This window comes from Rhipicephalus sanguineus, chromosome 4 (assembly GCF_013339695.2).
Source record: "Rhipicephalus sanguineus isolate Rsan-2018 chromosome 4, BIME_Rsan_1.4, whole genome shotgun sequence".
Classification (NCBI taxonomy): Eukaryota; Metazoa; Arthropoda; class Arachnida; order Ixodida; family Ixodidae; genus Rhipicephalus; species Rhipicephalus sanguineus.
This window is the reverse complement of record NC_051179.1, coordinates 179,582,764-179,643,711: the sequence shown is the minus strand read 5'-3', so window position 1 is coordinate 179,643,711 and position 60,948 is coordinate 179,582,764. Positions and strand designations below refer to the sequence as shown.

The 60,948-nt window shown below is 48.5% G+C and overlaps 1 protein-coding gene across 1 annotated transcript; it reads right to left on the bottom strand.

Annotated features, from left to right (window-relative positions):
- Positions 1-8,240: 8,240 nt before the first annotated feature.
- LOC119391892 (solute carrier organic anion transporter family member 4A1) lies at positions 8,241-29,859 on the bottom strand. The gene is made up of 7 exons (XM_037659542.2): positions 29,744-29,859; positions 26,091-26,180; positions 23,790-23,982; positions 21,620-21,779; positions 17,038-17,237; positions 10,633-10,697; positions 8,241-8,450 (listed from the first exon to the last, which is right to left on the bottom strand). Exons 1-7 carry the CDS (start codon positions 29,793-29,795, stop codon positions 8,245-8,247), a joined length of 966 nt encoding a protein of 321 aa, XP_037515470.2. The 5' UTR covers positions 29,796-29,859; the 3' UTR covers positions 8,241-8,244.
- Between the last annotated feature and the right edge of the window lie 31,089 nt (positions 29,860-60,948).

Below are 60,948 nucleotides of genomic sequence, written 5' to 3'. Positions count from 1 at the left end.
TGGACCGTGTTGAACATTTTAAATACCTTGGTGTATACTTTTCTGCCGATTTATCTTCGAATAAGCATATAGGTTACGTAACTGGCAAAGCCAACGGTGCGTTAAACTTTATTAAACGCAATTTCAAGTCTGCCCCAAAAAATCTGAAAGAAGCTTTGTATGTTACAAATGTCCGACCTATCCTTGAATATGCCTGTCCAGTATGGGATCCTCATGGTCAAACTCTAATCTATAAACTTGAACGCATACAAAACCGTGCTGCACGCTTTGTCAGCGACAATTATAACTTTAACTCCAGCGTTACCTGTATTAAAGGCAACTTAGGATGGAAACTTCTTGAGCAGCGCAGAAAATTCTTGCGATTAAAGTTTTTCCATTCGATCTTTTGTAATGAAATTCGCATCAACAAGAGTTTATACATGATGAGACCATACTACGTGTCACATAGAAATGATCATTCAAAAAAATTTGCGAGATCAGCTGTCGTACCGGTGTCTTCGCTAATTCTTTTTTTTTCCTTTCACTACTCGTGAATGGAATAAGTTGGATGCGTGTGTTGTTGATCTTCCAGCCGATGCTTTTTGTTCATCACTACAAGATGTGTGCTTCTCGTGAATACGCAGGCATTTCTGCGCGAATGTGTGCCATTTTTTTACTGTAAAACTGTGTTTTTCCTTTCTAACCCCCCCTACAATAATGCCCATTTGGGCGATGTAGGTTTCACTAATAAATAAAAATAAATAAATATAAAGAGTGAGAAACACTGTGTGTATATTACAAACATCAAACTTTTATTTTTCTTAATTAAATGATGCTTGGCTTGCGTTGTCCCTGCGTTATCACGGCTTTGTGGTCCGTGAAATGAAGGGATAGCGGTTCCTGTACGGGTTGCAATTGGAATTTTGAAAATACCAGGTCTATACACGTCCCTCGGATGGTCGTTGGTTTCATATATGGTTTCAGTATGGTTTCATATATAGTTTAATATATGGTTTCAGTATAATTAAAATCTAATATGTGTACGAGTTCCGCATCCTGCGATCATTTCACATAAGTTCTTCTTCATTTAAACAATTTATCGAGTTAACTGCTGCACTGCAACGCAACAGTCGTGCTATCAATACTCGTAATGTAAGAGGCTGGCTTATACCGCGCTTTCGCACTGGCTATAAACTTTAGTCATTGACATAGAACCTCCCATGTATTCTTAACAAGCCTAAACATTTACATAAACCTGCGCTAAATGCATTACGTGAAATATTTCTGAATTACTAATGTATGCATACATTTCAATTATTTCTTAATGTTGTACTACATCTCACTGTATATTGCTGTATATGATTAGCTACCATGCTTTTCTTTTATTATATTGTGTTGATATTATTGTTTCGTGTAGTTTACTGCCAGAATTACAGGTGTACCATTGCTGTTTTTTTTCTTGTACTTGTAGCATTACACTTTCTTTTCTGTAACTAAATTTGAGTATTCTGTTAGTGTTGTTTGTTGTTAGAAATTAAGTTTATTAAAAAATCACTCCCTGTCACGCTTACACGGGTATTATATGCTTTGTTTTTGTAAATATTTTTTTCTACGATGTGTGATATGAGTTTTATATTTGGTGCAAATATTTTCAGCTGTCATTTGTTGCCATGTAATTGGTCTTCTGGGCCCTAGTCAAGCTATTTCATTACAGCTTTTAGCCCAGGAGACCATCCAGGATGTAATGTTCTCGTTTTATTCTGGAAAATAAAGAGAATGAATGAATGAATGAATGAATGAATGAATGAATGAATGAATGAATGAATGAATGAATGAATGAATGAATGAATGAATGAATGAATGTGATCAAAGGACGTGCACGTGAGAGCATATTTGGCTGCCATATGTTGTATTAAACGCTCATTCTTCTTTTCGGCGATATCGACATTCAGGTCACCAACTAACACAAATGGTCTATTTTTGTACTTGTCATAATTACACAATGCCGTGTCAATGAATGTCTTGATATTCCCACTCGACAAATTGGTGTAAGGTACATTGTCATAATGATGCATCCATCAAAATCGATGGCAGCATATTCACCGTTGTGGCTCTGTGTCGTTGGTAGTAGTTTCAGATCTTGTGCCTTTTCTGTTTGTTTGACGTATACGGCCACACCACCTGCAGGACGCTCTGCATCATCGATGCACACGACTGGAACGTATCCTTTGATATACCGTCTTTTGGCGTTCCACGTCTCGGTAAGAGAGAACGTCCAGCGCTAAAGTATGGGGTCCCATTCCACATCGTCTACAAGCTTGACATAAAACCAGCTAGGCTTACATGGTAGGCGGGAAACTACAGAAGGCAACAACAAGTAAAGAAAACGTAAGAGAACGGCAATCTTTTGCCAAGATGTTCGACCACTGCAAAGTTAACGGCTATCTCGTGGGTGGGTCTCTGTAGCCTTGTCTTCCAGCGAAAGAAAAAGCGCGCCAAGAGGGAGCCTCATGGCGCGTTACTTCTGAAATGTTGTCTTCGGGCGTCGTTGAAAACACGAGACGTAGTAAAGAAGAAAGAACGCCACACAGGCGAACACGCACTAGAGTCTCACTCGTCAACGTCGTCTTCTTCTACTGCATACCAGAACGCGCGCTTCTTACGAACTAGAGGTGGCTACTACAAACAAACAAACAAACGGAGGATGGACAGACCCACGGCATAAGGAGCTTCGCCCCTAAAAGTGCAGTCCTCAGGTTCCCTAACGCGCATAAAACGGCTTAAAGCGCACGACATGAACGACTTCAGGTTGTGCACGGCGCCGTTGAGAGTTAATAATGCCGTCCAGGATAACCTCGTAGTCTAGAGTGCCGAGTCACTAAAGCACCTTGTATGACCCGAAGTATCGCCGAAGAAGCTTCTCGCTAAGTCCCCGTCGGCGTATCGCCATCCAGGCCCACACGCGGTTACCGGATTGGTATTCCATGTGGCGTCGTCCAAGATTATAGCGACGGCTGTCGACTCTCTGCTGGTTCATGATTCACAGGCGGGCGGGCTGTCAGGCTTCTTCGGTTTGCCCGCCGACGCCAGCGCTTGCCATTCTACTGCCGGAAAAAGCACACAACCGTAGCCTGTTATGACCCCTCCGCTCCCTTTGGTTCCCACGCATTTGCGAAGCGCGCGCTGCACGTGAAACACCCCTCGTTCAGCGATGTCACCCCGACAGAAAGGAGCTAGGGAACTACTGCTGCGTCGTCAAGTGTCACAATGGCCATGCAAACACGATGGGGTCGACTCCACCAGTGAAATTCTACCGATTCCCAAACAGATGGTACGAAAAAAGCGGACGACAGGCATGCATTACAAGCTGCGCGCCGAAAAAAGTAAATCAACATTTTTATATAAAAATGAGCACGCGCAGGATGCATTTAACATAACGGGGGTCAATTCCTGTGTCACCACTCCTCTAATATATCGAGTTACTGGGAGATACACGTCCTCATCTTAAAGGCACAAATTACCATAATACTTTCAACTTCCGTCTTTAGAGCACTGTTAAAAATTGCGAAGAAATATGTTTACGCTGCTACTATTATACGATATTGTTGGGGAGGTAGTATTTGAAGTTGTGTACACATGTGGCATTTGTGATGTGTGGTCATATATTTTTTTATTTCTACGCAGCGCCGATGGAAGTGTGTGGTTGTCAAAAAGCTTCGACAATGATTTGCAGCAGACTTTTTGTGGGAAACTGCAAAAATTACTGAAGTCAGCACCCTTCGTATGTGCCGACAATGTTTCCAGCGGCTTACAAGAAACGGGCACCTCAAGCAGAAACGGCGCAGAGGTATGCTAAACAGTGTAGCGCATAACTGACTATGCATTTTAAAGCATTTTCTTAAGAGAGTTGATTCCTGAATTCACGCTCAGCGAGCATTTGTTCCGCACACGCTCAATTATCAAGCAAAGCTATAATAGAAGGGTATTTATCAAACATGACACTTTCACACCGCCAGGTTTTAAGGGTAAGATTGGAACGCGGTTAGTAACAAGCACATTACTCTTTGGATACTTTTCATTCAAAGTAAAGATGATTCAAGCAACGTACTACGCAAAATGTTTGATCAATAAATTTTCATACGTAGCTATCTCCGTGAAGTTCTTGTATGAAATATTTCTGTGCACACAGATGGTCACAATTGCTAGTTTTTTTAATGAGGCATCTTGCTGTCGCATATGTTTTTATAGAGTTTGATTTCTATGCAATATTTGTTTTATTTTGTGAATGTAATGTCGGTACTAACGGGATCATGGAACACCCTTAAACGCGTAGTCACTTTCACACTTCATGTAAATTTTATACTTGAAGATGATAACAAAAATTATTATTTGCGCACTATAGATATGCTGAATGTTGATTACCTTACAATATTTGAGGAAAAAAACTCCAACGTGTAAACGTTGTAGTGAACGGCGCGATCTAATCCCTGCCACAACCTTATTTCGCTTAGGTGGAAGCGTCGTTCTGTGAGCGAAGCCAGATCAGCACAAAATTCCCTGGAGCAGGCTGTGCCGCAAGGTATTCCTCAAGCCAGGGGCGTAGCCAGAAATTTTTTTCGGGGGGGGTTCAACCATACTTTATGTATGTTCGTGCGTGCGTTTGTATGTGTGCGTGCCTATATACGCAAGCAAAACTGAAAAATTTCGGGGGGGGGGGTTTGAACCCCCCCAACCCCCCCCTTGGCTACGCCCCTGCCTCAAGCTGACCCAGCAATGCAAGAGAACTGAGCAGACGCTGACCTTTCATCAAATTGCTGCCTCTAAAAAAAATCTTCAATTGCGGTGATCTTCTCAAACGCGGACAGAAGCGCGGAACCGCGCGCGACGCGAAACTCTCAAAAACACGAGCAGAACGCGTGCAGCGTGCGAGCAAAGCAACGCGTTTTCAAGGCAGCTTGAAGGGGACAGCGGAGGGTCAACAGTCGAGTAACGAGTTTTCTCCCCACATTTACCGGCAGCGCCTCCCACGGCGTGGGTTTCCCATTGCATACGCGACGAGCCCAAAGGGAAGGAGTGCGGGGAAGCCAGCTTGTGCGAGCGTATTCGGCGGATCGCCCGGGATACGAGGTAGGAGGAAAAGGGGCGGCTACGAGCTCTCGGACGCGGCTCCCTCCCACACAGTTCGCCCACGGCGAATCGAGTACCCTACAAATGGTACAGCACCGCGCGCGATTCGGAAACACAATATACGGAGAGGGACCCCGCCGGGCATGCACGCGCGGGTCCAGGCCACGCTGGGCGGGGATAAGAAAACGGTACCACGCGCACTAAGAACCATTCGCTGTACACCATGCTGGGAATGCACCGGCTCATCATTTGCTCTATAGTTTGCGAATGGCACGCTGGACGGGCGCCCTATCGAGTTCGTAACGCGCAAAAGTTTGTACGAATGGCCGAAGAACCGCTGCCATGTTTTGCGGGCACAAAAGCAATGCAGGTATAAACGCATGCACAACTGCTGTCGATATATTCTAGCACCTAATATACAGCACCACACTGCGATGCTATGCGGGTCGTACGTGAATAATTAGTTGGTGCTCTCGTTCTTATATCACGGAGAGAGAAACGAGTTCGACGTAAACCAACCTAACCAGATGGCTGCTTGTCAAACAGCCTAACCCCCGCACCCACATGTTCGGCAGCGAACTACCAAGTCTTTTTTAGGTCATCGCATGCGATTGCAACGTATCGCTCAAACGAATAGCCCCGAAATTTCAAGTCGACAGCGACAATGCGGCGACTCCAAAGTGACCTGTATGCAGAAGCTACCAGCTGCGGCGCGTCTTAGCGGGCGCGGACGTATACGCCTAGTGCACCGCATAGAGTTAGGGTGCCTCGATGCGTGCGCGCCTCCGCTTCCAGGGTGGAGACACCTTTTTGAAAGACTCCGCGCCGCCTGGCGGCCATATTGGTTCAAAAGTGTCGGGCGGCGCGCAGAGGCTAGTGCGGTAACGGTATTGTAAACACGTTGTTCTTGACGTATTGAGATCCGTTCTTTGGCCGCTGTGACAGGTTGCTGTGTGCCACTGTGTACTAGTTCACACGCGAAAGGCCAGCGGACGTTTCGCTTCCCTCGTAACAGCGAGCGAAGAAAAAAAAATGGGAAGCACAAGTGAAACGCGACCGCTGGCATCCGACCGACAGCACCAAGATATGCGAGGTTAGTTGTTGACTCTTCCAGCATGTGGCCGTGCATTTATCGCTGGCAGTGAGCAGTCTGTTAAAGAAATCCTTGCTTGTCTCGCTATAGCTGCATCGCATAATCATCGCGTGAAGCTGCTTTTACAAAGAGGATGTTAAGCTTTGCGTTAAGCCGTGCGGAGTGAATAGATGCTTCGGCTACCTTCCGATAAGCTTAGATAAGCTTGATCAAGACAAGTTAATCATAGCTCATGCTAAATAAGCATAGTCAAAACAATCAGTAGTAATCGATACAAATCAATACTGATTGATACTCATTGATACCAATTAAGCCGCCGGATTAAACCAGGGTGAGCTTTGAAAAAGCCTAGTTAAGCCAGTATATCGCAGCCTAATTGAGTTTGAACAAGCGAATTTAACGCTAGTCGATACCAATCTAACTGATAGATACCTATCAAGTGGGATTAAGCAAGGTTAGTGGAGATTATGTCGGATCACGCTAATCCGGTCCAAGATGAGATGGCATAGCCATGAGGTAGATTAGACCCGACTAGGCTATGTTCTTTCGGATTAAGCATGACTAAATAAATTCGGGTTAAGCTCATCCTGAACAAGTCAATGTTGAGCGAATTGAGAATGACTAGCCGTTTAGGTGACTGCGTATGGTCACATTAAGCCGATCCGATTAAATTCGATTAAGCTCGATTAAGGTAGTCCTAATCTTGAACCACCCAATTTTAAGTTGAGATTGCCTAGCCAGTTGAATGACAGAGTATGGCTACAATAAGGCAATGTGGATTAAGCCGGATTAAGCTAATGCACATTAAGCTAATCACGAGCAAGTGAATTTGGAGTTGAGATTGTCTGGCCTGTTCGATGCCGGAGCATGGCCAGGTTAAGCCCATCCGGATTAAGCCAGATTAAGCTGATCCGAATTAACCCTTTCGGCCCTGGCGTCGTCAATTGACGACACCGCACAAAAGTTCCCCTAGCACCTCAAAAATGGAACCAAAATGCTCATTCTTGGGGAAATACTTCTTCAATGATCCCCACTGTGATTGAAACCAAAGTTGCGACATGTTTGTGGAGCTGGGAGCCACGAAGAAGAAAAAGCTTGACCGAAGTCATTCGCGACGCCGAGGCGGGTCAGGTGAGGCGGCTAAGCGCCGTTTTCAGGACGTCATACAGAAGCTGTTTCAAGGAGTATCACACTGAAAAATGAGAAGTGGTTCAGATTTTGTGTACTCTAGTGATTAGCAGAAACGAAAAAGTCATTTTCCTCATTTCACAACCACTGAGCCCTGATGACCTAATTTGATTTCATGCTAATTAATCCATAAATACTTGCACCGCTGGCTCGATTTTTCGTTTTTGGTCTTCTGAGATCCTAACTATTAGGAAAGCACGCACAAAAATGTCTCCGGCCAAAATAAAAAATCCAGGGCTGAAAGGGTTAAGCTAATCTTGAGCAAGTCTCTTATCACTAAGTTGAAATTGCCTAGCCAACTGGATGACTGAGTATGCCCACAACAAGACCATAGAGATTAAGCCGGATTAATCTAGCCCAGATTTAGCCGGATTAAGCTAATCCAGAATAATGTAATCCCGAACCAGCCATTTTGAGTAAATGCAGTTTGTCTAGTCAGTTGGATGATATAGTATGGCCAAAAAACAGTGTGGATTAAGCCAGATTAAGCTAATCCACATTAAGCTAATCACAAGCAAGTGAATTTGGAGTGAAATGGTCTGAAAAATTAAGGTGGAACAAGGAAATGTTCTCAATACTCTGTATACGCAAGAACAGGAACTCTAGACGACAATGTTGCTAGTATAGCGCATAGTCACCAACGCTAGCCAACACAGCATTAAATAACATATAGCAATGGCAATAACAGCATTTAGCCACCATTAACCTACTCTAGTCACCTTAGTTATTTAGGTAATTAACCAGTGCTACTAGTATGCGAGAAAATACGGTATATACCAGCACACCACCATTCACAGATCGCGCTGGCTACATATATGAGTGCATCCAACGCGGGTTCACGAGAAAGTCGATTCGATTTATTCTTCATCGGACATCGTAATGAGGGCGGCGAAGAATAGTATAACGGAGCCGGTTTTGACCGGCACCAGGAACTCGAGCATACTTTGCGCCAGGTACTCGTTGTGGTACAGGAGGCAGGCGCCGCGCCCTTGGCACACCTCCTGCCACAGCAGGCAGCTGCCGTCGATCACGGAGCCTAGCAACATCGGAGCCGGCATGTTGCCTGCAATGGGACATATGTGGACTGAATGACTCTGAGCACATTGGCGTGGTCGGTGAAAAGATGGCTGCTTCTTGGGCGAGTTGGCATCGCGTATTTGTGTACCGTTGCGCCTTTAATACACAGGGATAGTAAAAGACGCGCAAAGAACGAACGGGAGCGCTCTAACACCTGACTTAATTAGTTTTCTGAGATAATACATTACCAGCCACATGTTGCGACCTATCCTACTGTCGCATTTAAGACAAACTTCTTTATCGGACAACAAGACAGAAAATGTGCTGAAATCATAGGTCGGCGAACTCATTCATGAGTCGACTCACTTAAACTCAGATCGGGCTGTGAGTCTGAGTGAGTCCGGGTGAGTAATATTTTGGCGAGCTCGAGCCCGAGTGAGTCCGGTTGAGGAAAATATTCGTGAGTCTGAGCCCGAGTGATCAGGTAAACACAAAATATATTTCTTTTGGATGAGTGAGTGACCTTCTATTGCCGACCTATCTACTCGTCTTCAGCATTGATATCAGTCTTATATCGGCTTACACTCAAGTCTATTCACTCATCGTTCCTGCCCAGCTCAATATTTGTTGATCGGAGGCGTGAGTTAGGGGGGAGGGAGGGTCGCCATGACCTCTCCCTGCAATCTCTTCCGGGAAGTTCTTGATCTCACGTGAGCCGCATATTTCATAAAAAGTCCTCACTGGATTGAAACCGCTGATAACACATATCTTAAGGTACAAAATCAAAAGGCGTATCGTAGAGCGCCGATTATGTGAGCTATTGGCGTTAACGAGCATTGGCACCAGGATCGAAAAAGCTAATTTTTCGCTAGCGGACTCATGAGTCGACTCACTCAGACTCACTCAGACTTAGGTCAAGCCGCGAGTCTGAGTGAGTCCGGTTGAGAAAAGGTTTAGTGAGTCTGAGTGAGCCCGGTTGAGGAAAATTTTGGCGAGTCTGAGTACGAGTGAGCGCTCAGAGCAAAATATGTTTCTTGAGTGAGTCTGAGTGAGCTTCAATTTCTTTGCCGACCTATGGCTGAAATACATTCAAGTTCAACGCCAGGTCACGTCGCACAAGCTGTGTCGTGACACCTGGCGCCACAATTGCGTATTGTTGGCTCAAGTTACTCCAACGTTAAACTGAAAAGTTTGTATATGAAAAACCTGGCATGATAGACGAGGAATACGGACTCACCGTGGCGCCTGTTCGTTTCTTTCCCGTCAGCTGCGTCGCGGCCACGGCGAGTCCGTTTTCCTGGTCTGCGCGAGTCCTGTTTTCCTCGTCTTTGTCTGTGTTTATAGCACAGTTTTAGTCCTCATTGTGATAGGCTACGTTAGAACCGGCTATCCCATGATCATGATATTCAACTTCAGGCTCGATATCGACATTAGTTGGGACATAAGACGTGTAACAAATGTTCAGGGAAGAGGGCGAAACCCGCATTCTGTACATGTGACTATCACTTAGATGTCACACTCCTATCGAAATTGTGCCTCGGGAAAAGCATGAGACGCCCCGCTAATAGTCAAAGTTCACGTTCTCAACTTTGACAAAAAAAAGTTATTAACGGCTCAGCCTCCCCGGAGGGAAGCGCGTCGGCCTTTCGTCCCCCATCTGAAACGTCCCGCGAACACACTAGCTATTCTGCAATGAGGGAACGGGGGCGAAGAACCTACACTGGCCCATTCCAAATTGGGACATAAGACGTGTAATTTAGGTCCATCAATACATCCAGACAGTCGCAAGTGCCAAGTGGCCTCGTCAGGTTGGCAAGGGCTGGCAATATTCCGCTTTAAGTGGCATTACACTTTTTTTTCTTACCCAAGAACATTCCCTCATTAGCCGGCAATCGGGAAAGCTGCCCTTTATCATAGCGACTGGTACGTATTCGGAGATAGTTTCTAGGACAAAGGCTAACCTCAGAGCCCGTGGTCGACGTGAGAATGCGGGCTTTACTATACGGTCCATGGACGTGCAAAACAGCCTGCGTTTCAGTCTCCAGACCATCACCTGCCTTTTGACAAAAAATATGGATCGGTGCGGCATTGTTTACACGTGAGGCTGACATACCCGACCGAAATGTAAATATTTTATTTGCGCTGCAGTTCAAAGGCAGCGAAGTAAGGCTATGTCACCACCTTGCAGATTGTACAGAAGCATGTTTTGCAAATACAAGCGTACGCACCAAGGAGGCGGACGCTGACCCACTTGACAGCGAATGCCACAGCTCGCTCCTTTTCCTCGACGCAGCTGACGGGAAAGAAACGCGCCACGGTGAACAGCGTTGAATCGTAATCATTGCACGCGTGCCTATTGCGTTTTCAACGCGCTTAGAAGCAAACGCGCTCGAAAGCCATGCAAATAGGTAAAGTACAAGAATGTTAATTTCAATTTGTCCGTAAACTTCTTTACGTTTGCGTAATATACAGGAGAAGTATGCGACAGCAACAATGCTTGTAGCAACATATGATTATGCAGATCCTAATCAGGGGCACAGTGACCTGCACGTTCCATTTCACAGTTAGTGTAAAGCATTGAAAGTGGAATGATCCTTAAGTTGCAAATACTATCATTTACTTTCGACAAGAACACTGGCGCGACTGAAGAACCTTTAAAAGTTTTAGTAATAAAGACGACAACATTACTGGGAAAAAATTGTAGTGGTAGACAGTCACTGGATTGAAAGTGAATGAAGACCATGCTGCTCTTCTAACAGCAAGTAGCTAAAATTAGCCGACATTACCAATGTGTTAGCCAGCACTTTAAAGCCATCATTTAGGCAACAACAACCAACACCAGGAACCAGTACACATTATTCAGCACTTGTAATATGCGGGTGGATACAGTAGCTCGCTAAGGAGTACTTGTACTCGAGTAAGTGCATTAGGAAGGCTCCTGCACGAGTTTACATCGAATAAGGTTTGAAATGATCGTCGACTTCGCCGACGTTACCGCGATTCTCGCAGTACTCCAATACAGAAAGTACGCGTACCCAGGGGCACAAGTTCAAGGTGGTAGAGATAATTATTTTAAATGGGGCTGCTTAAGAAAAGAGGGCGGGAGTCAAACTTCATATTTTAACCCTTGCATGTAATAAACCGCGATTGTAGCTGGCGTCAGCGTGATGCCCATAGACCACTGTATAGCAACAGATCAGTGGCGTAGGCACAAATTTTTTTCGGGGGGAGGGGGGTGGAGACACGCCCTTGATCTGACGTGGGGCCCGGGCAGGTAAGTGTGGTCCAGTGTCATTTCGTGCTCTGTAACACATGGCAGAAAAAAATTTCTGGGGGGTGGGGCACGGGCCCTGTGTGCCCCACAACGAGACTGAATGTCCAATGGGTCACGTGACCGGCGAGACTGAATGTCCAACGAGACGGAATGTCCAACCGAGACGGAATGTCCATCGAGACTGAATGTCCCACCGAGACTGAATGTCCAACCGAGACGGAATGTCCAACGAGACGGAATGTACAACCGAGACGGAATGTCCAACGAGTCTGAATGTCCAACGAGACGGAATGTCCAATTTAGAAGAGATAAACGTGCCCTCGTTTGAAATTTCTCAGACAACTGATTCATTGGGTTAAGATAGCCTAACGGAAGATCGCATTTTTTTGTGTGTGTTTTGCAAATATTGACAGTCTGTGGCGTCGGGCGTCGTATTTTTGTTTCCGCATTCGCTTTACTGCATTTATCATAATTTCAAGTTTTGTTAGTTTTATTTCTATTTTGTATTTTTAGTTTTCATATGAATGTTGAATATGTTAATTTACTGCTTTATTTTGTTTGTTTGCATGCTTTGCTGTTCCTGTTTATCTTTGTCATAAATCGGACATCACAGCCCCTTAAAAGGTTACGAGAGAGGGCGCTCCCTCGTCCACTCTGTGCGGTATCTATCTGCGTTTAATCCCTGAGAGTGTTACCAGCGCCACTCGTAGCTAAGGCGGTGAGTGTGAAACACTATTTTTGCCAGAAAGCGTCACGAGGCAGGACGAAGCCCTTGCTACGAAAGTGCGAAAGAAGAATAGTTCGAGAGACTCAGTTATTTGTTAGAAAACCAACAGCCAATTAAGCGAAATAAAACATTGGGGACATTATTTGCTGCTTCTTTTTAACTGCGATGTAATAATTATAACCCATATTTAAAGGAATCCAAGTAGACGAAAAAACACCCTTTCCATCGGTGGGATCCGAACCCGCAACCTTATAATTACGGCGACGATTTGCGCTTGCTAACACTCCCAGGGATCAAGCTCACGTAAATGCCCAACAAAGTGGACGAGGGAGCGCCCTCCGTCGTAGCTTAATTGTTAGAGCATCAGACGCGTAATGCAAAAGTTGTGGGTTCGAATCCCACCGAAAGAAAGTGTGCTTTTTCGTGCCATTTAAGTCCTTTCAATTTAGGTCATATTCCTTACACTACAGTTAAAAAAACATCAACAAATAACGTACCTATGCTTTCCTTGGCTTGATTGTTGGCTTTCTACGAGCCCCTAGAACAATTCTTCTTTCCTCTTAAAGAATGCGGGTCGAAGAAGCTAGGGAGGAAATTTTCCTTTCAAATTAACTTCTTGGGTTTTACGCGCCAGAACCACGAAATGATTATGAAGCATGCTGAGTGTGGGATATCAGTTTTAGTTTTGACTACCTTGATGGAAACATGTCATGGCATTTCGGCTACAAGAGAACTGCAGGCCGGTCTAGGAAAGACCATGCCGTTAAAGAGGTGCTGTCACCGAATTTTGAGGCTATAAAAAGCCTGCTGTAGGCTTTCTCTGTAAGCAGGGACGCTCAGCACGAAGTATTGCACGCAGCAAACGTTTAGGATATATTTTAATTCACTTCCGAAGTCTGTATAAATGCTCATTCTCACAATCGAGACCCATCGCTAGCGCGACTGACACCGACGTCACTGTGTAGGAAGCGTAACGAAAGTTTTAGTGACGTCACACCACATTAGAGTGACGTGCAATGAGCCGTGGCCTACAGCTCCGCTGCACCGGGCCAGTCAAGAGAGCATCAGGCCATCTGCTGCGAACTGCTCATTTTTTCTGAGCTTATTGCCGAAGTAGCCAATCTTGCTCGCGTTTTGCAAAGTGCTTCGCGTGAATAATTTTTCATTACAACACATAGCATACAGGTAATCGTTCGCCACAACAAAACCATTTTTATGATGTTTTAAATCATTTGAGGACATTCAAGAACCGGCCTGAACACGAGCTTTTCTATTACTTCATTGTTTAAACAGCGCAAAAAGACGAAGACACGAGAAGGAGGACTACACAGGACGGGCGCTGGAATAACAACTGTTGGGTTTATTGAGCAGAAAAGAATAAATACACGTAATCCGACTGCGTGCGCATCATCGCATTACAGATAATTGTCACTCCTTTCAAGCAGGCTAAATTCGCAGTCATGCAGACAGATAGATGGGGTGGAAATGCAAACATCATTGTTGTACTTAATGTGAAAGGCTTCTATGATTTCACGAGACCTTTGGTCAACGTGCCTGAAGATGATATGCGTGCGATTAAACAACGGTTTACACCCGCATAGTTGCATAAGATGGGTCTTGAGCGTCTCGCCTCTTTGGTTGATAAAGCTAAAGAAGACATACTCAGCATTTTCTTTAGCGCCAAGACGCACAAGTTAGCGATTCCTTTCCGCTCCATTGTTACTGAACGCCATTCCCGGCAACAAGTTGTTTCCAGCTACCTCCTAAGGCACCTTTCCTCACTCAGAATAGAAGATCCCTTCCTTATCCCTAGTTCTGACCATGTTACTAACTACCTGAGCTCCCAAAACCCTGCTTCCTGTTCCGTGGCAAGTTTTGACGTAGAGGACCTCTTTTACTCTATGCCTCAGGACAAGCTCATGACGGCTGTAAAACATTGCATAACCGAGCATAACGATGAACTTGCGTTCAGGAACAAGTGCGGCGTGTCGGCGGAGGCCTTCTTGGAACTGCTTAGTTTCTATCTAAAAGCAACTTTTGTTACGTGGGAAGGTGGTGTGTATGTTCAGAAATCAGGCATATGCATTGGATCAAAAGTTGCACCTGTCCTCAGTAACATTTTTCTATCTGCTGTTGACCGTGCTATAGATAAGGAGGTGCAGGGATTAGTAACTAAGGTGTTTCGTTACGTCGATGATTTTCTAATCATCCTCCCGAGCAACGCTGCAACTTCCCGACTTCATGAAGTGATGAATATTTTCAAAGACAATGCCCTTGGTTTACGCTTCACGTGTGAATTGCCAAACAATGGTGTCATTCAGTATTTAGACCTGTGTTTGTATGCTGAGCCGGAGCATCTATGCTGGTGCTTTTCGCCGCGCTCAAAGAAATCGCTCCTTAGTTATTGTTCTGGGCATTCAAAGATAGTTAAAAACGGCATTGCCTACAATTCGCTAAACTCGGCACTTACAAAGTCGTGCTATCATAAAATTGAAGTCAGCTTTAAGGAACAATTAGCTAGGCTAAAGAATGCTGGCTTTCCTGTCTCAACCCTATCGTCCATTTCGCTGAAGTTGCTAAAATCATTAAAACTGTCCGCATCTCGAACTGGTCAGCGCACCAACGCCACCAATAAGCCAAAGAATGTTGCTGTGATCCCATATGTCCATGGGCTCTCGCATAGGCTCAAGAAGATTGCTAAGGGCTATGACGTAAATGTTGTTTTTTCTGCGCGTGGTAAGGTTGGAAGAGCTTGTGCCGCGATAGACAGGAAGAAGAATGGCCAGTCACGGAGAAATTTGTGCTCTGTCAATCATCGTACCCGATATGTATCTTGTGCATGTGGTGTAGCGTATGACATCCCGCTAACTTGTGGAAAGAAATATATTGGACAGACCGGTGCCTGCCTTAACGAGAGACTACGCCAGCACAATAACACTTTAAAAGGCACACCTACTTCACATTTATCTGCTCATTGTCGTTCTTGTGGGTGTAAACCGTTGTTTAATCGCACGCATATCATCTTCAGGCACGTTGACCAAAGGTCTCGTGAAATCATAGAAGCCTTTCACATTAAGTACAACAATGATGTTTGCATTTCCACCCCATCTGTCTGCTTGACTGCGAATTTAGCCTGCTTGAAAGGAGTGACAATTATCTGTAATGCGATGATGCGCACGCAGTCGGATTACGTGTATTTATTCTTTTCTGCTCAATAAACCCAACAGTTGTTAGTCCAGCGCCTGTCCTGTGTAGTCCTCCTTCTCGTGTCTTCGTCTTTTTGCGCTGTTTAAACAATGAAGTTAAACCAACTAGCCCAATTTTACACACTGTTTTCTATTACTCTTCCAATGATGTCGATATTAGTGCTGTGAAACTCAAGTGAAAAAAAAAACTGGGTCGGGAACAGACTTGTACGCATTACAGTGAAAGAGCGTCAGCGATTACAATTACTTAAAAAAAAAAACTAACGGATTACGGAGAAAAAGCTGAAAGCTAATCGATTACTCAACAAGGTGAGGTACCGGGCTATTTGGTTTTGCTTAATTGTTAAACTGTGCTAAAGTTACAGGTACATATTTTTAGGGAGGACGCACATAACAAAAGCATGAAAAGCGCAGACTTTCAACTCGATTTGTTGAAAAGGCATCAAGTTATATGAACACGAGCAAACGGGTGCAAAAGGGAGTTTTGTAAATATTTTTTTCTTATTTTTAAATACTTCTTTTTTGCGTCTTGTGTCCTTATTTTATTCCCTCGTGTCCTTGCGCTTTCTCTCTCTCTCTCTCTCTCTTTTATATTATATTATATATATATATATATATATATATATATATATATATATATATATATATATATATATATATATATATATATATATATATATATATATATATATATATATATATATATATATATATATATATATATATATATATATATATATATATATATTTCTACCATTTGTACAAGACTGGGTATCGAGCAGTATTACGCGCCGTACGTAATACGCAGTCTCAGCACCACGTCCTATCACGGAAACGAATTTTCACGCACGTCACAAATGTTAGGGCACATTCGGAAAATTTTCACAGCAAATATTGGGATGTGTGGAACGAAAACGGAAAAGTGAAATTTGTGGCCGGGACGGAATGTCCAACGAGACGGAATGTCCAACCGAGACTGAATGTCCAACGAGACTGTTGTCCAACGAGACGGAATGTGCAACCGAGACAATGTCCAACGAGACTGTATGTCCAACGAGACTGAATGTCCAACCGAGACGGAATGTCCAACGAGACGGAATGTCCAACGAGACGAAATGTCCAACGAGACTGAATGTCCACTATTGGACATTCAGTCTCGTTGTACATTCCGTCTCGTTGGACATTCAGGCCGCAAGCGTGCCTACGCCACTGCAACAGATGCTGCGGTGTACGCATTATCACGTGACGGGGAAGAACCGGAAGCATGCTGCTCAGCCCACTATTTAGTGGTAGAAGGAGCAGCTTGGCACCTAAAGAAAAGTTTCGAGTGAAACATGGTCTGCTCATCTGGTGCCGAGATTTCCGGTATGTGCATTGTGGTTCACCAGTACGGAGCATTTTGTCAATATCAGAAGCCACGACTCACCGTATCATGACGGTGATGATAGGAGCTGCGCTGAAGGAACTGAAAAAGACGCAGATGAACATGACGACCATGTAGTAAACGAGGAGGTTGCAGTTGGTCGAGCACTTCTCACGCGTCGCATCGAAATCGTAGACGGTTTCATCCATTGGAGCTCCAAGCGGGGTCGGCACGCAAGAACAGTTCTTGTACACTTGGAGATCCTGGGAGACGGAACACAAGATGCAGAAAGATCTGTGGCGAGCTCGAAACAAAGATGTCATTTCAAGTGTGGCGGTCGCTGTATTAATTCCACAACGTTTTCCTTTTTCCCGCTGTGCATTGTGCCCATTGAGCCACATAAGAGTGACACATCATGGCGTCTTCCCTGACGGTGATTGATCGTGGTGATGCACTGCGCAAAGTTGATGCTTCTCAAAGCAGTGGCCTGTCGTTCTGATAAGTTAACCTTTATAGTACCCTTGCTCGACAACTGTAACCTCTCTTGAGTCTACTTTTAACCAGCCACTTTTCTTTAGTCACCAAGTTTGACAAAACCGGCAAGTGTCCCACTGGCAGCCAGAATCTCTGGACCTTGACTGCAGCCCTCTTCAACCGCGTTTACTTCAAATTCTGCGAACGATGGGATAATGAGAGAGAGAGAGAACTTTCACAATGCGAATGCTTTAAAAACACATAGTGATTGATGAAACTATAGTGCAGTAGGGACCTAGCTTTATTTTTCGCCCCATTGCAGAGATGCAGACTGGTCAAGTAAGCTGGTTTGCCGCTGACCGGAGTGTAAATGTATAGCGTGAGCCATTGATCGTCAGCAGTCGGTTTTTGGAGCAGATGATTTATACCCTAGTTACACGGGCACGCTAACCTCAGTTACGAGGAACTTCAGTTAAAGGGGCCATGACACCAAACTTTCTATCATAATCTGTGTTATGTCGATTAATCTTTGTGCATTCGCAAATAGGCTGACAAAATTTTAGCGCATTTGGTCGAGCACTCAATTTATAATCGAATATTTTTATAAGCACGCAAGCTGCCCGAGAGTCAGGCATCACTGGTGCACTAGCGAGCCGTGACGTAACACGTAGCTAGCTGTGCAACCGTCTGCATCGCGGCGAACGATATTCTTCCGTGGTCAGCTGCACGTGATATCGAAATATTTTAGCTTTCTTCAGCTTGACACTGAAATTGAATGATTTGCAGCGGCTGAAACTTTGGTAGAAGGCTACGGCTCCGTTCGGTGCTGCACATGACGTCACACGCGCCATGGTAAAACGACGGTCGCCGGCGGTGGGCGGGGTATACAGCCGGCGACTTCTAGGGATTGTTTTGCACTGAAGTATTCTTTTACGGCCCACTTTTGAAATCTGTATAGGCATAGTAGAACCTCTACTTCTAGTTTTCGCTGAAAACCACAAATCTTTGGGCGACTGTGTCATGGCCCATTTAACCGCAGTTAATTACAGGTTAGGGCCACTTCTAGCCGCCCTACTACAGTTATTGCCAACTGCTGTTGGCACCTGTTCCACGGGAAAAGCTGTCGATGGTTTTCGGCTGTGAAGCAAGTCACGTGACACACAGCTTCACGAGTAAGGATATAAAGATTTAGCTCCGTTTCATCGATATACTGGCAAATAAAACGTATTCTCTTCAAAATAAATACTTCGGTTTACACCTGCAGTCCCCGAGCTTATTAAATCACGTGTTTTGACAATGTTTGCCAGACGTTTAGGCTGGTGCTCGCAACTATGCGCGAAGTCTCTGCGAAAGCCAAGACAATCCGTTGCCTGGTATGTTTACCCTGTATAACCGTGTGCGGTGCGTGATTTGTTTTGCATTACTGTTTCATATATCAGCAATTTAGCGTTAAGACAGATCAGTTGACCCGCTTTTGGGAGGACGTATCGGCCTCCATTGAAACCAGCTGCCTAAAACCGCCGACATGGATGCCGCCATTTTGTTAGCTTCATTAAATCAGGTCGTCAACCTGAGTTTGGGGCAACCACGGTTAGTGGCATAACCATAGGCGTATCCACCGGGGGGGCAAGGGGGGCTGCTCTAGCCCCCCCCCCCACTTAGATATGTTAAGGGGGCGGAGCCCCCCCCCCCCTCACTTTCGACAGTGGTTATTGTCGGCTGCAGACTGGGAAACTAACAAGTCACGCAAAGTTTTACTTGAACGCAGCAATAACGTATTTGCGTAAAATTTGCCCTACGAATAAAATTTGCCCTACGATTCTGCTGTGACGACTGTCCTCTGTGTGTCATGACCACGCACTGTAGGCTACCTGCGGTGTGGGCTGCCTATTCCACGTTTGTGCGTCTTGCGCTCGAGCATTGCAGAGGAGGATATCGCTCAGCAGGGGCGCTATAATATTACAGCAATCTGTCATGATTTTATTTTGTTCTGCCTGGCCTGAAATTTAAGCAATCGGCGACGCAAGTATGGACGGGAACCAGTAAATGTTTTATAGCCCGATCAAATGCTCTCCTTTTTCAGGAAATTCCGTTTTTTTTTTTTTTTTTTTTTTAGAAAACGAATAGCATCGCCACTGCTCCATATTCAAGCTGCTGTGAGTTGATGAGTGTGCAGAAGTGTGCAGTATTTTAGTTGTGCCTAGCCAGGACAGCTAAAATAGATTGCCATTTCTGTCTCCCATTAGCCTGCTTCACTTGGCTTATCACATGGTAGCCTGCAGCGATCATGGCGGCTTGTAACAAGGCAGCGGACTCGAGCACATTGAGAGGCCCCGCTTTCAAGTTCGCCCCGTTACTTGATCTACCTCACCAGGGAGATGATCAGCGTCCACGGTTTTCTAGACTAAGAAGACTGCCCACCTGCAAAGGATTGTCTGTTCCTAATATTGTTTATTTCTCTCTCTACCTCTTTCTCAGCAACGATGAGTTCACAGTAAGTTGTACACGCGCAAAAACAGCTCAACATCGTTATACTACAACTGAAAGTATCTATCATACACATATGAATCCATCTCGCCCGCTGCTATAAGCAGCCGCTGCCAATGTGATTGGCGGGCAGCCTTCCTAAATTACGTTCAGAAAGAGACACTTAAAAAATGAGTTATTGTTTGCACAGTAATGTGCTGCTTATTGTGCACACTTCATTATAACGCCACGAGTTTTAGCAGACTTGTGACGTAGCGTAACACTTGAAGGCGATTTTATGGCACAGTGAAAATTTTCGACGAATAGCGAAGAACCAATGACGAACAATACGCCGTATTCAAAATAGTTCCTCATTATTTAGTTTTTACGTAGTCATGCGTAAGTGGTAATTACGCGGTGGATCACTTACGCGTCATGTTGTTGCGTCGTTTTACGAGCAGGTGCTCTGAGCATAACCCCGAAAATTTCGACCAATCATTAACAACTAACGACCTATGCGGAAGGAAACAATGCGGGGTAGTTTAACGTTATAATCGCCCACATTTTTTCAAGCAAACATTCAGCTTACACAGTTTACGTAGGCTGTGTACTTGGAGAAACCGGAGCGGAGTATTCCGTCCACCCCCCACCCAATCTGGGAAAAGTAGGAGGGCAAGGAACGACACCTAGTATATAAATTCGTAGTCATTTATAATCTTCTTATAACTATACAAAACCAGCTCAATTTGGTTTCCTTAAGCATTAATCGACTGAACTTGAGCTTCTTCTTTAGAAAGACTTTATATTAGAGGGCTCTAACAGTAAAGAAATTGGCACTCGGCTTATGCTGAAGACTTCTGCGAATTACCTTGCTTTGTCAGCCACATGTTTTGTTTAATAAGTGAGAATTTAAGGTACTATAGGCCGGTACAACTTTAGAAGACAGGAGAGGCCTCGCCTAGATGACCGAAGCGCAGCAGCCAATTGCCTCCGCGACTAAAGAAATAGTCGCTCCGTCGGCGGCGTCACTGGCCGTCCGGACCATGACGTCACCTGAAGTGCGCGCCTATTAGTGGAGGATCGTGTGCATCCGCCTTTGAGAGGAAAATGCCGCTGCCTTCTAAAGTTGCACCCGACTATAGAGTCATAGCAGGTTCTTCATACTCATCGTATTTACAACGCCAAATTGAGACTGTGAAGTTTCCAAATGTATTGCTCAGATAAAGAACAGGTTAAATTTGGGTGTACTTTTTATACTTCACGGTAACATTTCCAAAATGTTCTTAAACACTGCTGTGTTGTCGCGGTATAGGGCCGCCCAGCCTGCACAATGTGCAGATCCTTCCTTGATTTAAAGCAAACAGCTTTGAAAAGCAAGTCATCTGATCAGCTGTATTAATATAATAAATCACCTCAAATAACAATAACTGGATGTAACCACAGTTTGCTGCAACTGCGATTCGTCGTAACTGAGGTTAGCGTGCCCGCGTAACAACGGTATTACTGACAAAGAGTGAGAGAAACAGCGGAGGACGTTTGAAAAAAGGGTGGCGGGCGACTCCGCATTACCGTAATCACGGGTTATATTATTTCCCATGGAAATCCAAGTACGCAAGAACCTTCGTATTTACGTTTGACTTACACTGGCATTTAGCAGTGTAAGTCAACCAGTATACAAGCAGTATACAGAAAGCAGTGTACGCACCCAGGATGGGTCATCTGGGTGTGGCATGATCTCTTTTGTGACGCAGCCGGCGAAGCAAGGCGACGCGTAGACCACGTTCTCGACCGAGCATATGGGATCCAGCATTGTCGCCTCGCAGTGGCAGTTCTTGTTGCACTCGCTGGTGAAGTCCACGATGCGGCTGCGTACGAACAATAAAGCTCAAGCGTAGCACTCGAACCCCTTTCACGACACAAGGCGCAGACTCGCCAACGCAACTTCGTTGTCTCAAAATTTCCTCCCAACACAGTAACGCGTGCCGCGCACAGTAACGAAATGCGCTATGTAATTTCATTGCTCGGTGCAGTGGAACAGCTACGACGCTGTTACATATTGCAACCTGTCTGTATGATAGGCTTCAGTTAAGAAGGTGGGGGAGGGTTTCAAGATGCCCTCGCACCTCGCGAACTTGTCCACGGGCGGGAACACTTGTCTACGTGACTATCAACAGCAGTGCCGTGGGCAGGAATTTATTCGGGGGGTGGAACACGTTGGGGGGGGGGGGGGAGCAGGCAGGCAAGTGTGGTCGAGTGTCATTTTGTGCTTTGTTCCACGGCAGAAATAAATTTCGGGAGGGGCACGCGTGCCCGGTGTGGCACACCCTGGCTATGCCACTGATCAACAGTATTGCCCAAGCTCTGCTCTTGCAAACAATTATAGCAGAATAGCTTCGTTTGAATGTGGGCCAGGGCCCGTACTCTGAAACTTTCGCTTCGCAAGCGCTCTTTTTCACTGGCCAGCCGGCTTGTCGGATGACGTTTTAACACGAAAGTGTTTTATGCCGGGGTCCACCAAGTACATCCGTCACGGATATGACGTTGATAAAATGGACGCCAACGGGTGAGAAAGAAAAAAACCAAGAAAAAGATACCCCGCTGGGAATCGAACCCACGACGTTGCGGCCGCGACGGCAAGCGCCCGACGCTCTACCGATTAAGCTAACTCGGGAGATGCTAGACACGGCGCGAACGCGCCTTATATCTTTCACACATTCTGTTTCGCCGCGGGCGGAGCGGGGCGGGGCGGTGCCGCCGTCTGTGAGATGTGAAAAGAAGTAATGCTTCACGATCGACACTTACTAGCGCTTACTCCGAGATTGCACGCGATATCGGAGGTCATGGTTAAAGCGTCTCGATACCAGAGAGGTAAACTGGCCGAGCTGGCGTCGCCGAGGCACCCTTGACGCTGTTACGTTCTTTGCCTTTGGCTTCGTGTTAGCGTGCGTCGGCTCATCGGAGTAGTGCAGCTTCCACGTGCACCAACGGGATTTCTCCACCGCCGACTGCTTCAATTGCGAGAGCACCGACTAACAAAACTGCTGCAATACGCGTTGCAAAGGACGCGATTTCTACGGGCGAATGTCGTGCCTGGGTGGAGCGAGAGCAGCGCCTGCGAGACAGAGGCCAGCGGGACGCACGCGTTTGCGGCTCAGGCTACGAACCTCTACCTGCCGTGTTGCTGAAGCGCAGTGTGTGTTATATATGCATGAGCACAGGCGTCGGCTACCCATTACTAGAAAGCGCACACCGTGCCGTTTCTCTCCTTAATTGACGACGCTTTGAAGAAGCGCATACCGGGTACCAGTGTTGATTATGAGCTTGTTGATATCATCCTTACGCGGGATTGACGATTCGCTGTGTCCAAATATATGTTCACACCGTCAGCTACCACAACTGTTTAATCATGATCATGGGCGTTAGTCGTCGCGATAGAGACATGTTGTCAACATGGGTGCATCCACGTCAAACGGTGCTATACCTGCCAAACACGAATAGACATTGTACAAGCTCACATATATTACTACATAATAAGCACTACTTCTGTGAAGACACGTTTCACTTTCGTGTTATACCGATTCCTATGACGGAGGGATCAGCCATGTTTTTTGTGACTACGACCATGTATACTCCTAGGCGAGCTGAGGTGCTGTTAAACGCAACCATTTCGTCTACAAGCCTGACAGTCAGCGAACGCATTATTAGCAGTAAAAGCAAAGGGCCGTTGCTCATTACCTCGCAGGATACAAGGAAGGAATAGATCGGAGGACAGGGGGTTAGCCAGTTCTTAGACCGACTGGTTACTCTGATGGCTAGCCAGCACTAGAGTATACCAATCTTCGTTGATAGTATAAGTTCCTTCTGTGCCCACTCACTTGCTGCTCCGAATTGCCCCGTGGAAGAACTGCGGGTTCGGACAGTGCAGAATGAATATCCATATGCATAGCCACGAGATGACGCTCGTGGCACAGCACACCTTCAACATAGCGCGAACGGTCAAGTCCAGCTTGGATACCAGGGCGCCTCCTATCAACGTACCGGTTACGCCTGCCGGAATCAGTACGCTGCCTGCAACGACAGTTTTCCTTAGCATTAGCGTACTCCGTCAATAGTAAAGGACGTTTGACAGGGCATAGGACAAGGTCAGCGAGAAAAAAAAAGGCACACAGCGTTAAACACAACAACTAGCCCGATTCTCAACGTTTGCTGACCCGAAGGTCGCGAAATCTAATCCGTATTTCGATGGAGGCGAAATGTTGAGGCCCGAATGCTTAGATTTAGGTGCCTGTTAAAGGACACCAGGTGGTCGAAATTTCCGGAGCCCTCCACAACGGCGTCCCTCATAATCGTATCGCGCTTTTGGGACGTAAAACCCCAGCAGTTGTAATTAGCCATTATTATTTATAACTTATCTCAACGTTGGTGATTCGTCGAGAGCCTTCCAGATGAGAGAATTCAAGTCCGCTTGCGCGCACCCAAGAGCCTATACCTTTCTTCTTAAAGGGGTACTGACACAAAATTTCGCGGCCGAGATAGCCTGCTGGATCGGTTCCCATGTACGTGCGTGTACCATCTGCAAAATATCGGCAGCGAATAAAGCTTGGAAGGTATTTTATATGAATTTTGAAGTTCGCGAGCGCGATCCAGCATTATGGGCCGCGCCTAGTGCATTGGCACCCTCGGAGGTGACCCGAGGTGACCCCCCTACTTCCCCTACGTAACCGTTGCAGCCGGTACAAGTTACGATGACGTCGTAGCCGCCATTTCTGTTTTGACGCGCTTCCCGACGAATCGCTGCTCGCCAGCGGGTCAAACATGAAGTGATTCGCCACGTCGAAAATTCCTTCGATCCCCGCCGCAAGAAAATCGTCACCATCAGACGACGATGAACCCGACGACGACAGACCGCGCGGAAATGCGTCACTGTTCAGTGTGCTCACGTGACCGAGCGTTTCACTCGCTAGGTGGTGATAGTTGCACCCGGCGGCTTGCCGTTTTTGGAGCTCTGTCAAACCGAAACTGAGGCTGTGTCGGTAATGAGGAGCTTGTAATTAATTATCTGTCGCGCGCTGCAGCAAACGATGTGCCGTGTTATGACTAACAGGCCCCCAGCCACACATTGCAGCAAAAAAACGCGGGGCGAAAATTTTTGAGTCAGGACTCCTTTAAGCAGGGCTGTGTTCTTTTTCTCGTAAGCGACTTGAAGAATAAAAACATGGAATTTAAAGCAGTTTTAAAGATGTCTCAAATGAGCCCCTAAAGGAAAAGAGCAAGAAAAAAAGTAATTTATTGGTTTGTATAAGTAACTCCTTTTGAACTGGCAATAGCTATTTTAAGCGAAAGCGTTAAACAGCTCGTTTCGCAGTTATTCGGGTGTCGGCATCGGTGTCGTTGGTTGTAAACGAAAAATCAGAGTTGTCCATGAGCGAAAAATCGAGAAAGATGCTAATAAAATAAGTAATAAAAACCTTCGGCTCGAGTGAGAATCGAACCCAAGACTTCTGCGTGGCAAGCAGGCGTTCTACCACAGAGACACGCCATTGCTTGAAACTACATCGAAAAATAATACTATATGAATGTCATGTAGCGGTAGCAATCTCCTTAACGCATGTAGTATTGCGTGGCAGAAGCGCAGAATCGCGCCAGGCGTCAAAACGTGTAAACTGCGCAACGAGTGAGTAAGTGTTTTAAATGCCCATCCATTACAAAGCGCTCAGACATATTTAATCATGATCATCATCAGCAGCAAAAGCATCAACAAAGTGAGCAGCTGCGTGGGTTGGCGTGTTGCCTTGCGGACCCGTAGTGGGCCCTACGCTGATTCGCTAAAAAATTACGGCGCGGTGGGCACTTTGCAACAATACTTGCAGTAGGCATTCTAGGATAGCTTGAAACGGCCAATGTTACGCGCACAGATGTCCGTTTCCTTGCGCCACGGCTGAGGCATACACCGAGAACCAAATCCAGGCTAGCGGTTGGGAAGGCGATGCGCACGGGGCCCGATTGCGCTATCGCGTTCTACACATGAAGGCGAGGCTCAAGCGTCCTCCAAGTTGTTTAACGTTATCGCTTCCCCCAAATGAACAGGAGTAGTACATCGCAGCTAATGCCGCTTAGCAGAGTGGGCAGCCGTCCTGTTTTAAATTTGTAGAATATAAAACACTGAAACGTCTTACCCAGAGCAGCGGCCGTCCTGGAAGGTGTCATAGCGAATTCGGCCTCGAAGAATTTCACCGAAAAGACAGTAACGGCAGTGCCGACCATTGCTAAGAAAAAAAAAAACAAAGCGTTCGATGTACTTCATCAGATTCTGGAGAGAAACAATCCAGCCTACTGAAGCTTAAATTTTAGACTACCAATTTTTCGCAACTGTAAATATGATTGTATACATGAACAGCAACAGTCCGACATTTCTGAGTTGTTGAAAATAGCATAGCATAACGACCTTCAGGTAGCCAGTGCCACTATATCAGCTGCTTAATCGTTAGTTTCTTTTTTCACCCGCCGCGGTGGTCTACGGCTATGGTGCTCGACTGCTGACCCGAAGGTCGCGGTATCGAATCCCGGGCGCGCCGTCCGTATTTTTATGGAGGCGAAATGCTAGAGGCTCGTGTACTTAGATTTAGGGGCCCGATAAAAAAACCACAGGTCGAAATTTCCGGAGCCCACCACTACGGCGTCCTCCATGATCACATCGTGGTTTTCAGAACTTCTTCATGCATACCAACTGAATTTTCGACGTCGCAGTGGGCCGGTACCATCTGTGTGCTCGGGGTGCTTCGATACTGACACATGTATTTGGTTTTCCTATGTTAGTGTGAGCAGGTTTCAGCGGCTAAAACGGTTACACATGTTATCTTTCGGCGTAGGCCGTGCCTGACTGTATTGAAATTTCTACTATTTTCGAACGCTCTAACTAGACAGCCCGCACTACGCGAACAGTTCCCAACATTCTGGAACTTAAGCGAGCACCAGTGACAACGCTGGATTGTGCGATTTTTAATTCGTAAGACCGACGGCCGCTTAGATTTTGCCGGGCACGAGTTAACCCATTAAGGAGTGTCATTTTTACTTGACGCGTTGGCTTCTGTTTTCTGGCGCCTTAAAGTAAATATGGCTCCTGAAGTCATCACCGAGGCGTCACATCGTGGCGCTATCGGGCTTCGGGAATGTGAAGACATCCTGTATATGCGGTGTCAGCACTCCTGGAGTTACTTTACCAGAGTGACTTTACCCTCTAGCGTGTCTGCCTTATCTGCTACTACGGCTTCAGAGCGTTGCTCGAGTTGCTCGAGTTTACCAAAGCCACCACCCTTGCCGAGCATCCTCTAGGACTGCCCTCCTTGCCAGACCCATGGCTTCGATGCTTCTCAGCGATCTCTCCATTTAGTTTTACCCCCATGCCCTTGCGCTGTGCGGTGTCTTTAGGTGAGAGACAGTTACTACACTGCATAAAACCCACTTTCCTTCTTTCACTAACCAGCACAAATCGAGGACTAGTCTACCAGATTACTTAACTCCTTTCCCTTGCCCGCACGTGCTCAAGGTCTGCAGACATAGTCTTTTAACATCGATTACTCTACTCCTCGCACCAGGGGCGTAGCCAGAAATTTTTTTCGGGGAGGGGGGGGGGGGGTTCAACCATACTTTATGTATGTTCGTGCGTGCGTTTGTATGTGCGCGTGTATATATACGCAAGCAAACAGAAAAATTTGGGGGGATTTGAACCCCCCAACCCCCCCCCCCCCCCTGGCTACGCCCCTGCCTCGCACTACAATACCAGAAACGATCTTGCGTGTGCTTTTGACCTTGAAGCTAAGCCAACGTCAATTTTCTCCTGTTCCTCCTCACACGTTCGTCGTCATAGCAACGGATATGCGCAGTGTCGGTTTGTTCATTCCCGCGTGCCCCTCTCCGTCGGTCGGCGAGAGCCGACAGCGCCTCGAGACCTCAACTCCTGCCACGTGACTCCCACGAGGGCAATACGAAGCGAAATGTGGATGGCGTGCCGCTGCCTGTGAATGGCGTACCGCCACGGCGTTGTTCGCGTCCACGCGTTTCTGGTGTCTTGACTTCTCTCTTGTGTCCGTGTTTGCACGCCCTGTCTCTTTAGCATTTTTTCTTGCTGCCCCCCAGATTTTTTCTTTCCGTGTTTTCGCATGTTGACTCATGCGAACTCACCTTCAGTGACCGATGCCAGGGTGATCAAGACGAAGGGAACGTTCGTGAGGATCGCCAGGATGGAGCGCGGCAGCTCACTCACGTACTGGCCATAGGCGCTCTGATTTGTGTTCTTGTTCGAGTACAGTCGGCGCACCATCTTACATTGGTAGTACGCTGCGTACGTCGTGAAAAGGGACGCGCTCGAGGCTCATTCACACCTGCGACTTGCACCGGTCGCGCGACCATTTGCAAATGGCGACAAAAATGCGACTCAATGGTGACCGGTGTTCACACCTGCGCGCGACTTGTATTCGTCGCCACACAGAATTAACGACTGCTCGCATTGCCATTGGCCCGTAAAATAAGTTGCTGAGCGCGTCATCGGTTCAGAGCTTTGCGACTGCAGTCGCGCGACTGAAAAATCGAGCAGGGAGCGACTGAGCGCGACTAAAGCTGCCGATCGCGACCATTTGCGGCCAGTCGCTTTGCGAGTAACTTGGTCGCGCGACCGGTGATAGTCGCAGGTGTGAACGAGCCTGTACACCTGCTCTGCCACGGAACGATGCCACATGAGATTTGCGCATTGTCTAGCCGGTGACAGAGCGAGACATATCCACTCGGGAAATTTCGTGAATGACACTGTCTCCCTTAAAATGTTTCGCATAACACTCGGCTGCGAAAAATGCACAGTTGTTGCATTCATTCATTCATTCATTCATTCATTCATTCATTCATTCAATCAATCAATCAATCAATCAATCAATCAATCAATCAATCAAACGCCATTGTATGCGTTAGAAGCATAAAAGTAACAATAGACTACCAATGTACTTTGCAAAGTTTTTAGAATTTCAGAACTGACATCTCAGAACTGAATTAGTATTTCAGAACTGACATCGTCCTAATACGTGCTATAAATATATCCGCCTAGGGAACCTCTTGGCTGCATGTAAATGGAAATTAGTGTCACAAATTTAGTATTGAAATTTTAATGAGAAATTGTTCATCTCGGCTTTTTGAGCAAATAATGTCTATTCTGATTATTCTAGCTCAAAGACAAAGATTGTGCCGTCTGCCGTAGGCGATTACTGTTTTGGTAGCCTTCGGAGAAACATCTAGCATTGTCCTTTCTGCAACGCGACGCGTTTCGCATGCACTTCGCGAGTTCAATTGATTACTTTTGCTTTTGTCGGGTCATAGATTTGGATATCACGCTGAATAGTGCAAAAGGTTAACATAAGATAAATATTTTTAAAAATAGGGTATTACCAGCCATTTAGACCCTCATTAAGAGATGTCAAGTGTGTTAGTTGTATTGGCTGGCCATGCTTAAACTGCTAGGAGTACTTATATATTTGCAAAAAAAAAAACTCTTGCAAGACGCCACCTGATTCATTCCCCTTCCCCACATTCTTAGGAGAATGAGCGCATGAAAAGAAACTTTAAAACGTCGCACGTACGCTGTTGGTCACGATGATGGGTCAATGGAGCCCTACAGCTATCACAGGCATCAATGGCCACACGCATTGCCACGAAACCTACATGCAAACATACCTGCAGGTGGTTTTGTTCCTGTATAGCTTGCGGGGCCAACGACGATAGATCTACAATGTCGTTCATGAGTACAGTAATAAGGCGCCGCGTATATGGCATGACGTGTGCTTACATGGCAGGTGTTTTGGAAAAGCGGCCATGGGTATGCTGACGATACCGCCCATCACGGCCGCGACCAAGAATCCAACCCACCATGCACCGATCCACACCGAACTTTGAGTTGTCAGGCCGAGGCTGCGTAGAAGGAAAAGGCGTAACAATCTGCGCTACGTTTGTTAGAGTGCAGTCGCAGCAGCAAATGGAAGCTATAATCGCTTAACAGAAACGGCGTGCGACGCAGGTAGCCTTCCAATCGTATGCTCTATTCACGATACGACGGCAAACCTTGACACTGACTACCTCTTACATAGATGTAATCACTTCTACTGCATTTGCCTACACTGCACACGAGGTGAAAAGAAACTCACGGCACTTGTGTTTTATCTTTTATAAGCTGCATGTTTTGATACAGCCTTGTAGGCATACGCCAGTAAACTTTGGCTGTGCGTAATTCTGACGTTTATAACGTCGATGACGTCGTATGTCCGTATGTCTGGCATAGTGAGACGACTAAATTAACACCGAATATCTTGTCCTGCTCTTTTTACGTTCTGCAGGCGTGTGCATGTGTAGTAAGACATAAAAATGCGTGCCAGTACTGCACAACGTTTAGGCTTATAGAAGGGACAAGTGTGTCATTTTACTCACTGACTGACGTCCTTCAAATCGACGAACACAGAGAGAAAATATCCGGCAACGAGAAATCCAAAGGCTGGTCCCAGCACTTCCATAGTACTGTACGTTCCTGAAAATAAAGACAGGTGGTCGGAGAGGATCAGCGAGCAATGAGACTAACAAAATTAGGCACAATTTTCATGCTTATATTAATCAACGGCCACCGTGAAATCAATCAATCAATCAATCAACCAACCAATCAATCAATTTTGCATCGGGTACGCCTTGTGAATATATAAAATCGCGCCATATCCACGGAATGAATGATAAGTGGGCGAAGCTCGAGAGGGGGAGATCATCGGTAAAACCGTAATCCTCCCGTGAAAGTTCGCCCATTACATCATTAAGAAAGACGTGAGACTGCGTGCGTATGTACAAATCAACTTTTATTTTGTTTTTATTTTGTTCGTCTACTGTCTACAGCCACCTGCTCCATCCGGTGACTCGCTGCTAAAGAGGAAGCGCGTCAAGAGCGATTGCCTTTTATTGCGTCAGTCACGTGCGAGTGACGTCATCATGACGTCACTCACACTAGCGCCACTTGCTGAGTGAGTCATACAAATAGGTGGTTACGAACCGGTCACAGAGGAAGGACGGACCCAAGACGTAGTAAAGAAGAAAGAACACCACACAGGCGAACACGCACGAGTGTGTCACTCGTAAACGTCGTCTTCTTCTTCTACTGCATACCAGAACGCGCGCAGTAAAGAAGAAAGAACGCCACACAGGCGAACACGCACGAGTGTGTCACTCGTAAACGTCGTCTTCTGCTACTGCATACCAGAACTGCACACTAGCTCGTGAGAAGCGCGCGTTCTGGTATGCAGTAGAAGAAGATGACGTTGACGAGTGGTTACAAACCGGTCACGGAGGAAGGACAGACCCACGGCTTAAGGAGCTTCGCCCCTAAAACGGCATCTATCAGGCTTGACTGAGTATGCGCCCCCCAAAGATTGGAAATCAGGACGCGTGATGATACCAAGCGTAAGCAAAATAACCTGAAGAGCATGAAGAAATCGGATGTCTTAAACGGACCGATTATAAATTGGCTAGCAATGCGTTAGCGTGTTCAATGCGTTAATGGGTCAAGTGAAAGGCGTCAGCAACCCTTTCACTCATCAAAACAGCATGCTCCGGACGTTGTCAAAACACTGTCGACGCTGACACTTATCTGCCTCTAGATCACGCTAAATCACGGCCACGCTGGAGCGCTAGCACTTAAGGTGCCCCTTCGGAGCTGAATATCAAGGTATCTTCAAAAGTGATCGCCAGAGTATACTATTCCCTCGCTCCAATCGCGGCCTGTCTGAGAGAGCTGGACTCGCGCTCCAGACCGGCCGCGCGTACTTAGACTGGAGCACGACCGATCTGGAGCCGCACGCTTCAGATGGGACGTGTGCTCCACTTCAACAAGATGGTGCATAGACAATGGGAAAGATTAAGCTCAGAACAGCCAAGATATACGGGACAGGCGCCTGTCCTGAATATCTTGGCTTTGTGAGTGTCTGTTCTCCGCTTAATCTTCGTGTTCAATATTGGAGGACGTGTGCACGTGGCGCCATCTCTCGGCGACAGCATCGGCGTCCTGCCGTAATTGAATGGAAAATAGGTGAAAAAAAAATCATATCTGACGAAGAAAGCTAGTTACCAGTAACGACTCCCGGTTATACGCAGCAGAAACCCACTGGAACAATCTGGTATAATTACAGTATCTCACTACAAAGCGTGCGGCTTCCCAGTACAATTGAACACCGTCCATTAGAAACACAAGGAGCCTCATTGTAAACTATTAAACAGTCTCAGAAGACACGCGGTTTGTAGTGAGACACTAATTTTACCAGGATGTTCAAAGTAGTCTGTGCTGCATGAAACCGGGAGTCCTTTTTGGTAACAAACTTTTTTCGTCTGATATGATTATTTTCGCCTGTTTCCCATTCAGTTACGGCAGGCCACCGCTGTCACCGATGAGAGATGGTGCTACGTGCACACGTCGCCAAAACCTGGTCATGTACGTGCTCCGGTCCCTGTGAAGCCTTCGGGCGATCATGCGTACGAAGATAAGTGCACGAAGGAGCGCCGCCCACCGACGAAGAGGGAGGTGAGCCTGGTGGGCAGGTTCTCGTCCAGGTAGGACATGCCGAGCGTGTGAAGCGGCGTGACACCAGCGCCCTGCATCATGCTGCCGAGGATGAGCAGGAAGCGGGCACCGCGAATCATCTCCTTGCCGCACGCTTCTGTCGTCTGGTTCAAGGCAGGCGGCGTCTCGTAGCACAGGTCCGGCAGTTCGGTGCCGTAACTGAAAGAACAAAGGAGAACGTTATCTTGAACCGACAACGTATATGGCTCAAATGCACGTGCAAATTACGCCCACTGTTTCAAATTCCCAACGCTCTAAGTAAGGATGTACGTATACATACCAAATGTTAGCTCTTTTTATTTAGTTCCAATGGTACCACCTTTATTTTGACAATAATACATGTACTAAATTATGTGCAGTAGGAGGGTCCCGATGTCAAAGACTGTAATGGGACAACCTTTCCAAATGAAGCAAACTTTTATGATGCTTCATTATTAAGCCCATTTTTTTTGTGAAAGAGGCGGAAATGAACCTCCACGAGCAATCCCAATGTCTATGAAGCTAATTAGAAAAATAATCGCTAAGTAACTTTCTAGTTGTTTGCGTTGTAGGGCGGATATAGCAACAGCGACAATGGCGGTCATTAATTACATACCGGAAACCAAAGACCAGCACCCTTTTCGGTATATCCAGAGTCATAGTGCACTACGAAGTACGTGAGAAAATATTCTAAAAGCCAGGGGAATTCATCTTAAATCGATGTCATTTTCGTATTTCCGTTGATGTCATGTGTGTATTGACGATGCAACCCGTATAGGTGGCGAAACGTCTATCTTTTGTTGTGTTTTTATGTAGAGTAAAGCCAGTGATTGAAAAGGTTTAATACTACGAAGTACGCTAGCGTAAGTTATTTTCAGCAGCTAGATTATGACAATGCGTAGCTCTGTTCAGCTTCACTGATGTCGCTCTTATACGAGCATGCACCCTGTAGAGCGAACAATAAAAAGCAGACACACACACCCATTATATATATATATATATATATATATATATATATATATATATATATATATATATATATATATATATATATATATATATATATATATATATATATATATATGCGCGCTCTTGAGACCCGGCTACGGAGAATTGTCCAATGGGCCAAAATCAATGCAGCGGCGCGCCTGGAATACTAGTCCAAAATGGCAGCGGTCAGCAGTGGCGTGTTCAACGGCCGCACCAACGTTTATTGAACTACTCAAACTACGTTTATTTGAAATATATTTGGCTTTTGCACTTGTGAGGTTTTTTTGCTTGCGTATCATTTTTAAGTACCTGAGGCACGTTCCGACGTTATTTTCGCCGTGTTATTTGGTCCTGATGTCCAATATATTAGACATGAGGAACAAGTCCAGTCCCCATGTTCAAAATATTGGACATTCCACCACATACAAACACCAAGTTTTACTAAGCTAAGCTTTAACACTTTTTGCCTACGAGGTCTATTCGAGCTATACTGAACTTTCTGAAAAAATTCGTGCACCTAACTTCAACCCGGGACTCAGAAGGATATATATATATATATATATATATATAAAGGAAAGAAGTGTCAATTTTAAGGGCTCGTTTTCTATATATATATATATATATATATATATATATATATATATATATATATATATATATACTCTTCAGGTTTACACACCTGACCAGGCCAAATTAAAATACTGCCTAAGGTGTTCACTTCGGTGCACCTAACCAAGTGAGCAATATACACCGGCCCACAACGTATACAGCAACAGCTTTTTGTTCTCTGCAGCCCGTAAATATTACGGAAATTTGCCAATGTGGGGCATAAATTTACCGATGCGATTTACCGATGTAATAAAGGGAATAATTTTTTTGTGTGTGCGAAAAGAAGGGGATACCTTAAGCAACACGGGATGCGTCTTCAATATAATGGTTTGACATGATCATTTTCTGTCATAGGTTTTCAGACAAGTCTAAACAGCAGGTACAACATCTCCGTTCCATGTCAAACGTTGCAGTAGCCCGACAACATGATGTAAAGCCCCATATAAAGATGTTCGCGTTCATTAACATGCTTCCTCATTGCAAGCCTCCCGCGCTTTCAGTCGTCAGTTAATCACTTCTCGAGACACCTGGCGATAACTTAGTTGATGCAGTGATCATTTCGAAAAAGCAGTGGTATATAACTCGACTCGCGCCGCACTCGGCACAAAACATTGTACTGTTGGGCAAGTATTTCCGCTTCAGAAACCTTTATGCGTAGACGGCAAAATTTCCCTGGCTTTCTTGGTTTCGCCACCTTTCCCTTGTCGCACGCACGCACGAACCAGAAGCGATTAATTGTGTTAAACCAATTGAGCTCTCATAAAGTCCTATCCTGCATCTTACGGAAGCGAGGGTAACATGTGACGTTTAGCGCATACCACATAAAATACAGAACTCACGCGTAGGACGGCTCGATCAGGTAGGTCAGGAAGAACAAAAACGATCCGGCCGACATGATGGCTATGCCGGAGGCTATAATGACCGGCTTGTTTCGCGTGCTCCCCAAGAATGCCACGGGCACGATGAACAGGCAGTTGGCCACACTGAACGCGCTCAGCAGTAAGCCGGTCTCGAAGCTGCTCAGATTGAAGCGCCGCTCTATGGTGGGCAGCACCGCGCTGTACACGCCGCTGTTGACGAAACCCTGGGTGAACTCGATCGAGCAGAGGCTAAGGAGAACCCAGCCAGGAGTACGGAAGCCGCGCAGGAAAGCCGGTCGGAACCACAACAAGCCGCACTGTTGGTCCTCTTTCTCGGGCGGCGTTACTTGGGGCGTACTGGGACAACCTCCCGGGGTTTCGTCCTCCGCTGCATCCATAACCGGGTAAACTTCCTTCGGCAACGACGCTCGACGTCCGTCATTGGGGGCGACTCGCGCGGCGTCGCCTGCGAACTCCGCTCTAGGTATGAGGCGCGACTGCCGACGGCGCCAGCTGGACGGGAAGGCTACGAGCTCGGGCGTCCCGCCGGGACCAATGTTCATAGGCAGCAAGCATATCGACGACAACCGTGGCGGAGACTGCTGCCTCATGGCGCGTAGGTCGTCCGGCGCACCCATTCGCGCAGACCGGTGGAATGCCGGTATAAGAGGCGCGACTACTTCGCTGGGACATCGCCGATGGCCGACGGACGGCCGCTCTCGCTTGGCCTCGTCTTTCTTTGTCCGAATCACTAGTGGTCCGTGCGTCACCGACGGCGTTGCGATGATCTCCGGAACCAGCGTGCCCGGCGGGCTCAGCTCTGCAATCGGTATTGCGACGATAGCTGGAGGATGACTACTACGCTTCCTCTTGCGCGCTGTAGCAGGATCCGGTTGTTCGAGCAAACGCCCTCTAGCAGCCATCCTCGCAGCTCCAGGTGGTGCAGGTTCCTTTGTCTGCGGCGGCGCGACGACCGCCGGGGAAGCATTGGGTCCACGTGCTTCTGCATACGGCGGCGCACCGGCAATGGGGAAAAGGGAACCGCGTATGGAACGGCGCTTTGCCTCTGCAGCGCTCGGCGACGCCTGAACTTGTAATAGCTCAGGGTTCTGCGCACCGATGCGAGCTGGCGTGGCGGCACGATTTGGTGGTCCTTGGTTTACATTGCCGGTCTTTCTAGTTTGGTTGGCGGCCATCGTCGTTTACCTGCCCTGATTATGTCCTGAGCTGTTGATCGTCACGTCTTGGCCTTCTGCACGTGTAGAAGCCAGATGACAGTTTATGAATGAAATCCTGGAAAATAATGAGCGTTGGAAAAGTTATATGCAGCCTAGTTAGCACAGAGTTTTGGTGGCGGGTGTCAAATAGCAGTATAAAGTTCAGCTAGCGGGCGTATAGTGTTCTAGCAAATTAATAGATTACCAAGCGCTGCATTTGAGAACAGTGACAACGTCATCGCGCTAGGCGAAGTAGACAAACAACACGAAAGGCGTGGTCAGGTTTCCCAGACTCGGGAGTGACATGTGCGTGCTGTTGGCTGCGCATCAGGAACACGCTATTAACACAGCGGTGACCGACTCGTCATGAACCGTCGGGTAAATTGGCGACATGTGGACCGGCCCATTTAAGACTGCTGAGGTGACTGCCTACGCCGGCTATTACCCCGCATGTCATCGGGTCCTGGTTGTGAACACCATCCGGGTACTCGGGCTCCTCATGCAAGCGCACGGGCGCAACAGCGACATCATTAAAAAAACGAAGCATGCGCCCAGCAGACGACGCGACTAATTTTCAGATTGCCAACAGACACTCTGTCATGAAAGAGGCCGTACGGATGGTACAAGCCTTCGAGCTCAGCCGAGTCACCTACACTACCCGTACCTCTGCCTTAAAGCGGCTGCAGTGCAATGGACTGACAATGTCAAAGTGGTGTGATGAGATGGACAGTCACAGAGTGGAACTTTATTCAAGGGAAAGGGTGATGTTGAAGCCTATCTGAGTGGAGCCCTGCATCCAGTGCTCCACTGGCCTTGGCTGCCCGCCGGGCTTAATCCAGGAACACCCTGGTCCGAGTCGGCGAGTCCTCCCACTAATCCGTGCTAGAGTTCTTCCATTAGTGTTTCATGCGCTTTCGCCTGTGCTCACCATAGGGTTGCCTAAAGAAACTCCGTTCTTTTACGTGGCGATGGATGCGTTAACTGACGTGAATGGCATCAGTCGCGAGACGTTTCGTTGCGGCAACAAGCTGAACACGCTTGCCGGTGTAAACTCTGGAAGCCGTGAATAGCGTCTTAATCGCCAGTCGTAGTCCTAGAGGGTCCTCTCTCAAGCACCGGTGTGAAAGCCGCCCATATCTGAACTCGCTTTGTGATGCAAGCCATCCTGAGGCCAGATTATCTAAGGATAATCTAAGATGCTATAAGACTAAATAAATATGACGGAAAGCTGGGATAACTGCAAATGCCGGTCATGCACAAGTGCTGCTATTGGATGTCGACTGCCCAATCCTTGTAAGGCAGATAACTTACCTCGTGCAAGGACTTCGTGACCGACACGAAACGGGGACGCCTTCAGAAGCTCGAATTCGAACGACGAGCACAAAATGACGAGACGACGCTGGTTAACAGCTCGCACTGTCGCTCGAGCGCCGCGTTTTGCAGATGCTCACGTGAAGTGACACGCGTGCACTCAGTGGTGATGATGATTCCATGCATGCACCCACAATGGAAGACTTCCAAAGGAGCGGGCGGTGAAACTACGTGAAAGGGCAGTTAAGGAGATCTATACCAGAAGTTAACAAATGCGACTACCATTCCCAGGCTAATCCACGCACAATCAGACTATCTATCTATCTATCTATCTATCTATCTATCTATCTATCTATCTATCTATCTATCTATCTATCTATCTATCTATCTATCTATCTATCTATCTATCTATCTATCTTGCTTATTTTTATTATAGTCGTGGTATGAAGTCATATATCGCTTTGCTCGCGCCGTAGGAATACTGATTAATTCTCATGAATGTTATCATGACGTCAGGCACCTGCTATGTGATCAAAGAATGACCTTCAAGAACACGTTTAATTTTCGTGAATAAACCGGCTCACGGCGTTGCCATGTCGGTGCTGCCCCCATCGCCTCCAGATGTGGCTTCATTAGAGTTGCTTGGTTGGTAAGACTTTATTGTTAGTCCTGAGAGACGCGACTAGCGCGCAGTGGGCTCCTCCCACGATGGGACAAGCTTAGCTTCATTAGAGTAAATAAATTTAATTTCAAGGGACACATGCTTTTGGACACTTGTAGGCGCCGCACGTGGCCTTACAGGCATCGCCTTTCGAGAAGGGTCTACTAGAGGGTATGCGCAAAGGTCTCGAAGGCCGTCGTATAATCTTTATCATCATCGTCAACATTTATTGCATCACCAAGCGGCCTCGTGCCCACTGCGTACCGAAGCTTCGGACAGCGTCCAGCGATTGCTTTCAGTGTATAGCTTCGATAGTAATTCGAAAGGTCAGGACGATGACGCGTCTGAAATGGGCGAGGTGAGTTCGTGTGTCGCGCATTCGTTGAGATTGTTAAGGTCATTTTGTGCGCCATACCAAGTCCGCGCTAAAACAGTGCTATATACATTCCAGCGCCGGTCGGGGCCTGACATAATTCGTGGTTCATCTTTTGAAAGTTGTGTACACGTATTCTTTGCCTCACTCTCTCTCGCATCTAAATGTGTGTAAGCAAGTTTTTATTTGTGCACAGGTAATATGGACGAATTGAGGTGTCGAAATGCCCGACTTTGCGTGGTGGCCCGGCGGTTCGTCATCAGCGGACACAGCCGTTTCGCTTACTGTTGTAATGTGATTTTAGTTCCAGTTTCGTTCTGTTCTTTGTACCCGAGAGGGGGCGTTGTGTATGTGTCCCTGTCCTGTATATATGTCTGTGTCCTGAATAATAAAGGGGATTCGAGTCCATGTTTCGGACTGTTCAAGGTCGCTCTTCAGACACTACAATGGCGACGAGGTAAACTGCAAGTTATGCTGCTTCGCAACCGTTTCCGTGCTCCGCTCCGAAGATCTATTTTTTCGCCAGAGTGACCAGGGTCCATATCTACCATGAGCTGTTCTGGGTTGGCCCCGCCACCGTCATTCCTGCTCAGCCCCGGCCGTCCAGCCGTGCCATGGGAGCAGTGGCATCGCATGTTCGAGACGTACCTGCTTGCTTCTGGAGCTACCGAATTTTCGCCGGAGCGACGCAGGGCCATCCTCATTCACTGCCTTGGAACGGAGGGACAGCGCATTTTCAACACGCTACCAGCCGACGCAGCTACAACGCCAACCGCGTCTGCCGACAAGCCCGACGCAACTGGGACGCCAACTGCACCGAATGTCTACGACGTAGCCGTCGCGGCGCTGAGGCAACACTTCGCGTCAACCAGCAACGTCGTCGTAGAACGCCACCGGTTCCATCGTCGCTACCAAAGCAGGGCTAACCAAAATTAAAAGAAAATGTAGTTCCCCTCCTGTTTCTTTTCTCTTTTCTCCGGTTTTTCTTTTTTTTTTGACCGGCCATAATGGTCCAACCTTCGTCAGCCATGGCCGACGCTAACCCTGAGGACCTCTCTCACGTTTCCGGTCCCGAATCAAGCACTGGCAGCACCACACCAAGGGCTCCCAAAAAGAGCCGCCCCACTGCAGCCCGCAAGTCATCGGGTGTGATACAAACGCGGGCGCGCAAACTGAGGGCTGCCGCCGCGAGCCGCATCCGCAAGAGCCCTGCCGGCAGCACACCAAACTCACGGCCACGCTCACAAGCATCCCGCAAAATGGCCGCAACTTCTAAAGCCGCCACAACGGTACCACTGGCAAAAACATCGAATGTCACAACCGCCGAGGCAGCCGCCGCCATTACCCCGATACTCCGGCCTCCTACACTTCGGTTCGAGGCGCCCCAGCAACCGGAGACCGGTTCGGAAATCGGGAAGGGAGCAACGCTGGCAGCGCAAGCCGCAAGCGATGACACAGGCAGCAGTTCCTCCTCGCCCGCATCGTCATCCTCGTGGGAGCATACCACCCCACCCTCCTCCCCATCTCTCTCGCCCTCCCCCTGCCGCCAGACGAGGGAAACAGGAACTTGCACGGACCGGCCCGGCCGGCAACTCCTCTCGCAGCAGGCGTCGTCTGCTACGTTCTGCAATGGCAAGCGAACGGCGCGAGCGCATTCTGCGCCTCCTGACAGCCGCTCCCATCCTCCTGTACACACTGCGCACGTCTGCTGCGCCGCACGTCACGCTGACGTCACGGGAAAGGAGGGCGCCCACGCTGGCTTCCTTCTACCAGCGCACACCCCTCATGCACCCTCTCCACATTCTCCGGACGAGGCAACAGGCTCGCCTGTGAGCGAGGAGCCGGGTGTTTGTTTACGTTCGCAACTTCCTCCTCCCCCCCTGACGGAGGCGAACGCTGGCGCGTCGTCTGCTTCAAACACGCGGCAGAGGCAAAGCGAAAGCAAAACATCGAATGGACAACCGCGCCCCGCTCCTCGGAACAGCTGTGTGCTGGGGCCGATAGCTGAACAGTTTCCGGCGCTGCCATCCACAGGAGCTCCAAGCGGCACCAAGCTTTGTGAACCGCAGGTTCCAATCCCTGCTGGAGGGCAGAAACCTCGGCCTCCTGCCATGAGAAGCGCCCCCCCCACACGGCCTCCTGCAAGCCCAGGGTCCTCTTCCGTGCAAAAGACCGTTCTGTACAGACCGGCGGGCAAAAACGCGAGCTTCCGGTCGACAGCACAGGACAACATCTCCTCTGAACTGATGCTCATTGAGGGCGCTCGCCGAGTCCGCGTCAACTATAAACGCAATGTTGTCGCGGTCGACGTGATTGCAGGAGCAACCCTCGAGCCCCTTCTGGCGGTCACAGGTATCTGCAACATACCAGTGCGCTCGAAGGTAGCATCAGCCGTCACCGCCTGTGGAGCTACCGGTGGTCAAAACCTTGCCGCCTCCGACGGGCTCGCCTCCCCCCTCAGCACGTCGGTAGACCCCAAAGGGCCCTTACCAATCGAGGAGACTCAGGCGGACAGCAGGCAAGAGCGCACGAGCTCGGAATTGGTCCCCCCAACCCCTCAAGAGGGGCACACCATCATATTCAGACCTGTAGGAAAAAAATCCCATTTCCTGACAGCGACGAGAGACACGATCGCCGCGTATCTCTCCGGATTCACGGCGACGAAATCCGTGCGAGTGAACCACAGACGCAACCTCGTCGCGGTCGACACGGTCGCATCCGGCGACATTTCGGCACTCCTGGGTGTTAAAAAGATCGCGGACATCCCTGTGAAGGCCAAAATCTTGGAGACTGACACCTGTGTGGGCACCATTTACGGTGTGGACGCTGACATCGCCGCCGAAGAACTCGCGGCAATTATCGATTCCTCAGTGCCCCTCGAGTCGTGTGTACGTCGCGGCAACGCCGTCCACATCACGTTCTCCGGTACTGTGGTGCCCGCAGAGGTGCATCTCTACAAGCAGAGGAGGCCGGTTCGGGCGCGCCTACCACGCCCCCTTCAATGTGCCCGCTGCGGAATATACGGCCATGCCACCGCGACCTGCGCGCGCGATCGGCGCTGCCTGCGATGCGGCAAGAGCCATGCCGAGGGCCCGTGCCCCTCAGAGCGCCCCCGGTGTCTCAACTGCCAGGGCACGCACGCAGCTAATGAGCCGCGCTGTTCTTCCTGGCAAATACAACGCCAGGCTGCGTTTCTCCTCGCCGCCTCGCGCGGCAAACTCACGCGCCGCCAGGCGTTAGAGAGGGCGCAAACCGCGGCCAAGGGCAAACAGAGCGGCGTTCTTGCAGCTACCACAACCCGCCCAGGGCACTCCTTCCGTGATGCCCTCAAAGGCCGCGCCAATGCCGCCCCGACGTCAAGAACAGGTCCGGCAGGCACTTCGGCATCTGCAAGCACACCCAGCAGTGCTCCAACATCTGCCGACGATCCGAGGGACACGGTGATGGCGGCGCTCGCTGCGGCTCTCCGTGCACTGCTAAACTCGGTGGTGTGTGATTCCCCGGCTCGCGAGATGTGCGCCGCGGCCCTGGCCGCCCACCAATCCTTAGGACAACATGGCTAGTGCGCCGAAGAAGCCAAGGCCGCGGATACTTCAATGGAATGTGCGTTCCCTCCGCTGCCGTCACCCCGAGCTCTCTCTCGTGCTCCTCCAGCGCGAATACGATGTCCTGGCCTTCCAGGAAACGCGTGTTCGCGAGGGAGAGCTTAACCTGCAAGGTTACGTGTCATACCACGCCGCAACGGCGTGCACACTCAACGCCTGTCACAGCCACCACTGCAACAGTGCCTCTCACGTCAAGGGACGTTCACGCGCATCCCTCTACGTGCGCGCGCAACTATCGCAAGCTGCGATCGACGTGTCGGACATTCTCAGCCCGGGCGTCGAATGTGTGGCGGTGAAGGTGCGCGTAGGTGCAGTGGACACGTGTGTTGCCAGTGTATATGTGCCTCGTCCGAGGGAATGGGACCCCGAGTTTATTGTGCGGCTTGTCGGGCGGCTCGGTGACACCTCTGTTGTGGTGTGTGGCGATTTTAACTCTCATCACACGGCCTGGGGGTGTGTAAGCGTCCATCCGAGTGGCAGGGACCTTTTGGATGCTGTTCTCACTGCGGGGCTACACATCCTCAACGACGGCAGCCACACTTTCGTGCGCCGAGGTGCAGTTCGGAGTGCCATCGATCTCTCCCTCGTGTCGGACGACTGCCACTACTCGTGGCGCCGCAGTCCCGACACCGAGGGCTCGGATCACTATCCGATCTACCTGGAGCCGCTTCACGCCGGGGCACGACACACCAGAGTGTACGATGTGGTTAAATGGCCCCAATTCCGCGAACTGTGTGCTTCAGTGCCAGTCGCGGGTGACTTCTTTGGCCACATTGCTGCGTGCGCGTCTGCAGCTACGGTCGTGTGTCGTGTTCCGGCCGGCACTCCAGCCCCCGACATGAAGCTCCTCAACCTGCGGGCTGCTCGTCGCCTCGTTCAGCGCAAAGCCGAACGCTCGGAGAAGGCAGAAGACTGGACTGTATACAACCGTATCGACGCGGTCTGTCGCCGCCACGCCCACCATCGCCGCGACGGGAGCTGGTCCAGCCTCTGCCAAACCCTCGACGATCGGCGCTACCAAAAGCGTTCGTGGCGCATCCTTCGGGCACTCCTCAGACCGAGGATTCCGCGCTCACCGGCGCTGTCAATAGCAGTCACTCTGGGCATCTCAACATCTCAGCTGGCCGAGCTTCTTGCTGACACCTTTTGCGTCTCGGCAGCTGCGCCCGCCGGTGTTACCGCCCCTGCGCTGCCACCTCACAGCAGGCCCGAACTTTTCGCCCCACTCCGCTATTTTCCCACACCGGCGATAGTGGCGGAAATTGCGGAATTGTGTACAGCGGACTTCACCATGCGGGAGCTCCGCAGCGTGCTCGACTCTCGCAAGCGCCGGTCGGCACCAGGTAGTGATGGCATCACATACCAGATGCTGCGAAACATCGACAGCAGCCTCCTCCCGCAGCTTCTCGCCGCCTACAACACCGTCTGGCGCACAGGGGAGCTGCCGGCCTCGTGGAGGGAAGCCCTGGTTATTCCTTTGCACAAAAAAGGAAAACCCTCGTCCGACCCGAAGTCCTACAGGCCGGTCTCCCTCACGTCGGCAGCTGGGAAGGTGTTCGAGGCCATGGCACTTCGGCGGCTTCAGTGGATTGCTGCTGCGCTCGATTTCCTGGCGGCCGAGCAGAGCGGCTTTCGCAGCCATCGAGCCACGGCTGATTGCATCGCCGACGCTGTCGGCCTTCTCGAGGAGGCGAAACACCGTGGCGAGGCTGGCTACCTGGTTCTTCTCGACGTGAAAAGTGCCTTTGACTCGCTCCCACACTCAACCATCACGGACGCGCTCTGTGCCATGGGAGTGAGTGATAACCTCCTCAGGTATGTTCAGGCATTCCTGAGTGACCGCACTTTTCGCGTTCGCATTGGCGGGGAGATCAGCGCGCCTCGTTCCGTGAATGCCGGGGTGCCGCAGGGCGGCGTGTTGAGCCCCTTCCTGTTCAACCTCGCCCTTGCGCGCATCACCGACTACCTGCCGCGCGCCACGGCCGTCGAGGTGCGCGTTGCCATGTACGCGGACGATATCGCGCTGTTTGCGAGTGGGCCCACCTCGCGTGGCCGTGAAGTGCGCGCCAGTGTACAGTCGTACATCAACGCGGTGGACTACTTCGTCAGCGGCATCGGGCTGGAACTTTCCGCCGAAAAAACCGAGGCTCTGCTCGTCCACCCGAATCCGCTGGCACGCTACCAGGTGGCAAGGCTTTCTCTCCGAGGCTGTCAGCTCCCTTGGCAGCGCAGGGTGAGGTACCTCGGCCTTACCATCGATCATCGGCTCAGCTGGAAGCCTGCCATAGCAGAAATCCGCAAGGGTTCACGGAACATCGCCCGCGTGGCCTCCTGCGTGCTCGCCGGTGGCAAGGGCTGCTCTCCTGTTCTTGCGCTGCGCCTGTACAATGCGGTCGCTACGGCCAGGACGCTGTACAGTGTTCAGCTCGTCGGGCTCAACCCCATACAGTGGGAATCACTCGACGTCGTCCACCGTGGAGCCGTGCGACGCATCTTTGCGCTGCCTCGTACCTCGCCGGTTGGTCCCACCTTGGCGGAGACAAATCAACTCCCACTCTCCCTGCGTGCCAAGGCCGGCGCTTTGCGGCACGTTCACCGAATGCATCAGACGCAGCAGGGTCAGCAGCTGGCCATCCGACTGCTCTCTCGCCCCAACTCAGGCATGGGTCGGCACGCTCTCGAGTACGCCGCACTCGTGCCTGAGATGCCACACTGCGGCTGGCTACCCATCCCTCCACATCGGGACCGCGGCCTGGAGATATCAACCACCGTTCCCGGAGTGAGATGTAAGAGGAGGACTCCACAGTGTGCGCTACAACAGGAGACTGCTGCTGTGATTGACGGGCAACTTTCCGGTCGCGTCCTCATATACACCGATGGATCGGTGACAACGGAGGGATCAGCAGCCGCTGCCTGCATTGCTCCCACCCTTGAGGTCGCCGGAAAATGTCGGCTCCCAATCGCCGCCTCCTCGACGACTGCCGAGCTCGCGGCACTTGACCTGGCGGCAGAAATACTGGCAAAGTTTCTCCCACCGGCGGCAGCGGTCCTGTGCGACTCGCGCGCCGCACTTCTTGCACTTGCGCGAGGGGAGCGAGGTGCCCTGATCGCGCAACGTCTATACCGCAAGTTCACGGTGATCCAGAACAGCGGCTGCGACCTCGTCTTCCAGTGGGTGCCATCCCACGTTGGCGTACAGGGCAACGAGGCGGCCGACGCCCTCGCCAAGGAGGGCCACGATCCCCGCACGCCGTTCACCACTTTCGTGCGTGTCAGCGACGAGGCTCGCCTCATCATCGCGCGTCATGTGCGCTCTCTGCATCCGGATGCGCGAGTCGCATCGGGAACACCTCCGCGCGTACTTCCGAGGACTGGCCTCAACAGACGTGCGCGAGCGTTTCTTCTCCGGCTGCGCATCGGATGCAGCCGCACCGCCGATCGCCTCTTCCGGCTTTCTGGCAGCGGAAACCCAAAGTGTGTGCAGTGCCCAGCGGACGAGACCATCGACCACATCCTGCTGCAGTGCCCGGGATACGATGATCATCGCCGTCGTCTGTTCGGAGCCTTCAGCAGACTGGGCCTACCACACCTGTGCCTGGACGAACTCCTGTTCCCCAGCGCACAACATTCTAAAGTCCTGCAGGCGTTCTACGCGCTGTTGGATTTTTTCGGCGACGCCGACCTATTTACGCGCCTTTGAGGCCCGTTTCAAGCCGTCTCGGGACGGTTTGTTTACATTTCTGCGGCGCTCCCTCCTCGCACAGCCGGGCGCCCGTCACGTGATGTTGACATCCTTCTCGCCCTTGCCGACCTGCTTGACTGCTCCTCTCTGCGGCGGCCCGCCTCTCGGTTTCTGCTGCCGGCAGCTCGCGGGATCACAGTGCTCTTTTTTTTTTATTTTTTTCTTTCTCCCTTCTCCCTTCTACCTCTCTCCTTCACCCCCCACCCCCCCAGCCCGTGCAGGGCCGTTGAGGTGTCCTCACTCGTAGAGACAGTTACAGCCTTGCACTTTTCTCTTCCTATCTTTATAAGAATCACTGTGTACAGGCGAGTCTATTGCTGACTTTGTCGCCGCGTTACGGGAGCTCGCATCCGTTTGTTCTTTTGTTTCCGAGGACGATGCTCTTCGAGACCAGTTTGTGGCCGGCGTTTCATCAAATCGTGTACGCGAGCGTCTCCTGCTGGAAGGTTCTGCGCTTTCATTCACTAGGGCAGTTGAGGTCGCACTTCAGTTTGAGCGGGCGAGCGAAGAATTGAATGAGTTTTCTGCGCATGTACAGCCTGTTTTGAAGCATCCACATACGCATGCTAAGCACTCATTGAAGAAAGAAAGTGCATGTCCGAAAGCAGAGGATAGTCCGTCAATGCATGATAGCGTCTCACATGCGTCGCAGAGTGGTCCTTCTCATTCACCACATTGTTTTCGTTGTGGCTCCAGGAACCACAACGCTTCGTGGTCTCGATGCCCAGCTCTAGGCCAGCGTTGCTTATTCTGCCGTCGTAAAGGTCACTTTCAACGCGTTTGTAACCAGAAACGGTTTGCGCAAGCAGACGTCCATGAGCTTGAGTTCGACGACGCTCCTTCGACACACGATGGTACCGAGCAGGTTCTGGCCGTCTTTCATTCGGCACGTGATGCGGTACACATAAATGTGCAAATTGCTCATGTCAGGTTGACACTTTTAGTTGATTCGGGTTCATCCGTCTCTATTCTCTCCGACGAAGTGTTCACTGACAGTTTCCCTAACGTGTCACTCTTACCTGCTCCGCGCGTTTCCTTGCTTGATTATTCAAAACGGGCAATCTCTGTGCGTGGCTGCTTCTGGGCCGACGTTATTAAATGCGAAGCATTTCTTAGCGAACTTCTGCGACTTTGACCGTATCTATCTATCTATCTATCTATCTAGCCGCCTACGACTTTGTGCTCTCCTGGTCGCTTGGTTAATCGAATGTGCACCAAAATTGGTATGGCGTAACATGACTGTATGACGAACATAAATGACAAGTCATAACATGAAAATCATGACACGAATGTCATGTACAGCATGATTTACATGCTACGCTCATGGTGCGCTGGCGGCCGTTTCGCTAGGTTGATATACACCAAAATTGGAATCTTGTGACGTGACTGTGTGACGAACATAAATAACACGAGTTAACATGAAAATCATGACACGCATGTCATGTACAGCATGACTTACGTGCCACGCTCATGGTGCGCTGGCGGCCGTTTCGCTAGCTTTATATACACCAAAATTAGTATCTTGCGACGTGACCGTGTGACGAACATAAATACCACGAGTTATCATGAAAGTCATGACACGCATGTCATGTACAGCATGACTTACGTGCCACGCTCATGGGGCGCTGGCGGCCGTTTCGCTAGATTGATATGCACCGAAATTGGTATCTTGCGACGTCACCGTGTGAAGAACATAAATAACACGAGTTATCATGAAAATCATGACACGCATGTCATGCACAGCATGACTTACGTGCCACGCTCATGGGGCGCTGGCGGCCGTTTCGCTAGATTGATACACACCAAAATTGGTATCTTGCGACGTGACCGTGTGACGAACATAAATAACACGAGTTATCATGAAAATCATGACACGCATGTCATGTACAGCATGACTTACGTGCCACGCTCATGGGGCGCTGGCGGCTGTTTCGCTAGCTTGATATACACCAATATTGGTCTCTTACGACGTGACCGTGTGACGAACATAAATAAGACGAGTTATCATGAAAATGATGACACGCATGTCATGCACAGCATGACTTACGTGCCACGCTCATGGGGCGCTGGCGGCCGTTTCGCTAGATTGATACACACCAAAATTGGTATCTTGCGACGTGACCGTGTGACGAACATAAATAACACGAGTTATCATGAAAATCATGACACGCATGTCATGTACAGCATGACTTACGTGCCACGCTCATGGTGCGCTGGCGGCCGTTTCGCTAGCTTGATATACACCAATATTGGTCTCTTACGACGTGACCGTGTGACGAACATAAATAACACGAGTTATGAAAATCATGACACGCATGTCATGTACAGCATGACTTACGTGCCACGCTCATGGTGCGCTGGCGGCCGTTTCGCTAGCTTGATATACACCAATATTGGTCTCTTACGACGTGACCGTGTGACGAACATAAATAACTGCGAGTTATCATGAAAATCATGACACGCATGTCATGCACAGCATGACTTACGTGCCACGCTCATGGGGTGCTGGCGGCCGTTTCGCTAGATTGATACACACCAAAATTCGTATCTTGTGACGTGACCCTGTGACGAACATAAATAACACGAGTTATCATGAAAATCATAACACGCATGTCATGTACAGCATGACTTACGTGCCACGCTCACGGGGCGCTGGCGGCCGTTTCGCTAGCTTGATATACACCAATATTGGTCTCTTACGACGTGACCGTGTGAGGAACATAAATAACACGAGTTATCATGAAAATCATGACACGCATGTCATGCACAGCATGACTTACGTGCCACGCTCATGGGGCGCTGGCGGCCGTTTCGCTAGATTGATACACACCAAAATTGGTATCTTGCGACGTGACCGTGTGACGAACATAAATAACACGAGTTATCATGAAAATCATGAAACGCATGTCATGTACAGCATGACTTACGTGCCACGCTCATGGTGCGCTGGCGGCCGTTTCGCTAGCTTGATATACACCAATATTGGTCTCTTACAACGTGACCGTGTGACGAACATAAATAACACGAGTTATCATGAAAATCATGACACGCATGTCATGTACAGCATGACTTACGTGCCACGCTCATGGTGCGCTGGCGGCCGTTTCGCTAGCTTGATATACACCAATATTGGTCTCTTACGACGTGACCGTGTGACGAACATAAATAACGCGAGTTATCATGAAAATCATGACACGCATGTCATGCACAGCATGACTTACGTGCCACGCTCATGGGGTGCTGGCGGCCGTTTCGCTAGATTGATACACACCAAAATTGGTATCTTGCGACGTGACCCTGTGACGAACATAAATAACACGAGTTATCATGAAAATCATGACACGCATGTCATGTACAGCATGACTTACGTGCCACGCTCACGGGGCGCTGGCGGCCGTTTCGCTAGCTTGATATACACCAATATTGGTCTCTTACGACGTGACCGTGTGACGAACATAAATAACACGAGTTATCATGAAAATCATGACACGCATGTCATGTACAGCATGACTTACGTGCCACGCTCATGGCGCGCTGGTGGCTGTTTCGCTAGCTTGATCTACCCCGGAATTGGTCTTGCGCGATGTGACTGTGCGACGAACATAAATAATAGGAGTTAACATGAAAACCATGACACGCATTTTCCTCAATGACATACAAGACGATGTATGCAGCTCTTTGCTGGCTGCTTCGTATTACATCGATTCCCACAATGCGTGGGATCTGCCGGCTTTTTTTCAAGGGTCGGATTGCGCAGCTCCTGTTCTATGTTGTCCATCGAGGCACTTCTTTGATTGGCCTTGATGGAATAAAGGCACTTAAGATATGTATTGAAGGTGCGACATTGCAGTGCCTCCAGACATCCATTGCTCCTTCGGGAAGTGTAGTTGAGAATACGGCACACTCTGAAGTTGGTCCAAAGAACACACGGTGCCATTATGGAAGCCTTCCACCAGCTCTAGAGCGTGACTTTTCTGCGCTTTTCACTTCTGAACTTGGCCTTGCTAAGGGATTCGTCCACAAAGTTAAGACACGTCCAGATGTGGAGCCAGTGTCTTCGAAGCTTCGCCGTCTTCCCTTTTCCCTTCGGGCACAAGTTTCTGCCGAGCTTCACAGGCTCCTGGACTTAGATATCATAGAACGAATTGACGCTTCAGAATGGGTTTCTCCTATTGTCGTTGTTGCCAAGAAGGATGACAGTATAAGATTGTGTGTTGACCTTCGTGAGCCAAATAAGGCCATTGTTCCTGATAGTTTTCCACTACCACACACAGAGGAACTTCTTCACGCCCTTGTAGGTGCTACCCATTTTTCTAAACTAGACTTGGCTTCTGCATACCATCAGGTTGTCTTGCACCCTGATAGCAGGGATCTCACTGCTTTCATTACCCATGAAGGTCTATTCCGCTTCAAAAGAGTGTGTTTTGGATTGGCTTCTGCCCCTGCAGCCTTCCAAAAGTTGATGGCAACGATTCTTGATGGCTGTTCAGGAGTCCTTTTCTACATCGATGATGTAATTGTATTTGGAAAGACAGCTCATGAACACCTTCTGAATCTGAAAGCTGTTCTGCAGAAGATTAAGACAGCAGGCCTGAAGTTAAATAACAAATGTATTTTCGATGTTCCGGAGCTGACTTTCCTTGGGCATAAGGTGACTGCCAATGGTATCGCACCGCTTCCAGAGAAGGTAGATTCTATCGTGAAAACGCCAGTGCCAACAAATATAGCTACATTACGTTCGTTTCTTGGTTTGGTGGAGTACTACTCCAAGTTTGTCCCTCGGTTGGCTCAGGTGGTGGAACCTATGAGGCGCTTACTACGTCGAAATGAACCTTTTATTTGGTCAGCAGAAGCAGACAGAAGTTTCAAGAGAGTCAAAGAACTCCTTTCATCTAGCACAATACTGCACATGTTTGACCCAGCACTGCCGGTGATTGTGTCTACTGATGCATCTGATTGTGGGCTTGGAGCCGTATTGCAGCAGCAAGATGGGCGTGAAATGCGCACGATAGCTTTCGCATCCCGCACACTATCACCTACGGAACGAAAGTATTCGGTTGGTGAACGCGAAGCGCTTGCGTGCATCTGGGCATGTGAAAAGTGGCATACCTACCTTTGGGGGCGCCAGTTCACACTTCAAACTGACCATCAAGCATTGGTTTCTTTGCTGGCATCACACGGATCAGGACGACGTCCACTTCGTATTGCACGCTGGGGTGCTAGGCTCCTCCGCTACAATTTTCTTGTCGAGTACAAAAAAGGGTCGACAAACACTGTAGCAGACGCTCTTTCTCGTCTACCAATTCCTACTCCAGAAGCTGAACTTGCCACAGATGATGAAATTGTCTCACTTGTCGAGCCTGCTTGTATCTCTAAAGACGAATTTAAGCAAGCTGTTCTCGGTGACATCTGCTTACAACAGGTCAAATCTTTTGTAATGACTTCTTGGCCACCACACAAATGCATTCGTGAGCAGATCAAGCCATTTTTCAACATTCGCGAAGAACTTTCAGTGGTCGATGACTTATTGTTGCGTGCAGAGCGGCTGGTCGTTCCTTCATCGCTTTCTGCCCAGATCATCGCCACCGCGCATGAGACGCATCAGGGCATCACGCGCACGAAAGCAAGACTTCGCGAACAGTTCTGGTGGCCTGGGATGGACAAGGAAGTCGAAACAGCTGTAAAGAACTGCAGTGTGTGCTTGGAGGCAGATAAGTCAGCCAAAACGTCACCAGCACCCATGCAGCCTGTAGAATGGCCTCAGCGACCATGGCAAAAACTTTGCATTGATATCGTGGGCCCCCTTGAACATGTGCCTCAGAACAACAGGTTCATAATCACGCTCGTGGATTATCACTCCAAATGGCCCGAAGCTTATTTCTGTAGTAGCGTGTCCACAAGCACAGTCAAGGAGTTTCTAACCGGCGTATTTTCGCGAGAGGGTTATCCCGAAGAAATAGTCACTGACAATGGTCCACAATTTATTTCTCGTGAATTCAAAGAATTTCTTCACGATCGAGCCATTCGCTTGTCTCATTCCTCAGTGTACTATCCTCAGGCCAATGGGCAAGTTGAGCGTTTTAATCGAACACTTAAGAACTATGTACAGGTGTGTCTTCTGGAGCGACAACCGCTCCGCCAAGCTGTTACTGAGTACCTGGGTGTATATAGATGCACACCACATGCCACAACCGGCGTTGCGCCAGCAGTGTTGTTGCATGGCAGGATGCCCCGAACAAGGCTGCACGTAGTCGGCTTTTCAGCACCAGCTTTTGAAGAAGATCCAGCTAAAGAGCTCTCACGATTACGCCAGAGGATCAAGAAACAGCAGCAACGCAGCAAACAATATGCGGACCGAAGAAGAGCTGCCAAAGAGACTGCAATCGCAGTAGGTGATTTCGTTCGTGTCAGGAAGCCGTCTATTCGTTTCAAGGGAGATAGTGTCTTTTCACCACCAACAAAAGTTGTGAAGAAACAAGGGCCTTCCTCCTTCCGGCTACAAGATGGTAGGACCTGGAACGCCTCAAAACTTTCTAAAGTTTCTCAGAGGAGCCAGTTTCAACCTTGTGAGTGTTCCAGTGAGCTGCTGCCACTTCCTGGCGAGTGTGCTGTGCCGTGCTATCATTCTGTGCCTACTTCTACAACGGTGCAAACACATCAGTCTTCTGCTCTGCCAGCTTCTCCTGCCGGGTTGCCTACACCGCAGCCTTCTGCTGAGCCAGCTGTTGCGGTGCCAGTGCCACAACCTACTGGTGTACACCCAACATCGTCTGATTCTGTGCAGTCTCAGCCTGTGCCGGCGCAGACTGCTGCCACACAAGCAACAGGGCGGCCACAGCGAGAACGACGACCTCCTGCATGGTCGAAGGACTATGTGTCGGAGTAGTGCCTATATATAACTGTTCTCTATTTGCACTAACCCCTACTAACACCACTAACCTCCTTAAATAAGGAAGGGAATATGTTGTAATGTGATTTTAGTTCCAGTTTCGTTCTGTTCTTTGTACCCGAGAGGGGGCGTTGTGTATGTGTCCCTGTCCTGTATATATGTCTGTGTCCTGAATAATAAAGGGGATTCGAGTCCATGTTTCGGACTGTTCAAGGTCGCTCTTCAGACACTACACTTACATTGTACAGCTCTAATAGTAATAGAGGGATTTATTATAGTGTATGCGGGGCACCACGCTACACCACAAAATATAGACAGACAGACTGTGCAGACGCGGAACGCGATGACAATTCTTTACGTTCAGGTAATGTACACCTCTTCCCGTGAATCACTTCAAAGAGCCGAAATGCACATTGCGCTTTAACGTGTTTGGCGTCGTCTTGATGGTGCACATTCTTCGCATGCTCCTAATAATGAAAATGTGGTTTTACGTCCCAAAACCACGATATGATTATCAGGAACGCCGTAGAGGAGGGCTCCGGAAATTTAGACAAACTGGGGTTCTTTAACCCGCACCTCAATGTAAGTGGAGGGGCATCAGGCATTCTCGCCTGCATCGAAAATGCGGCCGCCGCGGCTGGGATTCGATCCTGCGACCTTCGTATCAGCAGTCGAGCACCATAACCACTAGACCACCACGGTGGGTCTTCTCATGTTCTTGTTCACCTAGTCACTTTCCCTTCCTCTCCTTGCCCTCTTCCTCTCAGTGTAGTGTAGAAAGCCTAGTACCCCCGTGTGGTTAATGCGCCCGGTTTTCTATTGACCTCTCCATAGTTCTGTCTCTGTTTGAACTGTACTTCCAGAAGTGATCGAATCAAAAATTGGCTTGCGTATGTTGTAATCGCGTACAAAGGCGCTTTAGCACCGGTGTTATTCGCGTTTTTAAATGCGAAGCATTTCTTAGCGAACCTTTGCCATTTTGAGCGTTTCTATCAACGTATCTATCTATCTATCTATCTATCTATCTATCTATCTGTCTATCTATCTATCTATCTATCTATCTATCTATCTATCTATCTATCTATCTATCTATCTATCTATCTATCTATCTATCTATCTATCTATCTATCTATCTATCTATCTATCTATCTATCTAGCCGCCTACGTCTGGGTGCTCTCATGATGGTCTCCTTAACTTAGTGTAGACCAAAATTGGCATGGGAGGGTAAGAGGATTTGACGAATGTGACTCTCGGGTCATGACATCAACAACGTGAAAATTCTGTCTGGTACGTCGTCAAACCCTTTCCTCCAGACGATGACAAGGAGGCTAGAAGATGCGTCCCTTCGTACAGCGCGCGTTCTTTTCATTTTTTCTTCGAACGTGCGTCTTACGTAGGTTTTATATGGCGCAGTACTTTGGGTATATGGCATCATTTGTAGAGAGAAGAGGGAGTGATTTCTTGCTGACTTTGAAAATTAATTAAAAATTCCAGGCTGCGTGCTGAGTGAGTTTGAGTCACGTGCTCTCAGGAGCCTCGACTACCGATCGGCAGCCTTTTCTGACCATGCTGAAAAAATGTTCCAGGGTCCCTTTGAAAAAAAAAAAAGGTTTACAGCGTCTGCTGATTTGTGCAGAGCGGCAACGGTAACTTCAATCGAGCCAAACTGCTCAACGTCGGCTACGAGGTGTCCAAGACGATGCACGACTACAACTGCTTCATCTTTCACAATGAGGACCTGATAACAGAGAACGACTAGAGCGTCTACGCGTGCCAGGAGAACCCGTACCACATATCCCGCTGTCTCGACGTCTACGGATACAAGTGCGTCCGCTACAACATTCTTTCTCTCTCTCTCTTCGCGAAAAATGTGGCGCTAGTAGAGTCTTTTAGCAAGCTACGGAAATACGGTCCCAGTTCCAGTGACATGGGCGCCCCCCGAACGGCAGGTTGCTCGTTAACAATGCGTAGGCTGACAGGCAACAGTGAGGTGTGACAACGCCACTCGAATTTTTGAAAAAGCTTTTGTGGCGTTGGGGTGCCTTCACCGGCGAAAACACAACGAGCGGGAAAGGAGGAGCGCTACCGTACGGCCTTACTCTATTTGCGTACCGTGTTTCCGCAACTTGCTAAAAGACTGTAATATTAGATAGTTCTAACACTTCCGTTATGTGGTACGTACTGAACTAGACGTGCGCGAAAGCAACAGTGCCGGTCGTGACATTCTTTCAACACGTGATCTACAACAACGCGTAAGAGGCGCTTTTGTGTTGCTGCCATGTCCTGCAATCTGGGACATCGACTACTGCGGCAAAGTCGACCCCAAGGGGAAGCGCTCGGCGTAACTCTACAGGGAGCGATCTTTAAAAAATTCGGCAGATCCCACTTACCATGGGAATCGATGTAATGCGAAGCATGCGATCGAAGGTGGCTGTGACGTAATTTTCGTTACTGAGCGAAACTTTACATAATGACGCTAAAGATCTATAAATTTTATACGCACACATATATGCTGAAGAGCCGCATGTGTGTTATTTAACCAGTTGTTTACAGTTGGGTAACGCTGCCAAGGGCAACGTGGGTATACCACCACCAGAAGCGATAAGCTGATATGTAGTGCTTATACTCGTCCCTAATGATGGAGAACGCACGCACGTTTCACTAACCCGTGTGGATGTGTCGAAGAGATTCTTGACAGTTCTCGAACATGATCATCATCACCGTGGTCAGTGAGCACCAGCAGCTGGTCATGACTTGTTATTGGATCCGGTCGCGATCGCGCGGTGACTAGGGGTCCATATGTAGTGAAGTATGAGGTATAGTACAGTGGTTGGAAATCGTGGATGCCTCGGTCACTGCGTCGACAAATTGTATGTCAATAGAGCCGGCGACACGTCAGAACTTGAAGTCACCCTTCGTGTTGGTGAGGTATAAGCTCCGTGCGGACGTAACTCCGCTCGGCGTCCCTAGCGGCAAGAAGCGCAGATTTGGCGGGATGCTCTAACGCGCTCGCAACGGGGTGAAGTCGAGGAACTATGCCTTTTACGATGACTACACTTTTCGTGCTTTTCGCGCTTGGCCAGTGACCAGAGCGACGGTACGTCCGCGTTATCAACGCGGTCAGTCAGCCGCAGGTGGTGGACGATAAGAATAATATAGCAGACAACATCGCTCCGCGATTGCACCCCTGCTCGCTCCACGCTCCCACTGTGACGGCGCGAGGTATTTTCGCGGGCAGTTCGTTTTGTGCCGGTTCCGCTGTTCGTAGGAATGCCGAACTCCAGGAATAATTGCTGCGTTGTTGGGTGCAATAACCCCTACAGGAATTCTCTGGGCACGCGTTTTTACCGGTTTCCATTTAGAGAATATGAACGGAATCGGCATGAACGGTGGATCGCACTCGTTCGACGACAAAAGTGAGTTTTGTAAATAGATGGGTTTTTTTTTTTTTCTGGGGTTGCATTTGCCCGTGATTGCTGATCTGCCGAGCAATGCCTCTTGCACGACGCCGTGAACGTGCCCCGCTTCGAGGAGGTCCCTGCCCTTCTTCAGATTAGCTCCTCGGAGGAAACTATATCCCGTAGCTCTCTGAATCCAAACGTAATAATAATTGGCACGCTTTGCAGTGTCATGGCAGCAAAACACGAGCCACGACGACGAACTCGGCTGCACTGATTAAGTCGGCGCAGTGAATGCAGCGCCATGGCCGTTCGATGGAAAGCGTTTTTTTCATTCAGTGGCCGTGACAGTGCAATTGCTGGTATCGCCAGTTTCAAGCTGCCGCTGAGTTCGCTGCCGCGTTAGCCCGAGGGTGATAAGTTATGATTGTTTAGTGAGCGAGGCGGCCCGCGTTATACGTGCGCAGTTTCGCTCAACGGCCTCGTCACCTCCGTTGTCTTCCGCCAGCTCATGCATTTAATGTTGCCGCGTTCACCTGAGGATACACGAGGTCTGGCGAAAAGAAGCACCCGCGCTAACGCTACGTTCTCGGACAGCTGCTAACAATTTGACGTCTTTTGGAAGCAAACGGGAAAGGAAACGCTTCAAGCGAAGCACCAAAGCACGGCGCAGTGGCTTGCCGCCGCCTGCGTTGTCTGCTCCCTTATCCCGCCAGATCTGCTGCCGTGGCCGCTTTGGCGCGGGAGGCAGCGCGCGACTGTGGTGGCTGCTAACGTATGCACGGTGCTTATACCGTTCGAGCACGCACAAGAAGCGGAGGTAGTAGCGGGGGCGCTCGCACTCATAGATCCGACGTGCAGGACAGCCTTTTGCGACTCGAGACAAGCGGTCAGAAACTTCGCCAAAAGAAGGATCTCGCGACGAGCGCTCCGAGTCCTGCGCAGTAGGGCTCAGACCACTCCTGTGCAGGCGGCCCGCGGGTTTGAAATTCTACGGGTGGCAGGATTTCAAAAAAGACTCCTGTGGTTCCCGGCTCACATGGGGCAGGTATCAGAGATCCAACGCAACCTAAACTAGATGGCACACGCCAAGGCGCGCGATCTGACAAGCCGCGCCGGCGACCATCGTCTATGGGACAACACCAAAGACCGCTTGACGAGCTCTAACGAAAAACCAATGCCCTCTACTTGACTTGCCGAACCTCTCCTCCACCCAGCGACAAGCTGAACAGGACGCAGGCGGTGGCCCTGAGACAAGTGCAGACGCGCACGTACCAAAACCCCGCACAGTGTAACGAACTCTACCCGGATACATACCCGAGAAATATATGCAAGGTCTGCCACACTGAGGTAGTCATATTAACGCACATGCTCTGGGACTGTTACAAAAACTCGCAAGGTGCTAACTCCAGGAACCCTTGCGCCGCGGTGGGCCGCTGCCTTGCGCAGTCCTAGCCTCGGCGACCAGCTTTGGGCTGTCCAGCAGGCCGAAGCGGCGGTGAGGCAAGGCCTCGACTTACCTTACGTGGAAGACCTAAGGCCCGGTCGGCGAAAGCTCTGGAAGGCTGTCAATAAAGTTGTTATCAACCAAATCAACATTTCTTACCTAGCGGATTCTGTAGGCCACACACATATATATATATATATATATATATATATATATATATATATATATATATATATATATATATATATATATATATATATATATCAGGCAAGTGGTTTCAGTGGATCCAGTGATTAATAATATATATATATATATATATATATATATATATATATATATATATATATATATATATATATATATATATATATATATATATGTATATATATATATATATATATAATGCAAAAGAAAGTTCTGATGGTCCGGTGCACATGTAGTTGAAGAAATGAAGGAGCACACTTACGAAAATTGCATATTTTTACTCATTTACGTTTCGGCTGTGGCACGGCCTTCGTCAGAAGGCACCATTCTGACGCACCGTCAGAATAGTGCATTCTGACGAAGGCCGTGCTACGGCCGAAATGTAAATGAGTAAAAATATGCGATTTTCGTAAGTGTGCTCATTCATTTCTTCAACATATATATATATATATATATATATATATATATATATATATATATATATATATATATATATATATATATATATATATATATATGTTGAAGAAATGAATGAGCACACTTACGAAAATCGCATATATATATTATATATATATATATATATATATATATATATATATATATATATATATATATATATATATATATCCTTAGTAAACCAGGCGATCGCTTGACACCTTTTATAGAGTTGTTCCAGGTATAGGGAATAATTTCATAGGCTAGTCTCTTGAAGACTCTTTTCGAGGATATCACTTACATTATAATAATGTTGCTGGCTCGCCCTCGATTGCTTAAATAAATAAAGGAAAGATGAAATCGCATGTTGGTAGCTCTGGTATAAAACTCTCAACCTCGCGATATGAAATGCTTTGTCGCAACACATGCTCTCTTAAGTACTAGCTACTTCTTCTAAACAAACTGCAAGACAAGCCACCATATGCCTTCTAGCAATTTTTAATCATGTTTTATGCTGGCCGACGCACCAACTACTTAATAAAAACCCATATCTGCTCCTAAGTAGAAAGCTGTGTCCTGCTACGTTTGAAGAGTAATCGTCTTAGGAAGGGATAAAATTTAAAGCTTTGTCATTATTCTGGTGACCCCAGTCACAATTCATCTCATTGTATAGGCCAATCGCAAATTTCAACTTTATACCATGCCGTTTTGTCGTTGCTATCATCAACGTATGAGGGTCATTGCATTGCAGAGAGTTCTGAAGCACTCAGCAGTTTTAGAACGTTGCTGTGCAGTTGGTAAAGCAAAATCACTCTTTTTTGTTTTGCTTGCAGGCACATTTTCCCAAAATGAATTATTTTACCGAAGTGAAACACACTGTCGTCGGTTTGTTCCACCTATGATTGTAAGTAAATATTCATAGAGGACCGCGTTGGCATTGTCGAACGACGTTGTATGCAAGGCAACAGCCTGCCTGGTGCTGCCATTTTGATGGGATTGTCTCTGCGTATTATGAAGTTTGTTCATACTCGTAAAAATTGCCAGCATTATTATTGCACGACAGAAAGTGAAATAAAAAAAAAGCCGGCAGATCCCACGCATTGTGGGAATCGATGTTATACGAAGCAGCCAGCAAAGAGCTGCATACATCGTCTTGTATGTCATTGAGGAAAATGCGTGTCATGGTTTTCATGTTAACTCCTATTATTTATGTTCGTCGCACAGTCACATCGCGCAAGACCAATTCCGGGGTAGATCAAGCTAGCGAAACAGCCACCAGCGCGCCATGAGCGTGGCACGTAAGTCATGCTGTACATGACATGCGTGTCATGATTTTCATGATAACTCGTGTTATTTATGTTCGTCACACGGTCACGTCGTAAGAGACCAATATTGGTGTATATCAAGCTAGCGAAACGGCCGCCAGCGCCCCGTGAGCGTGGCACGTAAGTCATGCTGTACATGACATGCGTGTCATGATTTTCATGATAACTCGTGTTATTTATGTTCGTCACAGGGTCACGTCGCAAGATACCAATTTTGGTGTGTATCAATCTAGCGAAACGGCCGCCAGCACCCCATGAGCGTGGCACGTAAGTCATGCTGTGCATGACATGCGTGTCATGATTTTCATGATAACTCGCGTTATTTATGTTCGTCACACGGTCACGTCGTAAGAGACCAATATTGGTGTATATCAAGCTAGCGAAACGGCCGCCAGCGCACCATGAGCGTGGCACGTAAGTCATGCTGTACATGACATGCGTGTCATGATTTTCATGATAACTCGTGTTATTTATGTTCGTCACACGGTCACGTTGTAAGAGACCAATATTGGTGTATATCAAGCTAGCGAAACGGCCGCCAGCGCACCATGAGCGTGGCACGTAAGTCATGCTGTACATGACATGCGTTTCATGATTTTCATGATAACTCGTGTTATTTATGTTCGTCACACGGTCACGTCGCAAGATACCAATTTTGGTGTGTATCAATCTAGCGAAACGGCCGCCAGCGCCCCATGAGCGTGGCACGTAAGTCATGCTGTGCATGACATGCGTGTCATGATTTTCATGATAACTCGTGTTATTTATGTTCGTCACACGGTCACGTCGTAAGAGACCAATATTGGTGTATATCAAGCTAGCGAAACGGCCGCCAGCGCCCCGTGAGCGTGGCACGTAAGTCATGCTGTACATGACATGCGTGTTATGATTTTCATGATAACTCGTGTTATTTATGTTCGTCACAGGGTCACGTCACAAGATACGAATTTTGGTGTGTATCAATCTAGCGAAACGGCCGCCAGCACCCCATGAGCGTGGCACGTAAGTCATGCTGTGCATGACATGCGTGTCATGATTTTCATGATAACTCGCGTTATTTATGTTCGTCACACGGTCACGTCGTAAGAGACCAATATTGGTGTATATCAAGCTAGCGAAACGGCCGCCAGCGCACCATGAGCGTGGCACGTAAGTCATGCTGTACATGACATGCGTGTCATGATTTTCATAACTCGTGTTATTTATGTTCGTCACACGGTCACGTCGTAAGAGACCAATATTGGTGTATATCAAGCTAGCGAAACGGCCGCCAGCGCACCATGAGCGTGGCACGTAAGTCATGCTGTACATGACATGCGTTTCATGATTTTCATGATAACTCGTGTTATTTATGTTCGTC

What these genes read in the sequence shown, in the direction of transcription:
- LOC119391892 (XM_037659542.2), bottom strand. Translation starts at nt 29,795, where the DNA reads ATGGGCGGTATCGTCAGCATACCCATGGCCGCTTTTCCAAAACACCTG. An exon ending in CAGGACGGCCGCTGCTCTGG is followed by an intron (nt 23,983 to 26,090) that starts GTAAGACGTTTC and finishes CTGTCGTTGCAG; the next exon opens with GCAGCGTACTGATTCCGGCA. An exon ending in ACCCAGATGACCCATCCTGG is followed by an intron (nt 17,238 to 21,619) that starts GTGCGTACACTG and finishes TCCGTCTCCCAG; the next exon opens with GATCTCCAAGTGTACAAGAA.